Source organism: Macrotis lagotis, chromosome 5, assembly GCF_037893015.1.
Source record: "Macrotis lagotis isolate mMagLag1 chromosome 5, bilby.v1.9.chrom.fasta, whole genome shotgun sequence".
Taxonomy (NCBI): domain Eukaryota; kingdom Metazoa; phylum Chordata; class Mammalia; order Peramelemorphia; family Peramelidae; genus Macrotis; species Macrotis lagotis.
This window is the reverse complement of record NC_133662.1, coordinates 18,953,974-19,026,062: the sequence shown is the minus strand read 5'-3', so window position 1 is coordinate 19,026,062 and position 72,089 is coordinate 18,953,974. Positions and strand designations below refer to the sequence as shown.

Below are 72,089 nucleotides of genomic sequence, written 5' to 3'. Positions count from 1 at the left end.
ACTTGATACATAAGTTTCATACCTGTCCAAAAAAAAAAAAGTGGCAGCCTGGATCCTTCTAGTAATAACAAATGTCTGTATCCTTCCAAATGTCCATTAATGGTGATAAGATAAACATTGCAATGGATTAGAATCTATGGGAACCTGAAAACAGAAACATCACTCAGAGGTGACAGATTTTGTAGAAAAAGGAAAAGTAACTGAGCTATCTTGAATGTCTCATTTTCCCCCACCCAAGACCTTTAGGGAGTTGCCTTTCTCCACACACTGCCCCAGTTCCTACTTCTTGTTGTAGCTGACAGCACTCACCAAAGAAGAAGAAGTGCCCAATTATGATGCACAGCAGAGGAGGCCCAGATTACCACTTATCCTGGTCAAGAATGAACTCTCATAAATCACATTAGGAAAAACTAAGTTCTAGATTGCCCTAGTCTTTGCATGAAAATCACTAATTTATAAAGCATTTCCTACTAAATATTATGGGCAAATGGGATAGTAATTTTTTTAGGGTTTTTTTTTTTTGCAAGGCAATGGGGTTAAGTGGCTTGCCCAAGGCCACACTGCTAGGTAATTATTAAGTGTCTGAGGCCAAATTTGAACTCAGGTATTCCTGACTCCAGGGCTGGTGCTCTATCCACTGCACCACTTAGCTGCCCCTGCGATAGTCAATTAAAAAAGTTTTATTTCCTTCTACTTATCCCAAATAGTACTAGTGTGGGGTAGGGGGAGATCTTGAGTAAGACTCAGTGACTATCTTTCATAAAAAGCTAAAAAAACTTCTATTAAATGTCCAGGAAATAGTTGTATATTTCATAACTGTGACCAATGGGAAGAAGACTTAGTTAAGACTTAGAAGAAATCCAGAGGAGAAAATTCTGATTACCTGAAACTGAGCTTTTGAATGATAAGATCAACAGCTAATACAATTGCTGATGGGAAAAATGTTTTTGCATGAAAGGTCTCTGATAAATGTTATCATAAACTATTATATAAAACTATTATATAAACTATTATAAAAAACTATTATAAACTATTATCCTAGATATGTATGAAATGAACACAAATCTATAAGGCCAAGATCCTTGGCCAGTAGGTAAGTGGTCAAATAGTTCTCAAGTTTGCTCTAAATCACTAACAATGAGAGATCGAAATTAAAATAATACTCAGCTGCTCCCTCTTCTCCAGCAAAACTGGACACATAAAAATGGTCAAGGAACCAAGATGGCGACATGAAGGTATTGAGTCTTACGAGCTCTCTGATAAAAATCATAAGCTAAGGATGCTAACTAAACTTTCGAGAGACAGAACCCACAATGGGACCCAGTGAGGCAGTTCTCCTACTCAAGGTAACCTGGAAAAGAGCAGAAAGGCTCTGCTCCCCGGGGTCGGAGGGGCAGCCCGCCGGAGGTGTGGCCCACCAGAGCAAAAGAACATCAGCCTCCCAGAGGCAGCCCCAGGGAGCTGGGAGCTGCCGCTCACAGCAGCGGGGGAGTCTCCTGAGCTGCAACCCGGGGAGCACCAGGCACAAAGTGGGGGAACACCAGGGAACCTCTTCCAGAGCCAGCATGTGGAGCCCAGCCCTCAGGGCACACAGCCAGCAGCTTGGTCTTTCTGCAGCCCAGACCTGGAAACAGAAGCAGGTGGAGCCGGTAAGCAGGAGCCCCCAGGGCATGAGCCCATTGAGCTGAGGGAGGGGAGTGAAGAGAGACTGTGATCTTGGTCCTCTGCCCCTGGAACAGGACACTGGGGCTCTGACCACATTCAGATCCTGATCGCAGTCTAGGGCCCCCCAAAGAACAACAGAGCCCCACCACCTCGGCCCCATGGCAGAGGGGGCGATTATGATCGTTCACAGACCAGGAGGGAGGACAGAGCCTCACACACTGAGACCCTTGTGGGAGTGTCCCAAAAGCTCAGGAAGCACCACAAAACCAGGCCCAGGCTGGGAAAATGAGCAAGCAAAGAAATAAGAGGAAGACTATTGAGAAATATTTTGCAAATGAGCCCAAGAAGGATCAAAATACTCAGTCTGAAGATGAGGAAGCACATGCTCCTGCATCTAAAGACTCCAAGAAAAACAGAAATTGGGCTCAGGCTATGACAGACTCAAAAAAGAACTTGAAAATCAAATGACGGAGTTAGAAGAAAAACTGGGAAAAGAAATGAGATGCAGGAAAAAGATGAAAATGAAGTCAGCAGCTTAGTCAAGGAAATCCAAAAAAATGCTCAAGAAAATAGCATGCTAAAAACCAGCTTAGGTCAAATGGATAAAACAGTTCAAAAAAGTTATTGAGGAGAAGAATGCTTTAAAAAGCAAAATTGGACAGATGGAAAAAGAGATAAGAAAACTCTCTGAGGAGAACAAATCCTTCAGACAAAGAATAGAATGCAGGGAGATTGATGAATTTACCAGAAATCAGGAATCAATACTTCAAAACAAAAAAAAATGAAAAATTAAAAGAAAATGTGAAATATCTCATTGAAAAAACAACTGATATGGAAAACAGACTTAGAAAAGATAATTTAAAAATTATTAGAATACCTGAAAGTCATGATCAGGAAAAGAACCTTGACATCATTTTCAAAGAATTACTACAGGAAAATTGCCCTGATATTCTAGAAGCAGAGGGCAAAATAGAAATGGAGAGAATCCACAGATCCCCCCTAGAAAGAGATCCCAAAAAACCAACCCCTAGGAATATTACAGCCAAGTTCCAGAACTCCCAAGTCAAAGAGAAAATATTACAAGCATCCAGAAGGACACAGTTCAAATATCATGGAGAGCTGCAGTCAGAATCACACAGAACTTAGCAGCAACTACATTGGAAGCTCGTAGGGATTGGAATACAATATACCGGAAGGCAAAAGAGCTTAGAATGCAGCCAAGAATGAACTACCCAGCAAGGCTGAATTTCCTCTTCCAATGAACTTTCAATGAACCAGGGGAATTTCAAATGTTCCTTTTGGAATGGCCAGAGCTGAACAGAAGGTTTGATCTTCAGATACAGAACTCAGGTGAAGCATGGAGATTGGAGGAGAGGGGGGAAATATGAGGGACTTAATGAGGATGAACTACATGTATAGAAAAATGACACTGATAATATTCATATGAACCTTCTCAGTTAATAGAGCAGGTAGAGGGAGCTTTTATAGTTGAAGCGCAGGAGAAAGCTGAATTCGAAGATAAAATATGGTGTAAAAATGGAGTCAATAGAAAAAAAGGGAAATGGGAGAAAAAAAGGAGAGGGGGAATAGTCCAAGATATTTCACATAATAAGATTTTTTTATTACAATGAGCTATTGCAATGATAAGGAAGCGGGGAGGCAAGGGGGAATGAGGGTGGCTAGGAGAGGGAACAGCAAATATACTCAATGGGGTATAGACATCTGGAGTAAGAAGGAGGGGGGAGCAGGGGGAAGGGGTGGGGATGTGAATAAAGGAGGAGAGGATGGACCATGGGGGGAGAGTGGTCAGATATAACACATTTTCTTTTTTACTTCTTGCAAGGGGCTGGGATTGGATGGCCTGTCCGGGACCATAGGGCCAGGTGGATTCTGGGCCTAAGGGGTGGTATGGGGGCTCAGGGCTTCTTGGCCCCAGGACCAGGGATCTGTCTGCTATGCCTCTCAGCGACCCTACAGCAGAGTCAGAGTGAAAGGAGAGAGAAAATATAGTACCTGGTAATGGAGAAATAAGGAGGGAGTTGCGATCAGCAATGGCAACCTTGGAAAAATATGGAAGCAACTTTTGCGATGGACTTAACATAAAGAATGTGATCCACCCATGACAGAGTTGTTGGTGTTGGAACAAAGACTGAAGAACATTTTTTGTTATTATTATTTGGGGGAGGGTTCAGGGCAAATGGGGATGGGTAGCCTGCCTGGGGCCACATAGCAGGGTGATCTTTGGGTGTCTGGTGCCGGATTTGGACCCAGGTGCTCCTGGCTCAAGGCCAATGCTCTGTCTAACACCCAGCTACCCCTACTATTATTACTATTTTATTTTATTTTGGGTCTTTTTTTTTCTTCTTTTTGGTTTTTGCAGGGCAATGGGTATCGGGTGGCTTGCATGTCATATGGCTGGGTGATTGTTGGGTTTACGAGGCTGGATATGGACTCGGGTGCTCGTGGCTCCATGGCTGGTGCTACGTCCATTTTGCCACCTGGCCATACCTACAATTATTACTATTTTTTTTTATTTTAATTTTTTTCTCTCCCCTTTACTTTTTTCTCCCAAGCAAGTCTATCTATATTCATGAGGGGAGGGGAATTTTGTTTACTTGTAAACAAGAATATTTTATTAATGTAAAAAAACATTTGTACAAAATGAGAATAAAAAATAAAATTAAAAAATGGTCGAAGTGAGAAGGGCTACAGAAAGACAGGTTGGCTGATGCCCTATTTTGTGAAGCCGTGAACTTATACAACAATGGTGAAAGAACAATTTGAGATTGTGTTCAAGTATCAACATCTCCAGGCCCTTTGATTCTGAGATCTCACTGCTTAACGTACATGCCAAGGGTGTCAAAATGGGCAAAAAAAAAAATCTCAAAATTGCATATCCATCTCTCTATATAAATATGTATCAAAATATTCACAATAATACTTTGTGGTAGCAAAGAATAGAAGCAAAGTAGGTGCCATCAACTGAGAAAGGAGTAAGGAAAGTGTGTGGCAAATGAATATAATAGAACTGGATGGTAACAGAACAAGAATGAGAAATGCAGAGAATCATGGAATGAACTGATAGAAAAGTGTCAGCAGAACCTGGAAGGAACATAACCAAGACTTCAAAATGGGGGTGAATAGTATGGAAAGATAGTTACCAAGCCGAGTCACAGAGAAGTGAAAATAATTACTATGTGGAAGAAGTAGAGAAGACTATGGATATGTATTGTTGCATATACAGTGGATATATATGATTAATATGAGAATTAGTATGTAACTTTTGATAAAAAAAATTGTTAAAAGGGCATAGGATAGATTGTAAACACAAAAGTTTTATTAAAACTTTAATTTTTTTTCAATGGAGAGGCACATAACAGCAAACACAGGTTACAGTTTATGATCAAAGAAGATCTGAGCAGAAGGGATAGAAGGAAAGTCATCAGAGAGAGGGTACAGGCAGAAGGAGGTGGGCCCATCACACAGGGAAAGCTGATTCCTGGGCAGACAGTCTGTGAGGGTCATTGGTATCAATTTTATATCATGAAATGCAGAGAAAGGCTAGCAGCACGTTGGTTAATCATCCTCTGCTGCATTTATGGAAGGACAAGGGCAAGAGACATCCAGGATAATGTGGATGGATCCCAGGCTTCACCTCTGGAGACATTTCACACTTTGATAGATTCTACAAATCTGAAATGCTGCAGTTTCCTCCTCAGCTTCCCTCCCTTTGTCTCCATATCAGCCACACTGATTCTCAATCTTATTGGAGTGAAGATTAAGGGACAGAAATGTATAAATCATGGGTGCAAGAACAAAGGAGGGCAGAGAGGTCTTTGAAGTTCTGGTGGGGAAATGCCAGAATCCAGACAGAGTCAAAAGGACAAGGTAGGAGCTATTCCAGGGAAGGGTCAGGTCAGCAGGGTTAACCTCCTGGAGATCTGGGCACAAGCAAAGGCCTCCAAATGTGGGATGGAGGCTGAGGGGAAGCCACAGTCCAGGGGACACAGCCTCAGGGATCAGCTCAGGAGCCCTGCAGAAGACACAGAATAGTCAGAGAAGAATCAATATGTGGGTCTGAAGCCACAAGCAGAACCACTTCTTCCCACTAAGAGCCGTGAAATGTCTCCTTAGCTTCAGGCCCCCTGGGCAGAGAATGTAGCTATGAGACTCCTGATCCCACCTGGGCAGAAGATCTTACCTGTTGGCGGTGAACCCCGATTTACTGGGAAAAAAGAGAGATAGACATACACATACTTGTAAGTCATAGAAGCAAAGGGAACAAGGTTATGAGCACTGAGGGAGAGAGAAGGCTCCTCTCACTGCCCAGTCCAGGCTCCAACACCTCAGGGAAAGCCCTTAATCATTACTTGGTTAGGGAGGTGAATAGCAGGGGGAGGGGTTAAAGGATGAAACCTGAGATATCTCCCAAGCATGTCTCTACCAGAGAATATGGGATTCCCTAAGGCCTTTTCCCTGGGATCTGACCCCTTCACCTCATTCTATAAATTCCTGGGAAAGAAGAGCCAAAGCCTGGACAAGACCACCCCTTCACCCCTGACCTGGGGTGGGATTTCTGGCACAACCCAATATCCTCTCTGGCCTGCAGGAGATCCTGGAGGGGAGGGGGCCTCAGGGATTTCCCCAGAGCATCTCACCTTTCTGACTCCTCTGGTGGACAATGAGGCTGACCCCCAAGAAGATCAGCCCCAGCACCAGGCCCCCTACTCCATTCAGCATCTTACTCTGGGCAGATTCAGACTGTGCTTCTGGGGAGAAGAGATACCAGGGATCAAAATTTTCCCTCCAGGAGCCAGATTCATTTGTGAACAGAAGGGTCTGAGGGAGCCTGAGAAATTGGCTAAATCCTTTGTAAGAAAGGACGTGACACATACCTACAATTATTACTATTATTTTTTTAATTTTAATTTTTTTCTCTCCCCTTTACTTTATCGCTCAAGTGAGTCTATTATTTTTAGAGAAGGGGTATTTTATTTACTCTTAAACAAGAATAGTTTATTAATGTATAGAAAACATTTGTACAAAATGAGAATAAATAAATATTAAATATTAAAAATAAAAGGATGGGACAGATGGACAAAGGGCCTTTCAGGACTCAAGAGAGTGAAAGCTCATTAGAGACACAATCCATCTCAATTCCCAGCTCCCCTACCCCAGGGGAAGGGGTCTGTAGGCTGATCACAGAGTCCCAGAGAAAGGCCAGCTCTCAGGATTAGGGCCAGGAAGGAGCCAAAGAGGATTTCAGTTTCCATAGCTCTTAGTTTAGCATTGCCACTAGGGCCTGCGCCAGGGAAAAGGGGAGCTGGGTAGAACCACATGGGGTTTGTATTGACCCAGGCCAGAAGAAAAGAGGGTATAGAATCCACTGAGGGATCTCAGAGCTAGCTCCATGTACTGAGGAATGTTAGAACTAGAGGGATAAGAGAGCACTATCTTACTCCAGTCCAAGATGACAGGACTGTCAAGGCTGGAATGCTCCACGTGTCAGGTGTAGACATCTCCATGCTTGGGGGTCATTTCCAGCATCACCAGGATCTGGAAGGTCCAGTCTCCATTGCTCATCAGGCCTGTGGACACAACCCCAGCTGTCTCCTCCTGCCCATTCAGGAACCACCTGACCTCAATGTCCCCAGGATAGAAACCAGTGACAGAGCAGATGAGCAGGTTGTGGTGTCCCAGGGGAGTCAGCTTGGATGGATACACAATCACCTTGGGCACAACTGTAAGAAAGAAGAAAGATCTTGAGTGAAGGAGATAGAGTGGGTCTCCTAGTGCAGCCCCCACCTCTGTCACTGATCTGTGACCAGGCTCAGCTCTCCTCTTCTTCCCAGGGCCAGAAATGGGCATCTGGGTGGACATTTAAGTTCCTCCTAAGACTAGGAATCTGAACTAGCAGCTGGAGCCCAGGAGTCCATGGGGCTGAGTGATCCTGGCCCCAGAGCATCAGGATTCAGTGACAGGAGAAGAAATTGAGCCGGTGGGATTTAAAGGAAAACTTGGTCATGGACTAACTGCAAAAGTGTATTATAGGTGCGGATGAAACAGTAGGTTAAAAGGAATTTGAGCTCAAATATTAATTACTGTGATCAATCCACTGAAGAAACAGTGAATCAGGAGACCGGTGGGGACCACCTCAGCCCAGTAGACACCTGAGCATCCCGAGTCTGAGTCCAGGGAGAAGCAGGAATATGTCTGGGTTCTGTGTGTGTGTGTGTGAGAGAGAGAGAGACAGAGGCAGAGACAGAGACAGAGACAGAGAGACAGAGAGAGACAGAGAGACAGAGAGACAGAGACAGAGAGAGACAGAGAGAGACAGAGACTAGATGACCATAAGGTTTGACTTAGCCCAGCCACATGGCATAGGGACCTATGTTTCTCCAGCAGACCTAGTCTTGGAACACATGGCCCATAAAAGAGAGAGGGTGGTGGGGGGAGAGAGAGAGAGAGAGAGAGAGAGAGAGAGAGAGAGAGAGAGAGAGATCTAGCCATCTTTTCAAGGCAAATGTAGGGTCAAGAAGAGTGAAAAGCTTCCTTAGAGAATTTAAACAGAAGCATTTAGTGCCAGTAGACTACTCAGGTTTCACAGGCATATGGCATATAGCAATGAGGTCAACACAATGGCTCTGCAGACCTTCAATTTTGGACTTTGTTTAATAATATCTCTTTTCTCCCACACTTTCTTTCAAAGCCTCCCAAATATTGAGCTACCTCTGACAATGCATGTGTCAACCTCATAGTCAATGTATACCTCCCTGGAAAGAACTCTGCCAAGGTAAGTGAACTTATCCACAGTACTCAAAAAGTCTCCATTTGCTGTAATTGAATACAAATGGTGTAGTGGTGACTGATGTAGCACCTGTATTTTCTTAGTGTTAATTGTTATACCAAAGCTAGCACAAGGAGCAGAGAACTGATCCTTACTTTGTTGCATCTCAGCTTCAGAGAGTGCACTGAATGAATAATCATCTGCAAACAGAACATCATGCGCCAATACTCTCTCCACTTTGATTTTGGTTTGTGTAGCCTTTTCAAGTTGAAGAATTTTCCACAAGTATAATAGCAGACCTTGAGGTCATGTTCATCTTCAGTGAAGGTGTATGATAATGTGACTGAAAACATCAAGTTAAAAAGAAGCAAGTACACATCCTTATTAACTCAACTGGTGACTGGGAAAACTCAAGAGCTTCTTCCATTATCTAAAGTCCAGGCATGCACATTGTCATCTTGATATTGACATGAATCTAGATAAACTTCTCCAGGCAAGTGAATTTTGACATAATTTCCCATAAGCACTAACAAATGACAGCATTAAAGAAACCTTGTATACACACCTCCCTTCTGTTCCTGACATTTTTCCTGATGTTGTCAGTAAACCCCATATTAACTGTCCTTCTACCATTTCTGAAGATTTCCTGGCGCTCAGGGAGGTGAGCATCTTATAGTTGAAGGATCAGTTAATGACCAAAAGAGAAATACCCTTGTGAAATGACCAAAAGAGAAATACCCTTGTGATTGTCACAGGACAATTTATTCCCTTAAATTTTTATATATGGATAGTGGAGGAATCCTTGAATACTTGGGGGATAACTCTTTGTGCCATATAACTTGGAAAATTTCAGTCAGCTCTTATATATAACTTGTAAATCTCAAAAGGAATAGAATAGAAATTACTAGGTGGTTTACCATTTAAAAGGAGCCTAATGGCATTCAAAACCTCTTCTTCTGTTGGAACTTCAGCTAATGACCGGTTGAGTTCAACTTGCAGTAAAAGGTCAATTGCTTTTGCAATTGATTGATGATGGTCTGTTAAAAACACTATGGAAATGTTCAGCCCAACTCTCTAAGATGATGTCCTTATCATTAACCAATGTGGATCCATCACCACGAAGTAGTTGAGATGTACCATGGGTCTTTAGGTAGTAAATAACTTTCAGGGCATCATGAAGAACTTTGGTTTACTTCTATGTGCATAGTATACATTTTCATTTGCCTTCTTCCTGAGCCAAGAGTCCTGCATCTCTCTAAGTTTCTTTTGTACTTTACTTTTGATGGAATTAAATGTTGCTTATAGTGAAATGGATGAACTGTCTTCCTGGTAAGCCTTGCAGAGTTCACATGTAGCAGCTTAACTATTTCCCCAGCACTTTCATTAAAACAGGTTTGATATCTGGAAGTGTTCTGACCCAGATGAGCAAATGCATTGCTATACACCAGTTCTCTGAAAGCTGTCCACTCTTTTTGTCCTCAACTGTTGTCAGCTGTGTGTTGGCTCAATTTCCCCTGCAAGTTAGCAACAAATTCTTCCTGCTCAAAGAGGTACACTAATCTCTTGGCATTAATTCTTCTGGTAGTGACTTTGCCTTGGAGCTGCCATTTTTTTGAATGTGCATATTTATTTGTGATCAATCTAACATTCGGCAAAGCACATTGCCTTTGTCATTCTAACCTTCTGTCTGTCTCTTCTCCTTACTATCACATATTATATTTGATGCCAATGTTTGTTTTGAGGTTGAATCCAGGAAGTTTGATTGTGCTTAGGTAAATGGAACACAGTGTTTGTGATGAGGATCTCATGAGAGGCAGAAGTCTTCAGTAGCACCTACACCATTGCTATAGATGTTTCCAGCTCAGTTTCAATCAAGGACACCCTGCCATGTTTGGCAATCTGATACTACTCTAATATTAAAGTCATCCAGAATTATAAGCGTGTCCTCTTTTGATTCATAGATGATAAGAGTTTCGAGGTCTTCATAAAATTTTTTTTTGACTTCATCAGTGATTATCATGGTGGGAGTATTGCAGTGATGCTGGTGGCTAGGCATTTTCCTGAAAGTGGTAATCTCATTGTGAGAAATCTGTTCCCTACTCCATTTGGTAGGCATTCAAGGTTGCTGACCAGATTAAATTTGGTTGCAAAACCTACTCCACTGTACTCCCCTTCACTACAGTCACCACAGAAAAATGTGTATCCATCTCAATAAACTACCTTTCCTTTGCCAAACTTGTTTCACTCAGGGTTGCTATTTAGATTTGATACCTACTGAGTTCTCTTGCAACAAGAGCTGTTAGTCTTTCAGATCTATTGGATTTTGTGTTCTCTTTGAGTGAGCATGCTTTCCAAGCATTGATGGTGAATGTAATCTTCTTTGAAGAAGTTTTTGTAGATTTTTTTTGTCTCTTGACTGCACTGTGGGATCCTGATGTTGCAACAACCAGATCAAGGTTGGGTAAGCAGATAAATTTTAAGACAACATTTCTAGTCCCTTCCTCACATCAGGAGGTGAGCAGTAAGATGCTTAAAAAGGCTGATCAGTCATCCAGAGGGCTGCTGAATCCCATTGCTCCATTCAGTGGGGAAAAAATTCTATGGCCTGGGCCACCTGAGTGCAGGATTCTGACTTCAGCTCTCAGTGTATCTATACCTGCTGTTTCAAAACTTACCTAACACCACAGGACTTTGAGATAGGGCTGGTAAAAGGATATGGGTGATGTCTTTTAATACCTGTAAATTGGATTTAAGTGACACAAAGCTACATGAAGTCATGGGCCTCACTTTCTTTTCCAAAAGTCATCAAGCTCCAGTGGCAAGACAGAATCAAGACAAATGGCAATGGCTCTAGATGCAGTGGTTGACCTTGGCATTTTTGATATCTAACCAAGCTCTAAGAACTCCACTGTACCTTCTGTTGCCTTCATGGGTGTTGCAATGACGTGTCCTCATCGATCCATTCCACCAGTAGAAGAATTCACATGCTTGGGATGGACAATCCCATACAACTCTCTGATGAGTTTGAGACTACCAATTACCATCAATCTTGTTTAGACTACCTGACAAAACAGTTTACTGGGGTGTGGCCTCTGTGCATTCGAAAGCTTTCTGGAGTCCCAAGCGAGAATTTGGTGGATTAGGTGGACATCAAAGGTGGAAAGCAGTCCTGAAAAGAGCTAAGCAGCCCTCACACCAGAGGTATTAGTCCTTCTTGAAAATACCCTACACCCCAGATATGGCTATAGATTAACCTTGAAAGTGGAGGAATTATATTTAGAGTGTGTAAATATAAATAGATCATAAAGTGATCTTGTTTTACTCAACACTTTACTTAACCATTGTTATGTGCCTATTTGGACAGTGAGAATGTTTCCATGCTGACATCTCATTCTCTTAAAGGTAACCTTATAACTAAATATCTGTTACACATAAATTTCCTTCACATCTCTATTTTATAAGCTTATTTTGCTCTTGTTCAAATATTCTCCTATTTTCAAAAAGAAAATAAGATTCTCTAGGAATTAAGTTTTATATATATAATAATTTCAAAAGATCCAATGTAGATAAATATATATATATGCAAAATTTCAAAAAAAATTCAGTGTAAAACTTTTACCAATACCAGGGTTACAGGGTACATATATATAATTTCTTCTTAAATAACAGATATTAAATAAGTTACTTCTATCTTACATATAAATATACCCTTTGAGAAACACTAGGTGAAAGAACACAGCTTTTCACAAACTCTGAGTCAACAGACCTTGAGAATATAACCTTGTTGCCAATGTATTCTCTAGTTTTATTATAACAAATCTTTACAAGGTGATGGATGATACTTCAATTCATCCATTGTTTATTATTGTAACACAATCTTAAAGTTTCAAAAAATTATATGAATCTGCTCTTATACAAAGTTTAATAATTATACATAAAACATTTAAGTTTAATATATTCCCTTTATTCCCTAAAACTCTGTAAGACATAAAAATTTCTTAACACCAGATGTTTCTAAAATACCTTTTTATCATTACAAGAATATATTTAAAGTTCTCATAATAATCTAATAAATCCCATACCCATATTCAAAATTACCTTAAATTATTTTCCTTTTCAAAGTATAAAAGTTTGCAAATCCTTCTTATCTGTATCAGTGCTATTATAAGTTCTCAAATACTCTAATTTAAAACAGCTTTCTATACTCTCTGACAAAATAATGTTCTAGGAATTGAAGAGTCCTCATATTTTAAGATATCAAGGTAGTATGCACTAATTAGTTACCTTTACTGTTTATCATTCCTCATTCACACCCCCAATTTTTTATTTTATATATATATATATATATATATATATATATATATATATATATGTGTGTGTGTGTTTTAATGAGTCTAATTAAGACCACTCCAAAAAATAATTTTAGGGGCAATTTAATTTCGCTAAGGTCCCTTATAAGTATAATTCGCCAAATGAGTAAATAAATTTCTTTTAGTCTATCAGACCAGAAAAGAGACACTAGAACCGCTTCTCCTCCAAAAACAGCATTATTCTCAGGAAAATCTCCTTTTATGGTGCCAATCATGAGTTTTGTTAAAAAAAAAAGATCAAATTTTGAAAAGAGAGAATGGGAAGAAGATTGGCCAATCAGAACACAGAGAACAGCAGGCCTGAGAGACAAATGAGAGCTTTTCTCTGCCTGTATTTTAAAGCAAACACATGCAGACATAAATGGAGTCAGAGCATTTAGAACCAGAGAGGGCCCCCAAAATCCAGGGAAACCCCCACTCTGCTCTCACATTAAAGGGTCCCTTTAAACATTACACAAAGAGAAAAAAATCAACAGTATAACACAACCAATGGTGAGAAATCTTCCAAGAAACCAGAAGAAAAATGCAAACAACCTTCCACTTTTCACAATACATTTTTCCATTCAAAGCTTTTTATATCTAAAGCTTGATTTTAACTATAAATAACTATAACATTTGAGAAGGCGAACAGTCACTCAAAAATGCCTCAGCCTAATTGGAATCTCCCCTGTCCCCTATCAGCTTAGAGTAAACCAAATAACTTCAACTTTTCTAGGAGAGGAGTCTTTTTTGTTTTTAAATCCCTAATTGTCCAATTATTTTCTGTAATAATCAAATTATGTACTTTAAAATGAACCTGATTATCTTGTCTTTTTGAAATTAAATAGTATTTTTTAACATTTTATTTTAATTTATCAAGTCTTCATGAAACAATTCTCTTTCTCTTATCTAGTGCTTTTTCTTAATTCCTCTCTCTCAGTTAACTTCAAGATCTAGATAAATGAGCCATGAGCAAACAAGCTGTCTGATCTGTCACACCCATTGCCACCTCCTTCTTTTTCAGGCAATTTTAGCCATGCCTGTTTATGTGCCTGTAAACTATACCCAATTTGATTATCTATTCCTCTCCATGGACCAGTGCTAGAGAGTATTTAAAATGTTATTCTTAACCCTATTGCATCATTTCTTTTAGCCTGACTAGTACAATTCTGAAAAAATTCAGTTTTCCATATTAAGTAATCTGCTGGTATAAGAGAAGTTTTTGCTACTGTGGCCCAGTCTTCTGGGGCTAATATTTGTCTACTAAATATTTCTATTATATTCCAAATATGTGGACTGGTATTACAATATGTGCTAGTTGCTGATTTTAATTCTCTGAATGTTTTAACATCTAAATTATTGTATTCTTTTAAAACAATCCCTGGAATCTTTGGATCAGGTCTCCCAAGCTTGGGAAAAGAGAACAATAACTCTCTCATGTCCCATGGAATCTTCTCTCCCTTATCTATTGCCTTTCCAGTGACTATTTCAACAATATTCATATGCCCCTTGTCATTGGTTACATTTTCTCCTTTAGACTGTAAAGGACCAGAAGGTGGGTTACTAGAGTTAGGAGGAGGTGGAGCTGGCTGGGGAGCACACCACCTCCAGAAGCCCAAGAGCAGCAGCAATGGCTTTGATAGCCTGAGGGGGTGAGGCCTGGCATCACGGAGACTCTGTGGTACAAGTTCCTATAGTAGCAGCCTGGAGGAGGATTCTCCTAAGAATGTAGGACCCCAGCAGCCTTGGCCTCCACACACCTACTTCCACCCAAAGGCAGGAATGGGTATGGAGGTGGCCTTGGAGGTAAAAGCCACCACTCTTTTTTTTACTCTTATCTTATTGCTGAATAGTTTGAACATCTACATCAACTTTTCCCCAGTGAAAAGACTCCAATAGGGAATGCTTCCTGACCTTCCTTTTTAAAATGTTCACTCATCTGTTTCCCCATGATTTTCCATTTTTCAATACTTAATACTCCTTCTTCTAGAAACTGAGGACAACATTTTTGTACACATTCACTAAATTCTTCTAATTGTTTTGTTGTTATTAACAAGCCTCTTTCTTCAACTTTGAAAGTGCTTTAGCACTTTCAAATAATGTCCTCTATCCTTAGAATGTCCCTGTCCCATTTTAATGCTTTCTGTTTTAGACCTGATGAAAAATTTATTTACCTTAATTGCCTGCTGTCCCCTTATGAGCACTCTTTTGACCCATAGGTGTCCAGACTTTACCTTTCCTTTCAAGATTGATTCCCCTCCATGTCTGACTGTCCATCCATCAGTCTGTTCATCATTCCTTGGTAAGGCACCAGCGAGCAGCCGCAATAGCTCTGGTGTGGGTCTGGACATGAATTTACCGAGAGTCAGGCCAAGTAGAAAAACATATCAAAACACAAAAGTTTGGGAAGTGAAAAATCTACCAAATTTATTTTTGGAAACTCAGACTTTTTATAGCAAAAACTTATCTTGGGAATGACTGGTTAAATTGGGTAAATTTACAATATTTGTTCTTAGAAGTCTGCATGCTTCTCTATCAGAAAAACCTTTTACAACCACCTCTGGAGCCACAGATTATCCTAGGCCAGGGTTCACGTGTGATCCAACAGATCCATACATTGAGCATTCCTAGGGCTGGCCCTCTACAAGGTTTCATCAATGAGAAGCTGAGAATCCTCAAAGAGGGTTCAAAGAGGGAAGAGGAAATTATGAGTGACCCAGTTCTCTGGGACAGAATGAATGACTCTGAAGAATTGGTCTGATATGGGTGTGAAATTCAGTGAGAGAGGCAAGGCCAAATTGGGTGAAAAGCAGTGGAGGGTTTTGCAGGGAACTCAAAACTATGCAAAGAATAGGGAAAGTTAGCAGAGGGAGTCGTCCTAATGTGTGAGACTCGGTGTATTGAAGGGAACATTTTTTTTAACATTGTTCATTTTTTTCCTTTATTTTTCTATTTTTTTATTTAATATTATTACAATAACCTTGTGGTGAGAGTAATCATAACCCCCTTCCCCCCAAAAAAGATGAGAAACCTCAAGAATAGATAGGGAGAATGATAAAGAAAGTGAACTTCAATCTATGTTCAGATTCCAATGGCTCTGTCTCTGGGATGAGTTGGCTTCCCCCTCATAGGCACTGGGGAAATTGCCAGAATATTTTTCCCAAAATTGCTCTTAATAGCTGTATTTCCCTCCACTTTATTCCTACATATTCTCATTTATTCTCCTCTCTCTCTCTCTCTCTCTCTCTCTCTCTCTCTCTCTCTCTCTCTCTCTCTCTCTCCTTTTACCTTGTCCCTGCTCAGAAGAGTGTTGTATCTGAATACACTCTCCCAAGATCTCCCCTCTTTTCTGTCATCTAACCCACCTTCCCTACCACCACCCCTGTTCCCCATTGTCCCATCCCTTTACTCTCTTTTTCTCTAGGGAAAGATACATTTCTATACCCTATTAAGTGTCTACGTTATTTCCTCTCTGAGTCATTTCTGATGAGACTGAAGGCTCACTATTTCCCCTACCCTTCCTCCATTCCACTCCATTGTCAAAACTTTTCTTGACTTTTATGTGAACTATCTTAGCCCCTTCTTCCTCACCTTTTTCTTCCTCCCAGTACTTTTCTTTATCACAGATTGACTTCATCTTTTAACTATGTTATACCATTCTATTCTGCTCCTTCATGTGCCTTGTCTATATGTGCTCCTTCTAACTGCTCTTATGATGAAAACATTCGTGTGAGTTATCAGTACCTTCTTCCCATACAGGAATATAACACAGTTCAATATCATTAAGTTTCTCAGAATTCGTCCTTCTCATCCACCCCCTCTATGGTTCACCTGAGTCCTATACTTGGAGATCTGTTCAGCTCTGGTTGTTTCAATCGGAATGTCTGAAAGTCCCCTGTTTCACTGAAAGTCCATCTTTCCCCTGAAAGAGGATGTTCAGTTTTGCCCTTAATATAGATGCTGTCAGATCCTGTATAATCCTGACTATACAGCCATGGTAGTTGCATTGTTTGTTTCTGGCACTTTTAGTGTTTTCTCTTTCACTTGGGAGTTTTGGAGTTTGGGTATAATATTCCTGGGAGTTTTTCTTTTGGGATCTCTTCCAGGAGGTGATTGGTGAATTCCCTCTATTTCTATTTACCCTGTGCTTCTAGGATCTCAGGATAATTTTGCTCTACTAGTTCTTGAAAAATGAAGTCTAAGCTCTTTTCCTTGTCATGACTTTAAGGTAGACCAATAATTTTTAAAGTATCTCTGCTGGATCTGTTTTCACAGTCAATTGTTTTTCCAATGAGATATCCCACATTTTCTTATAGCATTATCCCAAGAAATTTTTGGTGTTTTTGGTACAGTTTTATTTCTTCCTGAGTCCTTGCAAAGGCATCAGTTTCCTTTAATTCCATTCTACATTTGAAGAAGTTATTTTTGGAGAGCTTATTTAGCTCCTTTTCCAGCTGGCCAATTCTGCTTTTTAAGGCATTCTTCTCCTCATTTCCCTTATGTGTTGCTTTTTTTCCATTTGGCCTAAACTAGTTTTTAACATGTTATTTTCTTCAGTATTTTTTCTCTTTCTTTCAACAAGTTGCTGACTTGATTTTCATGATTTATCTGCATTACTCTCATTTCTCCTCCCAATTTTTCCTCTACATCCCTTAATTGCTTTTCAAAGTTGTTTTTGAGCTCATCCATAGCCTAAACTTATTTTGTATTTCTTTTAGAGGTTTTGGATACAGAAGCTTCAATTTTTGTCACCTGAGTATTGATTTTCATCTTCCATGGGACCAAAGTAATTTTCTGTGGTCAGATATTTCTTTTTCTGTTGTTTGCTCATTTCAGTCTATGACTGCTTTACTACACTTCCAAGGCTTGGGGGGGGGGGTTGGGTCTTATGAGAAGCTCTCTTACCTGTGTTCAGGCAAAAACAACCCTCTGCCCTGAAACTGTGAGGATGGTCCTTGCTTGGCTATGGTGATTAGGAGCCCAAATTGCAACCTGCATCTGAGTGTAGGCAAATATCTTAGTCCTGCTCCAGGGAGAACACAGAGGCCTCTACACTCTTCCCCAACCCCCTTACTGTCTAGGGACTGAGAGCTCTGGACATTCTGGGTGGCTCTGCTGACTCCCACTACAGGTTCTCATTGCAGGACTGCTCTGAGGCCAGGACTCTGATCTGCACTCTGATGCAGCAGAGCTCTCTGATTATGTATTCCAGCTGTTCCCAATGATTAAACTGCCTCCTCTGCCTTGAGCACAGGTAGCCCAGACTCAGACACAGGTGGCACGGACACAGGTGGAACAGACACAGACACAGGTGACTGTAGACATGGACACAGACCAGTTGTGGCTGGGACTGTGCTGCGGCTTTTTCCAACCCCCAGTCCTAGTGGAACAGACCTTTCCTGGAGATCTTCTAAGTTGTATCACTCAGTGTTTCTGTGGGTTCTGCCCCTCTACATTTTATCTAGAATCATAATTTGATGGCTTTTGGAGTTTTTTAGGAATGAGTTTCCAGGAACCCCTGACTTCACACCATCCCCCATCCCCCAAGTGAACTTTGGGTACAAAAGTGATCACGATTTCCATTCACAACCTTAGGATCATGGGACAAATCTTCAGAATCCTGGGACAAATCTTCAGAATCATTCACTTCTACACTTCCCCCACTCCATAAATATAAAAATAATAATAATTACAATGGCTTCCAATGTGGCCAAAGTTCCAGAATGTGGGACAGACTGGGGAGAAGTAATGAGATCAACCAAAACAAGACCCAGGCTTTGCAGAGTTACTGTCTGGCAACAGATTCAGATATACACAAAAAGAACTGACCTAAAAACTAATGCATAGGAGAGGTAAAATATGCATTTTGGAAAACTTGGGGATGTAAAATATTCAACAACTGGAATCACCTGGAAGTGGTGTCATTTGAAGTAGACAGTACAGGACTATGATGGCCTGATTAGAGGGAAGGAAGGGAATTGAGATATCTACATTCTGTGGATGGACAGATTCCTCATGGGAATGAGGGATTAGATGGGTAGAGTCCAGCTGATTTCTTATTCTCTGTCTTTATTATTATCTCAATCTGTGTCTGCTAATATGAGAATTTGTCCTTAAGACAGAGAGAAATTTAACTGTCCTTTCCTTTATCTAGTCAAGGAATCTCTACTAGAAGCTGGGCTAAATGACCACTCAGATTTCATTATCTTCCACTATTCTGTGTTTCTATTCAGTGTCCTCTAATAACTTCAAGACAGTAGATACCCCAGTACAGAACAGGATAGGGAGAAGGTTCAGTTAGTGCTTTTGCATCATGACCTTAATGACAATCAAAAGCAAAGGGTGTTTTCCCCATTTTTTACCATTTATAAAAGCTATTTATTGATTTGTACTTGAAAGTGGAAGGGTGAAGATTTGGGTTGATCACATCAAGGTGACATTCACCTGTCTTGACCAATGTCTCTTTGCCTTTAGCCTATTGAGTGAACAGAAGAGAAATAAGAGTTGCGAAACTTGGGAATGCTGAGCCCCCATGAATGTGTAAAGGTCATTGGGCACAAAACTTGACCAGGTTCACACCTGGTTACACCTCTGAAAGTGCAATATATCTGGCCTTTGTATCATAATTTTGGGACAGTCCTCTGATAAAAGAACAAAATCTTGTGTATCAGTGTGAAGACAATGAGGAAAGTGGTCATGCTCTCCCTCTTGATGTGAATAATTTCATTTTAGAAACTGGTCACTTCCTCAAGGAAGGAATATAACATCTCTTTGCCATTTTATTCACATGTGTTCTTCCTTTGTCCTTGAGGCTAGGCTGATTGTAGGAAAACCACAATAAAGATATGCAACATGACTAAATGTAGAGTCACAACTTAAAAAAAACTAATTTTTTGTTTAAAATAATAAAAAGTCCCCTTCAGGTCTCAGTGATCAACATTTCTTTTATTTAAAGGATTATTCCATAGTCATAAATCACTATTTTGTTTATGATGAAAGGCTTATACCACTGACCTGTTTCTGTTAATTATTACCAGAGTTCTTAGAACATAAAGCCAAGAATGCAATGCACAAATCTAAGTGAGGATGATCTACTGAGCAGTTTCCTTAAAGTATCAGGTTCAAGCTATTTATTGATTTGTACTTGAAAGTGGAAGGGTGAAGATTTGGGTTGATCACATCAAGGTGACATTCACCTGTCTTGACCAATGTCTCTTTGCCTTTAGCCTATTGAGTGAACAGAAGAGAAATAAGAGTTGTGAAACTTGGGAATGCTGAGCCCCCATGAATGTGTAAAGGTCATTGGGCACAAACCTAAGGAGATGCTTCAGAAATATCTGTGGGAGCCTCAGAAGACAGTTGCCTATACAGTGCCCTGCCCAAGTTTGGGCTTCTGAATTTTTTTCTAACAGGTCAAAAAGACTTAAAACACCCTTCTCCAAAACTTTTGTCTGTGATTTTCTTTCTGAATGATTCCTAAAGCAAACCTGTTTTAGATTGAAAATGTTTAAACACCTAAGTTACACATGAGGTGATAGATGCAAATTCAGGATAGAAGAATTCTGATAGGTGGGAGGATCTGAATTGCTTCTGATTTGCTTTGAAACTCCCTGTTTATGCTTCCTTTAATCTGTCCTTGAAAATGTATGTATCTGTGTGTGTAGAAGTGTGTTTGTGTGAGTCTGTGTATGTACATGCATGCAAAGGTACCAGCAAAGGTGCTTCAACAAGCACCAGTCTTCAGAATATTTGGAAGCCGTGTCAATGTACACCATAAAGTCCACTTTGGCTAACAGGTAAAGTGGACTACTTGGTGTAGGTCTATGTTATTCTTGTTAAATAGAAATGCATATCTAAAGAGATCATCAAGGACCTGATATTTCCCCTGACAATAGCTGTCCCTCAGGTAGTCATGACCCTTCTCCAAAGGGAAAAAACTCAAACATTTCCATCACTTGAAGAAGGAAAACCAATTGCTGTCAGTGGTCAGTATGCTTCCTGATACACTGCCCAGTCCTCAATCCTACTTCTCTGTTACCTATACTTATCATTGGAGAGCACCATGTCTATATTTCTGTCAATCAACACATCTCCCTACTCCCAGACATGACCTAGAAGAGGCTGATCTCCATAAATCCAATCTCCACTTATTTCTGGATGGATGAGAAGACTGTAAAGAACAGCTGTCCAGAGGCTGCTACGTTTGTCCTCAGTTATCTAGCTGAAGCTTATTTGCTCTTTTATGACTGCTCTGCTTAATCTTTAGGACTTGTTCCTTTCACTTGTATCTGTACTATCATTGAAAACTAGACAGCAGTCAAATTTATGGCTCCTAAATATACATTTGATTCAGTGCAGGATTTTAGTATAACATGGAAAACAATAGAATTTCTGACTCCATCCAGAGCCCACATCCATGATGATTTCTCAGTGAGTTGCTGGTGTATCATCTCCTTAAAAACTTCAAAACTTTATTCCTTGTAGTACCCTTATTAGCACTTTACTAGAGGATATGATATCTATATCCATATCTATATCTATCTATCTATCATCTATACATTTATCTATTTATCTTTCTGTCTTTCTATCTATATAACCTAGGTCACTGGATGAGAGGTCATTTCACTTCAATGAAATCATATTTATAGAATGTTTACTGTAGACACATCCCTCCCCTTTCCTTTTCAGTCCTACTTCTAATCTCATATTTTTATCCATACACCACTGAACTCTGACCAGTCTTTTGGATCTGGATGTCCTCCAAGATGAGGGACCAAAAAAGAAAAAAGTCTCCATGAATCATATTTCCTATAATATGAAAGCCTGATGTTTCCCTCAGATGGTCACTTGAGGGCACCATAAGAACTTTTTGGTCTCCTTCCTTGTCCCCATTTGGTTCATAAGAGCAAGGTAGGAGAATTATTAATATGGAAGTCAGAAGAAATTGGAGACTCCAAATTTACCATCCCTGGCAAAAGTCTCATTTCTCCTGTCCAATGATCATGGCCTTTATATTGGTCAATGGGTAATAACCACACCTCTTTTCTACCACAGGGAACATTTGTGAATTTGCAGGTTGATTATTGGGTTCTTATTATTATTGAAATTTTATTATCGACATTCTGTTTGCCTTCTTTTGGGTGAGTAAAAGCCTTTCCTTGCACCCATTGAGACTGCACTGACATATCCATGAAATTCCTTAATGAATTCATTGCTGAATGTGAATTATGACTTACTTTATGCAGTAACAATTGTACCCATTTCTTGTACCCAGATAGTAAAACTATTTTTATATATGTATATCTATATATCTATATAATTATATATAATTCTACATAACCAGATCCGATAAATATGCAATAGAAGTATAAAATAAATATAATGCATTTATATATTTGAATCTGTGACTTTCAAAATATGTCCAAAGATTTTTCTATTTAAATGGATGTCATAGAACTACAAAGTATTTAGCATCTACAATCCAGCAGAGCTGTGGAACAGAAATTCCAATATAAACACATACTTGACCAAGTTTTCTATATGAAATTTCTTTCAAAGTTTCTTCTACCATAAAACACAGTTGAAGGATACCTTATTTATGAGAAAGGAGAACAAGGGACCCATATTTATTCTCTTTAACTACATTATAACTGGATCTTGTAGCATTGGCAGTGATATGAGCCCGATTGAATCATGATCAGGCTTGACCTTTGGGAATTGTATTCCAGATGATCTATAAGACTCAATCTGAATTGATATATTAATGCTTCTGTGATGCTAATCTGCATGTTTTTATCTCTGTACACTTTGAGGACATCTCTCCAAGCCAGACTGATACTTCCCTGAAACGGACCCACATTGGAGGGACTGGGTTAAGGGCCTGGCCTGATCTATGGCACTCAATCCCTGGGTCAGAGGGTGACTGAATCCTCTTCTGGCTGCAACTGTCACTGTTATCTGGTGATTATATTTTCAAGAAAAAGCAGAAAGGTGTCAAAATGCTGGAGACATCCCTTGGCTAGGATCAGACTATGAAGGCCTTCAAGTGTCAAACAGGGGACTCAGTATTTAATTCTAAGGATAATACAAGGTGGGAGTTAAGCAGGGAAATGTTTCAGTCAAATTTAATTATGCATCACTTTTGTGTATGGACTCAATTCAGAGACTAGAAGTAAGGAGACCAAGAAGGAGACCATTGCAAATGCCCAGAGCAGAGACAACTTCTCGAGTCCTTGATGACCATGACATTCTACTAATTTTGTGCTTTTTCCATCAGAAAAATCTCAAGGTTTTGGAAATTTGAAGTCTTCCAATAAAATGTCCATCTAGGAACTGATGATATAGTTCAGTCCTGATCCAAATGTGTTCTCCCATTTCTGAAGTTGCTCAGGTATGGGTCACATAAGAGAAGATTTCAGTTCTTATTTTGAAAGTTTTAGGGACTTGGGCAGCTAGGTGGTGCAGTGGATAAAGGACCGGCCCTGGAGTCAGGAGTACCTGGGTTCAAATCTGCTATCAAACATTTAATAATTACCTAGCTGTGTGGCCTTGGGCAAGCCTCTTAACCCCATTTGCCTTACAAAAGAACCTAAAAAAAAGAAAGTTTTAGGGACTGTTCCTATGGGTCAGGATCATACTGACTGCCATTCCTCTGTGTTTTCCCATCCACAGGATGCCATGCATGTTTGTGTATGTGTGTGTGTGTGTGTGTGTGTGTGTGTGTGTATGTATGTGCTTACAAAAGTTCTGAATATGACTCTGCTGGTGTTGAATTCTCTGGTGACTACAGAGACAAGCCAGCTAAATAGAGAGCCGTAGTTTCCCAGACAGCAAAGGTTGATTGTCCTTGTCCTTTGTTATCAAGGAAGAATAGAATGACACATCGGTATATTAGAGACAACTTACAGTATGGCCACCTGTGGTTGATCAAACCTATATGAACTCAGAATGTTCTGCCAAAGGTCAGGCACAACTAGTCCATGTGACCATCTGGCATGTTTACTCTAAACTTACATATCTCACATTTCCTTTGAGCTTCTTCAATTCAATTCCTATGAGCTTGCTCATAGAGTATGGTATCCTCTCTGATGAGGGCACACCATGCTGGGTGGTCTTGTGCCAGTGTCTCCCATGCTGTACAATCAGTTCTAAAGTTCTTAAGAGAGACCTTCAGGGTGTCCCAGTATCACTTTTTCTGTCCCCACTGTAAGCACTTCCTTTGTGTGAGTTCTCCATAAAAGAGTCTTTTTGGTAATAATATATTTGCTGTTTTAACAATGTGCCCAGCCTGTCCTAGATGAGTTCCCTGTAGTAATGTTTGGATGCTTGTCACCTTACCTCAAGAAAGGACCTCAGTTTCTGGTATCTTTTCCTTCCAGATGATCTTCAGAATCTTCAAAACGTTATTTAAATGGTGCTGGTACACTGTCCAGTTTTCATAGTATCACAATGAGGTTCACACAGTGGCTCTCTGTACCTTCAGGTTGGTAATTAGTCTAATGCCTCCTCTCTCATACTTCTTTATAGTTGAAGATGAAAAGGAACAAATTAGAGTATCTTAGATATAGAACTGTCAGGGACCTGAGAAAATACTGAGTCTAAGTTTCTCATTTTGCAGATGAAGAAATAGTGGTCCAGACAATTTAAATGACTTCGCAACTTGACACTCTTTTGCTTTGTGAAGATTTCTCTGCTCCGGCATTTAATATTGGTCTCTTATTATTTCACTTTTTTGCATACTTCAGCTTCAGCCCCATACTTCTCATGGATTCCTTCCCCACAGTCCACTCCATGATTCTCATGGAAGCATGATAAATATAGCTATTATTGTTGTTGCTGTTGTTGAGTCTCCATCATTCTCAAAAAAAGACCATGATAGGGCAACTAGGTGGCACAGTGAATAGAGCACCGGCCCTGAAGTCAGAAGGACATGAGTTCAAATATGGCCTCAGACATTTAATAATTACCTAGCTGTGTGACCTTGGGTAAGTGTCTTAACCCCATTGCCTTGCCAAAAAAAAAAAGACCATGACATTGGGTAAGTGATGCCAAAACATGAAATGGTATTGGATTTCATTGACAGGGGCTTTGCAAAATCACCTGTTTCACTCTGTCTTCTGAAGTCATCTGTGTCCAATGACCATATAAGGATAAGGATGACTGGAAATGATCCTTTATTCTTTTTTTTTTAGATTTTTACAAGGCAATTGCGGTTAAGTGGCTTACCCAAGGACACACGGCTATGTAATTATTAAGTGTCTGAGGCCAGATTTGAATTCAGGTACTCCTGACTCCAAGGCCAGTGCTCTATCTACTGCACCACCTAGCCGCCCTATGATCCTTTATTCAGTAGAAGATTTTGACTTTGTGTTAACAGATTAAAGTTTGAATGAGGCACCACCCATTCAATGATTAAGTCTAAGTAAGAAAGAGATAAAGCAATTAAAAAAAATCAGACTGGGAGAACAAGACCCTCAGAGTTTCCCAGTCATTAAGTAGGTAAGGAAAAAAAGAGGATGCAAAGAATAGGTGCTTTTTCATATAATCAAAAAAAATCAATCTATGAGAATTTCTGGATAAAAGAGAAATAATTATTATTTACATGGAAGGAAGGAAGGAAGGAAGGAAGGAAGGAAGGAAGGAAGGAAGGAAGGAAGGAAGGAAGGAAGGAAGGAAGGAAGGAAGGAAAGAAGGAAGGAAGGAAGGGAGACCTGTGTAGTTCAACTGGGAAACTAGGAACTCTTAACTGGAAAAAAAAACATAGGAAAGAGAGAAAACCAAAACTGAATACCTTAACATACAGATTACATATCCTACTCTTCTGTCATTTTCCTTATATGTTAATCATCTATACTGATGTTCCCTGTGAAAGTTCCAGGGTTTCTTTTCCCCCTGAGGTCATATATTGGATTTAGGTTGTTATAGTTTTCTTTCTTGCCACTTTGTGTCAGGTTTATTTTTTGAGGTTACTTATTTTTTTCATCATGCTATTACCTTTTTATGTTTGCACATTTTCTAACGATTGTGATTTCCATTTCTGAATAAAAATTGTCAAAATATTTTGCTAACAAGACTGACAAGGGAGGGTAAACATTGGGGATCTTTTAGGCATTTTGGTTCCCTATTTTTTTACAAAAGTAACTTTTTTTGAATGTTCAAGTTCTTTGGCAGTTGGGTAAACTCTTTGACTCATTTATCATAGTTTCATTTTTGTAAGTGTAAGTATTGACTCTAAGGATCATGGGATGCTCTTCTCATTAGTGGATGTTGCATACCTATCTGAGGGGCAGGTAGGATTTGTGAGAGCCACAAAGAAAAGAGTTCTGAACACTACTGGCTTCCAGTGTCAAGAGAAGTCATAATTACAACCTCTCTTTAGATCCCATATAGATGGGAATAACTTATCATATCCCCATTCCCTAGCTTAGAATGAAGGCTAAAATTTTGTGTATGACTATAACAGAACAAGGGAAAATAATATATGTCAGCTTGCAAGACTGCAAAAAAGAAAAAGGAGGCAAGAATGTTGTTGATAAACTGAAGGATTGTTTGCACAGGAGATGTGTGGGTGTCCTAAAAAAAAAAGAATGTCTTCAGGATAAGATAAGGGACTTGAATCTATACTATGCCAACCACAGAGAATTGTTTGATAAAAGATTAAATAAGGATTAATTGGGTATTAAACAAAAAATTTTGTATTCCCTCAAACAGGCTACCTGATCTAACGTATTTAGCCTATGTGTATGCATTCTGGCTACAGAATATGAAAATCAGTAAACTTTGCACTAGCTTTAGTTAATGTCTACCTCCTAATTTTTATGATGCAACAATGAGAGTGGGATGTCTCTGATGGATTTGAGGTGGAAAAGAATCAACTGAATAAATTTGGGAACAACTAAGCTAAGAGCCCCTGCAATTTCTATCAAAAAGTCTGTCCCATGAATTCTCTCACTCTGCCAGTCTTGTAAAGAGAATGTCATCATGTTCAGTGTATGGATCTAGAAAGTCAAAAGCACCTTCTGGTACTCCATTAGAAAAGCAAGTTTTAAAAAATTGTTCAATCTGGCATTTTTCAAGACAAATTAACCTCAGAAATTTGCTAGCTGTGCGACTTTAGACAAGTGACTTAAACTGTTTGCCTCAGTTTCTTTATCTATAAAATGCCCTGGAAAAAGAAATGGCAAACCACCTAGTATCTTTTTATTCTGTTTATTTAGAAATTAGAATTTTTTAATAACTAAAAACATGAAACCCACCAGAAAAGCTAAAAGAATTGATTAACAGAATGCTATGAAATATCACTCTAAACAATGGCAAAGTACCAAAGTAACTTGTTTATTAGAAAAGAAATATATATTTTAGCAAACATAATATAGCATCTGTGTTACAAATTACAGTAGGAATGCTTTTCAATATTTTACTTCAACTAGAAAATTTTGGGTAAATCATTTTATTTTTTTAATTTAAATATTTTAATTATTTCTTTTTTCCTACTAAATGCAACAGTGATTTTCAACAATCATTTTTGGCAAGAATTTGAGTTTTACATTTCTCTCCTGTCCTCCCTTCCCTTCACCCACCCTAAACAGAAAACAATCTAATATAGGCTCTACATGTATGAATATAACAGAGGTCTATATTAATAATTTTCTGAAAGAAGAATCAAATCCAAATGAAAGAAAGCATTATAGAGGGGGAAAAAACACATAATACATAAGACAATCTTTAAAAATTAAAGATAGTGAATATTGGTCTGCATTTAAAATCCATAAATCCTTCTCTGGATAAGGATGGTATTTTTTATCACAAGTCTTTTAGAGTTGTCTTTGTTCATAGTACTGCTGAAATGATCAAATCCACTGTAGTTAATAATCATCCAAAGTTTCTGTTAGTGTGTATGATGTTCTTCTGATTCTGCTCATTTCATTCAGCATCAGTTTAAGCAAGTCTTTCCAGACTATTCTGAAGTCCCTCATGATTTATTAAAGAGCAATGGTGTTCTATCACATTCATATAACAGTTTTTTCAGTCATTTCCCCAGTAGATGGGCATCCTCTCAATTTCCAATCCTTGTCCCTACAAAAAGAACTGCCATGAATATTTTTATACATGTGTATTTTTAACCCTTCTTGATCTCTTTGCTCAGAAGGAGAATACTTCATCAAGATTTCTGCAATCAAATAAGTGAAAGTGACCTTTCATTCTCTGATTCTCTTGGTCTTTTATAGTTAGCCTCCTTCTTAAACTTTTCATTCTCCTTTGCATTTATTTATATGCATACTTATCTAGTAGGTCCTTGAGGTCAAGATCCATATCTTATTCTTTTTTAAAATGTTTTAAAAAGGATCTCCTTGGAGAAAGATGGAAGGAGATTCTAGAAATATTTGTTCTGGTCTCCCAGTGAGTCTTACACAAATGCATATTAACACACTTAATACTGATGTACAAAACAGTGCATTCACACAAACCTCCTATACAGGGAAGGTATTTGTGGTAGGACTTCTTCAGATTTATGAGTCCCTTCCTTTGAGGAAACCCTAAAATTAGGACTCAATACAATTCTCTTTTGTTTGATGTACACCGAGTCAATGGTGAGTCTTTTTCCTTTTAAAGTTTCCATTAGTTTTACCTTGGTGATTTCTATTTCTTCATGAATTTCCAGTCTCTTTTGATTTCAATATTTTCTTGTGGATTTTTCCAACTTCTGTGATTAGACTGTTCTCTTTTTACCATTTTTTGAAAATCTTGGCTATATTTGAGATATTCTCATGAAGTTTTGCTTTACTTTACTTTGCTTGCTTTACTTTTACTTTACCTTTACTCACCTGTTCTGTTCACTGATTCTATTTGTTGATTACATTATTTGTTAAGAGCTCCCTCATCTCCTCGTCTAACCAACACATAAATCAGGTGTTTTGCATTATTTTTGCCTCCCCTGAGCTATCCCACATGAAGAGGTGATACTTTTTGTTATGAGTAACCTCACTACATGCCCTCTTGATCCTGTGCTCTCCTGTCAGGTCCAGCAGATGTTCCCATTTATCATCCCTGCTTTCATTAGTCTTCAATCTCTGTTTAGTAACTGCTTTTCTGCTGATTGCAAGTATAATAACATCTCTATCTTTCCCCACTAGATATTGTCCTATGTCTTTCCATATGTTCACAGCAAAATTCATTGAGAAAGCCTTCTATAAAGAAGGCCTCCCCTTCTTCTCCTCATCTTAGTCTCTTTTTTAATGCCCTGATTTCTAGCTTCTGACCTCAGCATTTAATTGAAACTTATCTCCCTAAAATTACTAGTAATTTCTTATTTAACAAATCTAATGGTAAAGTCACCCTCAAGTATCATTCTTCTTGACCTCTCTGCATACTTTAGCACTGCCAGTCAATCTTCTGGAGTCCTAGGTTTTCATGACACTTCTCTCTTCTGGCTCTCCTTTATTTAGGTCATGTCAACGAATTGCAGGTGTTTTCTAAGGCACTATCCTGAATTCTCTTATCTACATTCCATATTACCTTGTTTGGTGGCCTTATCAGCTCCTACAAAATTAGTTATCACGTTTATGTTGATCATTCTTAGATTTATTTATCCAGACCTAATCTCTCTCCTGACCTCTAGACTCATAATTCCAATCTATAAATCAATGTTCTACAGATAAATGATACTCAACAGATCCAAACCTCAGTTTATTATCTTTCTCCCCAAACTGTCTCCTCTCCCTAACTTTCCCATTACTGACTAGGGTACCATCATCCTCCTGGTTACCCAGGTCACAACCTAGATGTCATTCTCTTCACTCACTTATATATCTAATCTGTTGCTTATTATTGTCATTATATCAATAGCATAAATACCCTTTTCTTCTATTTTTCTCTTGTCTTCATCAGTCCTGCTTAGACTATTGCCCTTGGCTTCTAACTCCTCTTCCTGCCTCAATTCTCTCCTCATTCTAGTCAATCCTTTACTCCTCTATCAAACTGATCATCCTAAAGTATCAAACTCACCACATCACCCTTTTAAAACCTTTAGAATCCTGGCCCCTTCCTAACTTTCTATGTTTGCTACATTTGTTTTCTTGCTGGTCTTTGTACATGCCACTCCATCTCTTGATTCTGTTCCTTGAAATGCTCTCCTTCTTCTCTGCGTTCTGGCTTCTCTGGCTTCTATCATGACCCAGGTGTGATCCTTCTTTCTGGAAGAAATCTCTCTTATCTCTTCCCCCATGCTAGTAGTATTTTTCTCTGAAATCATCTCTCATTTACTTGAATATGTTTTGTTTGTATATAGTTGATTTTGTATATTGTCTCTCCCCCATCAGAATGTGAGTTCCTTGATAGCAAGGGATGTTTTTGTTCTCTCTGTATCCCCAGCATTTAGCAGAGTGTTTGGTGCATAGTAAATCTTTAATTATTCTTGATTTGTATCATTGACTAGATTCATCACCTTTACTTTTAAAAACTCTAAATATTCTTATACTTGAAGTTTTTAGGGGTTGGTTTGTTGACTTTTTCTTGAATTCTCTCTTCCAGTAGTGAATTGTATTTCTCTCAGTGGTATGATGATTTAAAAACACTTTCATTTTATAAATATATATATAAATAAAAGATATTATTCTTTATCATCATTTTGTTCTGTTCTTTCCTTGCCAATTTTTTCTTCTGTTTTTCCTTTGATGATAATTATCGACATGGATGTGCCCTGGGAAAGTCTCAGATTTTCTTTTCCCTTCATTTTATATATTGGATTCATTTTGTTTTACTTTCATTTATGGTCACTTTTAGTTTTTTAGATTATTAATAGTTTTATTATGCTAGAACCTTTTATAATTTGCACATTTTCTTAACATTGCATTTTCTTTTTCTGAATAAAGATTGTCTATCAAAATATTTTGCTAACATAACTTCCTTAAGGAGATAACCATTGGTTTTGGGTTTTTTAGGAGTTTGGTTCCCTACTTTTTTAAAAGAGTTCTTAAATATTCTGAATGTTTGACTTCATCAGCAGTATGGTGAACTCTAAGATTCACTTATCATAATTACACTTTTATGTAACTCTCCTCATTTATGCTCTCCTCATTGGTAAAGCTTATTTTCTAAATATGCTGCACCTATATGAGGAGCAGGTAGGATTTCTGAGGAAAACAGAATTAGACTCTACTGGCTTCCAGTATCAAGAGAGAAGACATATAATTACACCCTCTCTCCAGGTCCATGAAGAAGAAGAAGAAGACCAGATACAGAGAAGATGGAAATCACTATCATGTCCCCATTCTGTAAATAAGAATGAAGGTTAGGGGCAGCTAGGTGGTTCAATAGATAGAGGACTGGTCCTAGATTCAGGAGGACCTGAGTTCAAATATAACCTCAGGAACTTAATAGTTACCTACCTGTGTGATCTTGGTCAAGTCACTTAGCCCCATTGCTTTGGAAAAACAAAAATAAAAAAATGAAGATTAAAATATTGTATATGACTAAAATAGAGAAGAGAAATCAATTCATATTTTTTTACAATATTGCAAAGCAGAAAAAAGAGGCAACAGAGTTGTTGATGAATTGAAGGATTATTTGTACAGGAGATCTTTGGAATGTCCTCAACAATGGAATGTATTCAGGATAAGAACTATGACTTGAATATATATATATATATACATACATATATATATATATGTATGTATATATATATATACATATATATGCATATATCTTTCATTCAACCAGAGATGTTTGATAAAAGATATAATCATTGGGACTGAATAAGAGACTCTTATATTTCCTCAAACATGCTACCTGATTATATGCATTTGATCAATGTATATGCATTCTGGCTTCTGAGTATGAAAAATCAATGTCTCTCATTAATTTACTTTCCAGAATATCATATCTGAAGCCCTTCAATCCCTCAATGTAGAAACTGACATAATTTGTCTTATCCTAACTGTGGCTCTTTGATAATTGAATTGGTTCTTTCTGGCTATGTGGGATTAAAATCTACTTTAAAAAATATTGAGAGACTCCACTAAGCAAAAAAAAAGAAAAGAAGGTTATTTTGGCTTTTCTTAAGAAAAGGGCACACTCTAAGTCTCACAAAGGTAGTGAAGATCAAGGAGCTTCTCCAAAGTGACAGTCAAGAAAGATTATATGGCCTAGTGCAATCCCTTCCTCCTCTCTATCCTCTCTCTCTCTATTGATTCATTGATTAGTCTTCAGAGTTACATTCTACTCGTAAAATCTACCCCAGCAACAAAGAAAGGAATGAAAGGTTTTGAAAAAGTAATATCTCACCATCCAAATTATGAGAATAACCTTCAGGATCATAACTATCTTATTGAAGTAATGTAACTTGTCTTGGAATGCAACATCTAGGAACAGTCTACTTATCATCAAACAGAAGGAGGCTTATGAGCTTCATTGGAATGCAAGATGTTTTTCAAGGAAAAAGGCTACTATCCTTCTAGTAGTTAGTAAAATTAGTCTTATTAAAAGTTAGGTAAGTCACCAGTTTGGAATACAAGGGACTTTCTTCTAGAAATATTTAAAGAATAATAGTTTGTATTTTCTTTAATATTTCTTAACCCTGAGAAGACTTCACTAGTAATATTAACCCTGAAATGATTTTATTGAGAATATTCCACTCATGGCTATTGCAATATTTTTTCCTTGACCAGGGAACTCTGAAATTTGACTATAATCTTCCTGGCAGTTTTCATTTGGGGAACTCTTTCAGGAGGTGATCAGTGAATTCTTTCAGTTTCTACTTTACCCTCTGCCCCTCTTGGGAAATTTTCTTTGATAATTTCTTGAAGCCTCTTTTTTTGATCATCGTTTTCAAGTAATTCAGTAATTTTTAAACTATCTCTCCTGGAACTGTTTTGCTAGTCAGTTGCTTTTCCAGTGAGGTATTTCAAAATTTCATCTAGTTTTTCAGGCTTTTTGTTTTGTTTTATTGTTTCTTGATTTCTCACAAATTCATTCATTTCCCTTTTGTTCCATTCTATATTTTAAGGAATTATTTTCTTCAGTGAGATTTTGTATTTCCTTTTCCATTTGGCTAGTTCTGCTTTTAAAGGTATTCTCGTCCTCATTGGATTTTTGGACCACTTTTTCCATTTGACTCAGTTTGATTTTTAAGATGCCATTTTCTTCAGTATTTTTTTTGTCTCCTTCATTAGGCTGCTGACTCAGTTTTCGTGAATTTTCCACATCACTCTCATTTCTCTTCTCTATATTTTTCTACTCTCTTATTTGATTTTCAACATCCTTTTTGAGATTTTTCCATGTCCTGAAACCAATTCATATTTTTTTCTTGGAAGCTTTGGATGTAGAAACTTCCATTTTGGTTTCTCCTTCAAAGTATTTATTTTGATCAGGTAACTGTCAATGTTCAAATTTTTTTTCTTTTGTTGTTTTCTCATTCCCCCCACCCCATGATTTAATTTTAATTCTTTGTTAAGTGGGGCTCAGCTTCCAGGGTGGAGGACCCTGTCCCAAGCTGTTGGGTGCTTTTAACTGCTGTTATCAGAGATTCTTCTATGAACCTACAAATTTTCAATTCTTCCAAGAGTTTATGATGAAAGGAGAACTTTTTACTACTTTCCTAATCTTTGTTCTGGTCCATATGTGACCACAAGCACTTCTTTCTGCCCTGGAACTATGAGGAGGGTCTTCCCTGCCCTGAGGACAGTAAACTTTGCTGTGCTACTGCTCCTCTTCCTGGGACTGGAACCCAAGACTGAGACCCAGATTTGAGTGTGAGCGAAGTCATAGAGTCCTGACTCAGTGATAGCAAAGACACCCCTGACCCCCTTATCCCCCAAGGACTGAGAAGCAGGTGCTTCTGATGAATTAGTGACTCCCAAGGACCGCTCCTGGTCTGCGCTGCTGAGGCTGCTTTGTACTCCTCCTCACCCTGGTGCAGAAGATTCTTCCCCACTGAATTTCCAAGTTGTCTAGAACTTGAAAACTGTTTCACTCAGTTTTTGGGGGGTTTTGCCACTCTAGAATTTATTTAGAGTTATTATTTAATGGAATTTAGAGTGGTTTGGGGGAGAGCTCTGGCAAGACCCTGCCCTTGCTCTACCTTCTTGGCTCTGCCTCTCATTAACTTTAAATAATTTCTGCCCCCCTGATTTTTTATGACCCAATAGTCATGGCAATGAAAATGGGAATCTTTTGATGGATTTCAAATGGAGCAGAATCATCTTGTAGAAATTTGGTCACAACTAAGCAGGTAAGAGACACTGTGATTTATATCAAAAAGTGCCTCCCATGGTTCCTCCCACTCTGCCTCTGTCCTGAAAAGGAAATTTCACCATATTTGGACTGTGGCTCTAGACAGCAAACGGTACCTCCTGGCATTCCTTTAGAAAAGCAAGTGGATTTGCACCATGTCTTGGCTCTCAAAACAATAGGACTTCTAGTCATATCTGTTTTATGACTACTAAATATTGCAGGCTGAATACATTGACAAGACCACATACTTTCCATGTACTTAAAGAATTTGTTTCTTAATAACAGGAGTAACATTTGAGGTTATATCCTGTATTTTCCCAGAAACAATGATTGAGTACTTCAACACCATATAATGAGAATTAGTCTGATTTCATTTCTTTCAGATATAATTGGTACATGGGTTTGAAAGAAAAAGGTTTGGGTTTTTTGTATTTTTTGTTGCTATTGTTTGTTATTTTTGCAGGAAAAATTAATTGTGGGCTTAAGAAACAGAAAATAAGATTTTGGCAAATTTGAATTATAGGCAAAAATTCTTTTCTCTCCATCTCTATTGAAGTCAACAAGATTTCTCTATTTGGGCGTTTTGCTTACTTGAATGACTAGGACAGTTAATGTGTCTTCCACTTTTGGTTCTAAATTTTCAGAGGTCAGGTTTTTTTATTTAATTTAAATTTAAAAGTTGATAGTTCATAGATATATATTTTATATAAATTGTTGTTTATATAAATCTGTTGGCTATGTATGACATTTATTCTATGTTTGGCATGTTAATGTGTTAAAGTTAGCAAAACCAGAATTTTTTAAAAAAGGCATGTTAAAAAATTGGTTGATCTGGTATTTTTCTGGGAAAAATATGACCAATCTGGTATTTTTCAGGACAAAATGACCACTCTATAATTTGCTGCAGAAACTTGAGGTGTTAGGATTTTCATTTTTAAGCATTATCTGTGTTTTATATCTCAGTAAAAGCACGTTGATGTTTCCTGTGGCCTGATCAACCAAAGAAGAGCAAAATAGGAAAACTTTTCTGTGAAATTCTGAAACCTTAAAAAAAAGTCTGTCATTCTCTCTCTCTCTCTCTCTCTCTCTCTCTCTCTCTCCCTCTCTCCCTCCCCCCACCTCCAGTCAATAAGAGGAGACAGATAACAGTCACAGATAAAAGATAAGGAAGGGGTATGTAGGTGGCATATTGGATAGAGCACTGGCCCTGGAGTCAGGAATAACTGAGTTTACATCCAGACTCAGACACTTAATAATAATGGCCTAACTGTGTGACTTAAGTCACTTAAGCCCATTGCCTAAAATAAATTTTAAAAAATGTTAAAACAAAAAGATAAGGAAATCCCTCCTCTCCCCCAGGCTGGAGAAATTTTTGTGGCAAATTAAGGACTAAATTTGTAACTGACATGTAGATTCCATCCTGTGAATTCAAACCAAATTGTGCTGTATTTTAATAAATGCTGTAATATTTTAATGAGTTTCTGGACACCACTGTACAGAATTTCTTTTAAAGAATAATAAGAATAACACTTTGTGAACTTTACATGGAAATAGCACTTAGACCTTTGATCACTTATTCCATAAAGAGTGACCAATATCTTGGTAAAGTGCAATGGAGAAAGATAATTTTCACTAACTGAAAAATGAAGAAACTGAAACTAGTTTGAAAGTATCAGTGAAATCTAAAAGAAAAATTAATGTGTTTGTGGTCTTCAGCTAAAATTTACTCTTTTCTTGTCCATTAAAAAATGAAAGACTGGGGGGTGGAGCCAAGATGGTGACAGAAGATCCTCTCTTAAATGCTCTCTATATATAATATTTCAAAACTCATAAAATAAGGACTCTAACTAAATTTTTGAGAGACAGACCCCACAGAGGGGTGAGTCAGTTCTGTAGACCAAGGTAACCTGGAAAATAGCAGAGAGGCTCCGCTCCATGGGGTTGGAGGGGGCGGCCCACCAAAGTGAAGGAACTTCTGCCTCCCAGAGGCAGCCCAAGGGCACCTGGGAACCAGCTCACAGCAGTGGAGCAGTTTCCTGACCTACCCAGGAAGCACAAGTCACAACTTGGAAGACAAGCAAGGGGGCCTTTGCCAGAGTGAGCATGTGAAGCCCAGCCCTCAGGGCACTGATAGAGCAGCATGGCCATGGCAGCCCAGATCCAGGAAAGGGAAGCAGAGGGAGACTGTAAGCAGGAGCCCCCAGGCAACTGAGCCTTGAGTGCTCAGCAAACCAAGGGTAGGGGAGTGGAGAGAGACTTCATGGATCCTTTTAAAAGTTCTTCCTTCAAACCTATGGATGTCATTGTCCACATCAGGTATAGGGTTCAGGTAAAAACAGAGAAAATACAAGTACATTTTAAAAGTAAAATTCTCTGGACTCTCAGGTGACAGTTTGATATTTTTTGATATTTGATATTTTTCACATAGCTCTGTTAATAAGATTAGTTCTATAAGTCATGAATTGGTTTTCACCACATGAACAAGTTGCTGGGAGTCCAAAGAAGTTCTATTTGACCTTACTAAATTGTATGAGGCCTTATCACTTGCAGGTTTTAGCAACATTATCTAGGGAAATACTTCAAGTGACTTGAAAACAGGAATGTAGAGGTGCAGTCCACAGCTGCACTGGAAATGAAGCATAGTCCAGAATTCCCAAAAGAAAATGTATTCAAGGATAAGAGACTATATGGGGCAGGTTATGGAATGGGTTATGAAAAGCAATTTGGATGAAGGCAATCTCTTATTTGATATTTGTGATGATTAATGTTTCCAATAAATTGTGTTTGCCTAATTGTCTGACATTAGGGTCTTTGAATCTTCTCTATAATTAAAAAATGGAAAACAGTATAAGAAGCCTTTAATTTTCTTTCATTTTGCTTTTTCACCTGAATATCTGGCTGACTCCTGTAAGCTGTTTTCTGTTAACCTCATTCAAGTTAAAAAAAACTAATGGAATGGTCATATCAAGAGAAAAACTTTTGACATTCCCAAGATAAGAAACCAAATTAGAAGGAAATACAGTATCATTGAAATCTCCAAAAAAGGGGCGGCTAGGTGGCACACTGTATAGAGCACAGACCTTGGAGTTAGGAGTACCTGGGTTCAAATCCGACCTCAGACACTTAATAATTACTTAGCTGTGTGGCCTTGGGCAAGCCACTTAACCCCATTGCCTTGAAAAATCTAAAAAAAAATCTCCAAAAAACATTTTATTTATGAATGAATTTCCTAACACTAACTTCCTTAACTATAGACTTTTATGCCCTCTTCTGTCCTCTTAACACTACAATGGTATGGCATCTTACCCAGCCACTCATCACCTCACCCCAGATCTATTACAATAGCCTGTGGAGGAGTCTACCTGCCTCAGTCTCTCCCCACCTGAGGTCATTCTCTACTCAGGTGACAAAGTATTCTTTCTAAAGAGCAGCTGACCAGGTTATTGTCCTATTCAATAAGCTCCACTGGTTCCCTAGTATCTACAGGAACAAAATTAAATCCCATTTGACTTTTTTTCCTAGTATTTTCTTTTTTGTTGATTTTTAATTTATTTTTTTATTCTCATTTTGTACAAATTTTTTTTACATTAATAAAATATTCTTGTTTACAAGTAAACAAAATACCCCCCACCCATGAACATAGATAGACTTGCTTGGGCAAAAAAAAGTAAAGGGGAGAGAAAAAAATTAAAATTAAAAAAAATAATAGTAACAATTGTAGGTATGGCCAGGTGGCACAATGGACAAAGCACCAGCCCTGGAGCCATGAGCACCGAAGCCCATATCCAGCCTCATAAACCCAACAATCACCCAGCCGTGTGACATGCAAGCCACCCAATCCCCACTGCCCTGCAAAAACCAAAAGGAAGGGGGAAAAAAGACCCAAAATAAAATAAGATAGTAATAATAGTAGGGGTGGCTGGGTGGCAGACAGGGCATTGGCCCTTGAGCCAGGAGCACCTGGTCCAAATCCGGCCCCAGACACCCAAAGATCACCCTGCTATGTGGCCCCAGGCAGGCCACCCAGCCCCACTTGCCCTGCGCCCTCCACCAAATAATAACAAAAAATGTGCTTCAGTCTTTGTTCCAACACCAACAACTCTGTCATGGGTGGATCTCATTCTTTATGATAAGTCCATCACAAAAGTTACTTCCCTATTTTTCCAACATTGCCATTGCTGATCGCAACTCCCTCCTTTCTAATTTCTCCACTACCATGTACTATATTTTCTCTCTCCTTTCACTCTGACTCTGCTGTAGGGTCACTAACTGGCACAGAAAACAGATCCCTGGTCCTGGAGCCAAGAAGCCCTGAGCCCCCATACCACCCCTTAGGCCCAGAATCCACCTGGCCCTATGGTCTTGGGCAGGTCTTCCAATCCCAGCCCCTTGCAAGAAGTAAAAAAGAAAATGTTATATCCGACCACTCTCCCCTCATGGTCCATACTCTCCTCCTTTATTCACATGCCCACCCCTTCCCCCTGTTCCCCCTCTCCTTCTTACTCCAGATGTCTATACCCCATTGAGTATATATGCTGTTTCCTCTCCTAGCCATCTCTGATGAGAACAAAGATTCCCTCATTCCCCCTTGCCTCCCCCTTCCATATCATTGCATTAGCTCATTGTAATAAAAAAAAATCTTATGTGAAATATCTTGGACTATTCCCCCTCTCCTTTTTCTTTCTCCTATTCTATATCTCTTTTTTCTATTGACTCCATTTTTACACCATATTTTGTCTTCGAATTCAGCTTTCTCCTGTGCTTCAACTATAAAAGCTCTCTCTACCTGCTCTATTAACTGAGAAGGTTCATATGAGTATTATCAGTGTCATTTTTCTATGCAGGAATACATGCAGTTCATCCTCATTAAGTCCCTCATATTTTCCCCTTCTCCTCCACTCTCTATGCTTCACCTGAGTCCTGTATCTGAAGATCAAACCTTCTGTTCAGCTCTGGCCATTCCAAAAGGAACATTTGAAATTCCCCTGGTTCATTGAAAGTCCATCTTTTTCCGTGGAAGAGGACATTCAGCTTTGCTGGGTAGTTCATTCTTGGCTGCATTCTAAGCTCTTTTGCCTTCCAATATATTGTATTCCAAGCCCTACGTGCTTCCAATGTAGTTGCTGCTAAGTCCTGTGTGATCCTGACTGCAGCTCCATGATATTTGAACTGTGTCTTTCTGGATGCTTGTAATATTTTCTCTTTGACATGGGAGTTCTGGAACTTGGCTATAATATTCCTAGGGGTTGGTTTTTTGGGATCTTTTTCTCGGGGTATTCGGTGGATTCTCTCCATTTCCATTTTGCCCTCTGCTTCTAGAATATCAGGGCAATTTTCCTGTAGTAATTCTTTGAAAATGATGTCAAGGTTCTTTTCCTGATCATGACTTTCAGGTATTCCAATAATTTTTAAATTATCTTTCCTAAGTCTGTTTTCCATATCAGTTGTTTTTTCAATGAGATATTTCAAAATTTTCTTCTAATTTTTCATTTTTTTGGTTTTGAAGTATTGATTCCTGATTTCTGGTAAATTCATCAATTCTCCCTGAATTCTATTCTTTGTCTGAAGGATTTGTTCTCCTCAGAGAGTTTTCTTATCTCTTTTTCCATCTGTCCAATTTTGCTTTTTAAAGCATTCTTCTCCTCAATAAGTTTTTGAACTGTTTTATCCATTTGACCTAAGCTAGTTTTTAGCATGCTATTTTCTTCAGCATTTTTTTGGATTTCCTTGACTAAGCTGCTGACTTCATTTTCATGTTTTTCCTGCATCTCTCTCCTTTCTTTTCCCAGTTTTACTTCCAACTCCCTCATTTGATTTTCAAATTCTTTTTTGAGCTGTCATAGCGTGAGCCCAATTTCTGTTTTTCGTGGAGCCTTTGGATGCAGGTGCTTGTGCTTCCTCATCTTCAGACGAAGTATTTTGATCCTTCTTGGGCTCATTTGCAAAATATTTCTCCATGGTCTTCCTCGTTTCCCTGCTCACTCATTTTCCCAGCCTGGGCCTGGTTTTGTGGTGCTTCCTGAGCTTTTGGGACACTCCCACAAGGGTCTCAGTGTGTGAGGCTCTGTCCTCCCTCCTGGTCTGTGAATGACCATAAGCACCTCCCTCTGCCATGGGGCTGAGGTGGGGGGGGGGGGTCTAGACTGTGATCAGGATCTGAATGTGGTCAGAGCCCCAAAGTCCTGTTCCAGGGGCAGAGGACCAAGATCACGGTCTCTCTTCACTCCCCTTCCTCAGCTCAATGGCCTCATGCCCTGGAGGCTCCTGCTTACTGGCCCCCCTGCTTCTGTTTCCAGGTCATGAACTTGAACAACAATGGTGAAAGAACAATTTAAGATTGTGCTCAAGTATCAACATCTCCAGGCCCTTTGATTCTGTGATCTCACTGCTTAACATACATGCCAAGGGTGTCAAAATGGGCAAAAAATATCTCAAAATTGCATATATGTCTCTCTATATAAATATGTATCAAAATATTCAAAATAATACTTTGTGGTAGCAAAGAATAGAAGCAAAGTAGGTGCCATCAACTGAGAAAGGACTAAGGAAAGTGTGTGGCAAATGAATATAATACAATTGGATGGTAACAGAACAAGAATGAGAAATGCAGAGAATCATGGAATGAACTGATAGAAAAGTGTCAGCAGAACCTGGAAGAAACATAACCAAGACTTCAAAATGGGGGTGAATAGTATGGAAAGATAGTTACCAAGCCGAGTCACAGAGAAGAGAAAATAAATACTATGTGGAAGAAGTGAGAAGACCGGATATGTATAATTGCATATAAATTGCAAATAAAAAATTGTTAAAAGGGGATAGGGTATATTGTAAACACAAATGTTTTATTAAAACTTTAATTTTTTCAATGGAGAGGCACATGACAGCAAGCGCAGGTTACAGTTTATGATCAATCTGAGCAGAAGTGATAGAAGGAAAGTCATCAGAGAGAGGGACGATCTGAAAGAGGTAGGCCCATCACACAGGGAAAGTTGAGATTTCTGGACAGAGAGTCTGTGAGGGTCATTGGTATCAATTTTATATCATGAAATGCAGAGAAAGGCCAGCAGCACGTTGGTTAATCATCCTCTGCTGCATTTATGGAAGGACAAGGGCAAGACACATTCAGGATAATGTGGATGGATCCCAGGCTTCACCTCTGGAGACATTTCACACTTTGATAGATTCTACAAATTTGAAATGCTGCAGTTTCCTCCTCTGCTTCCCTTTCTTTTATCTCCATATCAGCCACACTGATTCTCAATCTTCTACTTTTGGAGTGAAGATTAAAGGGACAGAAATGTATAAATCATGGGTGCAAGAGCAAAGGAGAGGGAAGAGGTCTTTAAAGTTCTGGTGGAGAAATACCAGAATCCAGACAGAGTCAAAGTGACAGGGTAGGAGCTATTCCAGGGAAGGGTCAGCAGAGCTAACCTCCTGGAGATCTGGGCACAAGCAGAGGCCTCCAAATGTGGGAGGGAGGCTGAGGGGAGGCCACAGTCCAGGGGACACAGCCTCAGGGATCAGCTCAGGAGCCCTGCAGAGGACACAGAATAGTCAAAGAAGAATCAACATGTGGGTCTGAAGCCACAAGCAGAACTACTTCTTCCCACTAAGGGCCCCCAAATGTCTCCTTAGCCTCAGGCCCCCTGGGCAGAGAATGTAGCTTTGAGACTCCTGATCCCACCTGGGCAGAAGATCTTACCTGTTGGCAGTGAACCCCGATTTCCTGAGAAAAGAAGAGAGATAGACATACACATACTTGTAAGTCATAGAAGTAAAGGGAACAAAGTTATGAGCACTGAGGGAGAGAGAAGGCTCCTTTCACTGCCCAGTCTAGGCCCCAACACCTCAGGGAAAGTCCTTAATCAATACTTGGGTGGGGCAGGTGAATAGCAGGGGAAGGGGTTAAAGGATCAAACCTGAGATATCTCCTAAGCCTGTCTCTACCAGTGAATATGGGATTCCCTAAGGCCTTTGCCCTGGGATCTGACCCCCTTCACCTTATTCTATAAATTCCTGGGAAAGAAGAGCCAAAGCCTGGGCCAGACCACCCCTTCACTCTCTCTGGCCTGCAGGAGATCTTGGAGGGGAGGGGGAATCTCAGGGTGCCCAGAGCATCTCACCTTTTTGACTCCTCTGGTGGACAATGAGGCCAACCCCCAAAAAGATCAGCCCCAACACCAGGCCCCCGACTCCAGTCAGCATCTTACTCTGGGCAGATTCAGACTGTGCTTCTGGGGAGAAGAGACACCAATGATCAAAACTTTCCCCCCATGAGCCAGATTCATTTGTGAGCAGAAGGGTCTGAGGGAGCCTGAGAAATTGGCTAAATCCTTTGTAAGAAAGGATGGGACACATACCTACAATTATTACTATTTTTTTTATTTTAATTTTTTCTCTCCCCTTTAGTTTATTGCTCAAGCGAGTCTAAATTTTTTTAGGGAAGGGGTATTTTATTTACTCTTAAACAAGAATATTTTATTAATGTATAAAAAGCATTTGTACAAAATGAGAATAAATATTAAATATTAAAAAAAAAAAAAGAATGGGACAGATGGACAAAGGGCCTTTTGGGACTCAAGAGAGTGAAAGCTCATTAGAGACACAATCCATCTCAAAGCCCAGCTCCCGTACACCAGGGGCAGGGGTCTGTAGGCTGATCACAGAGTCCCAGAGAAAGGCCAGCTCCCAGGATTAGGGCCAGCAAGTAGCCAGCAAGGATCTCAGTTTCCATAGCTCTTAGTTTAGCCTTGGCACTAGGGCCTGTGCCATGGAAAAGGGGAGCTGGGTAGAACCACATGGGGTTTGTATTGACCCAGGCCAGAAGAAAAGAGGGTATAGAATACACTAAGGGTTCTCAGAGCTAGTTCCATGTCCTGAGCAATGTTAGAACTAGAGGGATGAGAGAGCACTATCTCACTCCAGTCCAAGATGACAGGACTGTCAAGGCTGGAATGCTCCACATGGCAGGTGTAGACATCTCCATGCTTGGGGGTCATTTCCAGCATCACCAGGATCTGGAAGGTCCAGTCTCCATTGCTCATCAGGCCTGTGGACACAACCCCAGCTGTCTCCTCCTGCCCATTCAGGAACCACCTGACCTCAATGTCCCCAGGATAGAAACCAGTGACAGAGCAGACGAGCAGGTTGTGGTGTCCCAGGGGAGTCAGCTTGGATGGATACACAATCACCTCGGGCACAACTGTAAGAAAGAAGAAAGATCCTGAGTGAAGGAGACAGAGCGGGTCTCCTTGTGCAGCTCCCACCTCTGTCACTGATCTGTGACTGGGCTCAGCTCTCCTCTTCTCCCCAGGGCTAGAAATGGGCATCTACGTTCCCCCTAAGACTGGGGATCTGAACTAGCAGCTGGAGCCCAGGAGTCCATGGGGCTGAGTGATCCAGGCCCCAGAGCATCAGGATTCAGTGACAGAAGAAGTAATGAGCTGGTGGGAATTAAAAGGAAAACTTGGTCATGGACTAACTGCAAAAGTGTGTTATAGATGCGGATCATACAGTATGTCAAAAAGATTTCCAGCTCAAATACTAATTACTGTGATCAATCCACTGAAGAAACGGTGAATCAGGAGACCCGTGGGGACCATCTCAGCCCAGTAGACACCTGAGCATCCCGAGTCTGAGTCCAGGGAGAAGCAGGAATATGTCTGGGTTCTGGGGAAAGACAATCTGAGAGATGAGGCCTCGGTCATGAGGGTCCGTGCGCCCGGAGAAGGCTGGGGGACAGGTGGGGGAGGCAGGAGAGGGCAGAGCCGGGAGGCCGCTGCGGAGCTCAGTGTCAGGGACAGGGGAGGAGTTTGTTGCAGATGTGGAAAGGTCCGGGGCACCGGGCCCTGAGCACTTGGGTCGCGGTTTATCTGAACCACTTTGTGTCCGGTCCCGGGCCAGGCCCGGTCCGCTCGGTGGCCCCACTGGGCCTGGTTCTGTTTTCTTCTCCGGCTCAAACTACAGACGAGGAAACTGAGGCAGAGTCCCGGGACTGGTCCAGGGTCACGGCGGGCCCGTCCAGGGCCGGATGAGAGCTCGGGGAGATGCGTCCCGCAGAGTCCAGGCCCGGGAGCCCCGCGGCCTCGTGGAGGGGGCGCCCCGCGTGGGGGGCCTCGGGGCTGGGCCCGGCGCCATGTACCCCCGTTGGAGCCCGAGGAGGCGACGCGTCTGGGTCGGACCGAGGACAAGGGGCTCCGGGGCGCCGGGCCGCGGGGAGGGGCCGCTGGGCCTCAGTCTCCCCTCGATCTCCCGTCTTCACCCCCCCGCCCCCCCACTCACCGCTCCGGGGCACTAAGAAGCGCTCAGCTATCTCGTAGTTGTGTCTGCACACGGTGTCCACCTCTGCCCGCTTCTGCTCCAGGATCTCCTTCTGGCTGTTCAAGGACTCCGCGATGGGCCGCCCCAGCTCCGTCACCGCCACGAACTCCCCGACGTCGCTGTCGAAGCGCACGTACTCCTGCCGGTTGTAGATGTATCTGTCCATGTAGCGCACGCGCTGCGTCCCGTTCTCGTGGTGACACTCGTGCTTCCCGTGCTCCGTGAAGTGCTCTGGGGGGGGCACGGGGGCGGGTCAGCCGGACGGGCACGCCCCTCCCCCCTCGAATCCACCACCCAGGAGGAGGCCGCCAGCCCCCGCTGCCCTTTCTGCGCATGCTCAGCGTCACCCTCGGGGGGCCAGAGGCCCCAGCGATGAGGTCACACCGGAAATCCGGAGTGGAGGCGGGACCGGAACCGGAGCTGCCCCGCGGACACGCCCCCGGCCTGGGGCAGCCGCTCCGGACTTTTCCCCTAGGTGAACTCGCTCAGCCAGAAGCCAGGCCCTGGCACAGCCCCCCCCCCTCCTGGCACAGGCTGCCCCCGCCCTGTGTCCCGGCACCCCACCCTCCCCGCGGATTCCTGACTCTTTATCCTCGGTCTCCCCTTCTCTGGGCTCTGCTGCGCTTCCCCAAGGAGAGGGCTCAGGTAAGGAGCATCTATTAAGTGCTCACTGTATGCAAGGCCTCGTGTTAGGTGGAGGCAATGCAGACATGAAGAATGGAACAATCCCCAGACTGATGTTCAGCCGGGATGGAGAAGTGTTCATGAAAGTAGAGACAGGACAAATGCAAAGGAAGACAAGATGCAGAGGGAGGAAGACCCTGGAATTTAGGGGATCAGGAAAGGTTTCCCCTAGAAAGGGGTGCTTGGTCTGGACCTGAAAGGAAGGGGATCCATGAGACAGGGGAAGGAGGGAGTGTAGTCCAGGAATGGGGGATGCCCAGGGGCATATTCCAGAGATAGGAGATGTCTAATCTGATTTATCTTTTATGGAATTGACATTTCTGATCTATATTTCTGATTTAAAATTGACCTATGAATCCCTAGTTGGGGTCTACAAGTCTGGAATGTAGGTCTGGATACTGACTTGCCCTAGGCAGGAATTATGTCCTTATCAATAGAGATCTGAAGGTAGACCCTGCCTCTCTGTCTCAACTTATTTTCTGTTATTGATAGAATTCTAAAGCTGAATTTTAACAGCTGTGGAAAGACAGTGAGCTAAAAAACACTAATTTGAGTGGGAATTGATCCGTGTGCCCACAGTAGGATACAATGGACTTCCTTCTATCCTAATTTTTATCTGTTTTGTAAAACAGGATACAGAAGCCTTAAGTTAAGATCTGTGACATCTTTAAGGATTATGTGAAATCGGATTGGTTGGTCACCAAAATTCCTATGGCTCTTTGCTTGAATCCTCCCAGCCACCCAAAATTTGTTTCTAAGATCCAAGAGATTAATACTTCATTTATAAAAATGACGCTATTGTGGCATATGTATGTGAAGCACTATTATTCTATTAGAAACCAGGAAGGATGGGAATTCAGGGAGGCCTGGAGGTATCTGCATGAACTGATGCTGAGCAAGATAAGCAGAACCAGAAAAACACTACATGCTAACAGCAACATGGGGGTGATGTTCAACCTTGTTGGACTTGATCATAACATTGGTGCAACAATCAGGCACAACTCTAGGCTATCTGTGATGGAGAATACCATCTGTATCCAGAGTAAAAAATGTGGAGTTTGAAATAAGACCAAAGGCTATTACCTTTCATTTAAAAAAAAATCCATTATTTTATTATGTAATTTTGCTGTCTCTTATACTTTGTTTTTCTTCCTTAAGGATATGATTTTTTTCTCTTCACATTCAACTGAAATCAATGGATACCATGGAAACGATGTAAAGACTGACTACCTTCTGTGGGGACTGGGGAAAGGGAAGTAAGATTAGGGGAAAAATTCAAAATAAATAAAATCTTTCTTTTATTAAAAAAAACTACTAACATTAGTTCCTTTTTAGCCTAAGGAAATTATGGTGAATAGAGATGAGTGCAGTGGGTGAGGAAAAGACCAGTTTGGGCAAATCACAGAGTCCTATGAGATAGAATTGGAGCCAGATTGTGAAGGAATAAATAGAGTAAGTTTTAGCTGATCAGAGAAGAAATAGGAAGCCATGGCTTCTATTGAGAAGAGTGATTTAGTAAGATTTACTTTTAAGAAAAAAAACACATTTTTAGTAGTGTGAAAATCTAGAGTGACCAGAGAGTAGAAACAAGGAAGAGTGATTATGAGACACAGTAATGTGGGTGAAAAATATCTGTGTAGTCTAAGTTATCCCAGCCAGTCTGAGGGCTCCCTGGGCTGCATGGACCCTAATCATATGTAAATTGACTCCTATTGTAAAAAGAAACTCCACAGTTAAATGTAAATTCACCAAGACAAGAGCAAGTTCCCTGGTTCTGCCTCCTCCAACTTCTGGCTTTCAGTCTTTATGGGTTGGCTGAGCTTCCATTGATGGGTCAAAGTTAAGAAGACAATCATCTTCTACAGGAAATGATGTGTTGGACTTAGAGGTCACACACTTTGGGAGAAGAAAGACCAAGAAGTAGCTCACTTGTTGGAGAATATCTGAATCCAAGGTGGGACCACTCCCCAAGCACCCCCTGGTCCAACCCATTATAGAAGACATTTAATTCACAGAAGTTCTCTCTGCTCCCTTCTTTCTCCTATAAGGATGGACATTTTCTTTCTCTCTGTAAGCTAGAGCCATGTGCCCCTGGCCTAGACCCCTGGAGAATCCTTGTCCTTTCTTTAACATGACTAGACTAAGCCCCCCCATGCCTGTCTCTCCTTTCCCTCACACACTCAGCTCTGCCTGGTCTCCAGGCTGCTTCCTTTGTCACTCTATCTCCCTCAGGTTTCTCGTCCAACTTTAATTATTCAACCTATCTTCAAGGAGCTAATATAAACCTGTCAGGCTTGTAAAATAAAGCCTGAGCTGTTTGAACTCCAGGCTAAAATGTGGATTCTTTCCCTTGTGAGAATTCCCAGATCTAAACCTCGCCCCCAACAAGAAGAGATGGAGGGTCTACTCATATGGGGCCATGGGAGAGAGAGGGTTGTATGGAGGAGGAAACTGAGGGATTAGTCTAGCAAGTATAGAATTGTGGGAAGTGTTGTGGAGCTGACTCAGTTTCCTTTCTATTAAATTATGGGTAGAGTCCAATTTCTGTCTTGTGAGAAAATTGTATTCAATTGTGGAAATGGGGAGAAAACCTTATTTCCTTGTTTAAAATGTCCAATATAATATTCTAATTGGAATTCTTTGTATTTCTGATTATAAATTACTCTCGTAGTCTTTAACTAACAGTTAAAAAATGTCAGTCTGCATGGTAAAGCCTGTCTCCTACAATGTTGACATCACCTGTGTCAATACTATCTGCTTATCTCAATGTTAATACCTGATGAACCAACTTCAAGATAAGAGATCTCCTGGATGATCAGAGTTAATACTATTGCTATTTGTAAACATTTACTCTTCAGCATAAGTGGAATTCTTGTCAATAGGAATTTTAAGTAAATATGATAATGTTTAAGAGAATCATATTGTAAATCCATGTCATCTATGTGAGATCTCATTGGCTGGTCACCAAAAGTTTTATAATTTTTTATTCGTTTTGTATAAAATGGCCCCAAAATGTTGTGTCAGTGCTGGCATCTGTAAGGGTGTCATCCACCTGTGGGTTTAGGTAAGATCCTAGAGAATTAAATTTCATTTATAAAACTAACTTTGATGTTTCATTTTTAACCTAAGGAAATTATGGTGAACAGAACCTAGCCCTGCATGGCTGGACAGCTGGAGTCCTTGCTGCTTAGAGACCCTTAGCTAAGGCTCCAAGTTATGCTGATCAGATACAAGGGCAGATCCAAGGACTTGGGCAAAGTGTTTTCTCACAATTGAACATCCCACACACTATAAGTCTTATCTGAAAACTGGTCCCTTAGTGTTCTATCAGCCATTCTTTCCAAGCTCCTAGGATTGTTCATAGACTTGGTGAGGGGGAACATCTCTTTTTAAGATTTCAAGAGAATTGCACCTGTTTGCTCTCCTTCTTCTGATGCAGAGAATTATGAATGTAGAAAAATTATAACCAGAAAGAAATTCTGTAATTTTTAATGCTGTGAAATATTGGAATCTTGTTAATGGTGTAGAAGGCTCTTTGCTCTTGAGATGTAAATTGACTCCTATTGTTTCACTGTTTAATGTAAAATTTGTATCCTGTCTCCTCATTCCCAGTCCATAGTCTTCAGCCTTCTTTCTGGATTCAGTCATGTAGGGAGGAAGGGATTTCCCCTTTTGTGCCCAGATAAGGGGCAAGGCTAGAAAATCTGGGCTGGACCTCCACTTGAGCAGGTCTGCTCTCTCTGGCCCACTCAGGTTTTCCTGACTGTCTTATTCTTGCCTCTCTCTCCCTCTCTTTGTCTCTGTCTGTCTCCCAAGCAACCTCACCTGGCCTTTTGTTATGCACCCTGTTTTATAGTGCTTATTGACCCTTCAAAAGGAGGAAAAGTTTTTACCTGTTTACTTTGCAATAATTTGTAATAAAATACTGAGCAGTTTTAAAATCTCAGAGAACTCATGAATTCCTTTGTTATTCAGTACCACAAAAATCCCAGCAGCAACATTTTGGTGACCCAGAGGAGACCCACTGAATCTCTCTGAATCTTCTTGGAGTCTATGAGGTGAGAGAAACTCTGGACTAGGCTGCTTTTTCTAAATCTGGCTAAACTGGACTCTCAAGAAAGTACTTCCCATTTTAAGCTTTTCCCTTGCTCTCGGGGAATTTGCAGGGGACAGTTTCTGAAGTCCAGTCCTTGAGAAGACTAGGTTTTGTGCTGTGTTTGGATAGACTAGTTAACAATCTGGGATGCCAGAGTTGGGGTCACTCCTTGAGGCCCCCTGTTGGGGGGTCTGTTTTGTGTCAGACCTTGATGGGTGAAGGCAGTACTCTGATGATTTGAAGATGGCTTCTGAGCCCTTCTTTTGAGTAGCTTAAATTTGTCTTTGGGGGTAATCCAGGAGTGGATTTTTTCACTGAGAGTTTGTTTGTTGAGAAGGAAGTGGCTGGTTACAGACTCTGCCTCCACTCCTGCAGGGTGATTTCTTATCTATGGCTCAACCTTTGCTTTTTCTCTTTCTTTTTGAAATACTCTCTGTCCCTCTTTGCAGACCCCATTCCCTTGGAATGTCTTTGGGGAGGAGGGGTAGGAAAAGGTTCTTACTTCTTAGGTCCAAAAGCTCAATCCTCTGTCCCAGCTGGAATGCAAATCCCAATGGGTAAAGATCCCCAAAACTTGGTCTAGCCCCATAGCTTCCTTCCATGTAGACATGTGTTTACTAGATTCCAACCCCCATTCTCAAAAGGCATTAACTCAGCCAAGAAGCCCCAGCTTTGGGGTTGTGGAGAAAGGGGAAAAGGCCAGACTGAGTGTCATGACATGTGGTCAACTGAATAAGAGACAAAAGGGGAAGAATAAAACCTGTGCTGGGAAATTCAGATTTCATTTTAATTAAGCCTATGCCAGTAACTAAGATCTCTGTAATAGAGTAACTAGATTTGAACTTCATAAAATAACTTAAGAATGCATTCAAACATATTAAGGACATTTAACTGATTCTAATTTTTGACTGGTCTTGTTACAATTCAAAAAAATTAATAATATGTATATTATGTATATGTGCCTGTGCATGTATGTGTGTGTGTGTGTGTATTTAAAAAATCAATAGGACATTTTCACACCTTTCCACTGGCCTAGAGAGATGGGGAAAATGTTTCTACCTTTGAGATTTTGGTGCCAGCCAGGGTGTCAAAAGAAAACAAACTTCACTTTGGTAAATGTGTAACCTCTCTGTTCAAAAGAATTGTACTTGTGTCTGTGTTGAAAAGTCTTCTGTCTGTGTATGTAATTCAGATCTGAAATAATTCTGATTGCTACCTGAGTTATATGTTATTCCTTTTATTTTGGGCTTTGGATTTAATTGTTTTAAAGGGGCTAGTTTGAAATTAAGTAATAAGAATTGAATTAACCTCTTTACTATCCAATTTTTATACCATTTGACCTGGATTAGAAGTTGTAAAGCATATATATCTTTTCATTTAAATCAAGTTTAAATTAGAAAATAAATAAAATTTAGCATTATTTGCAGATGAGCTGTGCCTGACTTTTTAGAAGAAAAGGAAAAAAAAGAGACTGAGATCATCTATGGGTTGCATTTGAAAGTGTGTAAGTTAAGTTTTTCTTAACCTAATATTGTCAGTTGTATTCAACATGTGCTAATTAATTGAGAACTTACATATACTCTTGCATTTAAAAAAATGTAGTTATTTGTTGACTTATTGTTTCATTTGACCTGGAAATAAGTGCTGAATTCTTTAGGGACATCCTTCCCGCAAGACACTTTAAAAAGGGGGATGGAAGACTTTTGATGAGAAAGGTCTGTACTTTGTAGTTAATAAAGAAAATTGCTAAACTGGAGAGTATTTATTTTGGGAAAGAAAAATACTGTACTAAATTTTGTAATCTGATTTGGTTTGATGTTAAATTAATATTGATAATCCATTGTCAAAAAAAGCTCACTAGGTTCTCTCTTGGTGAAAAAAAGTGTAATAATCTTTTCTCATCATATGTTAATGAAAAGGAATACATACATATATATATATATAATATATATATATATATCTGACTAAAGTAAACTCTATTTAACATCTGTTATTTGAAAGTAAGAAAATGTATCTATTTAAAATCTAATTTGATGTGAATGTAACATTGACTAACATCCATGGCATAAATAAGAATTAATTGAGGTTTTTAAAATTATCATATGTACAAGTTTGAATCCTTGGGAGTTCTCATTTTCTTAAAAACAAAAGCATATTTTAGATAGAGGTAAATAAGCATGTAAAACAATGTAACATGAGTTATAAGATCAGCCTTTAAATTAAGGAACCCTCTTCATTGTTTGATTTTTGTTTCAAGGAAGTGAGATGTTAGCCTAAGTATCTTATGTTTAATGTAAGGTAGTAATTTATGTTTAATTTTAAAAGAAGTCAAAAATTGCAGATTTCTTCTCTCATGTAAATTACAGACCAAAGAACAGGAAACTTGTAAGTATGTCCTAACTGTGGGATGTTTTCTGCTGATTTGTGTGTGTGTGTGTGGGGGTCTATAAGTAAGATGTGAAAAAAAACCCTTATGAATTATGTGATATGCCTTTGTAAACATAATTATTTGGTTATCTCATGAATATATAAGCTATTTAATTCTGTAATAGTATTGAAGCCTTGAATTAATACCTGATCATTTTATAAGGATGATGAAAAAAATATCAAAACCAAGACCACCACTAGGATTCCAAATATTACTAAGTAATATATATATATAAAATATAATTATGGACATATTGTTTTGTAAAATTTGATCATACATGTGTTAATTGACTTGATTACCTGGTTGTCCTTATTATTGTTTTAATACATTGTAATTAATAATACATGTGGTAATTTAAAGTCAGCTAAGGTGTTCTAATGGTTTTTAAGAATTCTGAAAGTAATCATTTATAGTTTGAATATGACTAGTAATTAAACAGGATTAATGTGAATTGTCTTTATATAAGTTTCCAGCTATATATGTAAACTGGGACTGTTTTGGTTCATTTTTTATGTTCTTGCAAAGCAGTGGGGTGAACTGACTTGTCCAAGGTCACACAGCTAGGTCATTATTAAGTGTTTGAGACTGGATTTAAACTCAGGTCCTCCTGACTCCAGGGTCAGTGCTCTATCCACTGCACCAACTACCTGCCCCAAACTGGGACTATTTTGGAAAAATATATCCCAAAACTGTGGTTGCTTGCTTTGAGATAAAAGCAACTAAGTAATACGAGAAAAATAAAATAATAGTGATAATTTGAGATTTCTCTGGCAATCTCTAGCTAATTGTTATGTGAGAAGTCTGGAGATGATGGACAATTTCCTAGCCAAAGGAGATATTTTAGTTATTTTAAACATAGTTTAATAACTAAATGGGTTCATTGTAAAAAGTGCTTTTTAAAAAAAATTCAATTCTAAATGTGAATTAGGATCATTGTATTTTTACATCTCAAATTCTGCTTATTGTATTTCCTTTACAACACTGTCCTTAGATACATGAGCAACAATTAAGTTATGATTTTTATCTGGATCTCTTATACCAATCTACAGCCTGAGACACTCTGATTCCTTAGTGCTCAAGTTACCTGAAGCTCTAGTTATAGGTAATTGCTGTATTACAATATATTGATAATTGATCTGTCTGACATCAGGTATATTAAAATAAAAAGAGAACAATATGCCAGTGAAGCCATTAAACTATGAGATTTGACTAGAATACTGCAGATGGAGTGGGTGGCTTTTGAGAAAACAATCTTGGTTGAGAAAAGATTCTTTAGAAGGTAGCACTATGTTGACATACCTGGAACCTGGCTCATTGAAAAGGATTGTCTGGAACCACTGCCTGTAAAGGACATCTAATACATGAGGGAACATGTCCTCATGTCCCTGTGTGTATGCTTAAATAGCAAATTGCCATAATCATGCCAGGTGTACCATAATATAGTAGGAGAGTGAGCCATTGGAACTCTATCTTCTAAATCTTTAATAACTAGCAAGTCTTGGATTTTTTAACAAAGTATGCGATTCTTTATCACAACAAGTTCCCTTAGAAAAGAAATATCAGTATGACTGCTTATATTAGGGTAATGCTATTTTTTGGTCTATTTTTTTAACTGCCTTAAAGGAGTAATCTCGAAAATTTTTCTTCCTCAGCATGAATTTTTGTTCATTCTAAATATGGCTAAAGTCAAGATAGAAAATTTTGTTGCAAACTACTTACTGGGCATGTAGAATTCTAAAATGATTATTCAGTACATTTGTCTATACTATTCTTGAGCTTTTGGTTACAATTTAATGTGACATCCGTTGATGAATCTGTGTTATAGATATATATGTTTTTATGAAAAGAATTTTGATATTGACTTAGGGGGGCAGCTAGGCAGCACAGTGAATAGAGCACCAGCCCTGGAATCAGGAGGACCTCAGACACTTAATAATTACCTAGCTTGGGCAAGTCACTTAACCCCATTGCCTTAAATAAATATTTTTTAAAAGATACTGACAGGATCATAAAGTATATTTCTTGCTCTTTATATTCTTTTCAGTTTTTTCTAATTATTGGACTCTGTTAAATAGTTTTCTCTGTTAAAGTCTCTTTCTCTGGTTTTACTTGCTCAATATTTTTTTTTCCGAGTTTTGTTTCTCTAGGTCATCAGCTGTACATCTCCAATAGTGACCTCTGCAGGATGCCAGTCAGCTTTACGAGTCCGGACAATAGTTATTCTCTGAAGTCTGCCCAATGGAGTTCTCACTGCAATGCATTCATCTCCAAATGGATCCTGAAATTCCCAAAAAAATCTGGGTCCTGAATAATTCAGGAGTGTGTGGGGTAAATGATGCAGAGAATTAAGAAAAATTATGATCAGAAACAAGTTCTACAATTTTTAATGCTGTTACATGTGGGAATCTTGTTAAGGATGTGAAAGACTCTTTGCTCTGGAGATGTAAATTGACTCCTGTTGTTTCATTGTTTAATGAAACATTTGTTTCCTGTCTCTTCATTCCCAGCTTTCAGCAGTCTACCTGGTTTCAATCATGTAGGGTGAAGAGGGATTTTCCCTTTTGCCCTCAGTGCCCAGTTAAGGGGCAAGGTTATAAAACCTGGGCTAGATCTCTCTCCATTTGTCTCTCTCTCTGTCTCCCAAGCAACTGTTCCAAGCCTTTTGTTATTCACACTGTCCTAAAGTTCTTGTTGACCCTTCTGAAGAAGGAAACATTTTAACTTTGTTTACTTTGTAATAATTTGTAATAAAATCCTGAGAAGTTGTAAAATCTCAGAGAGTTCTCAAACTCCTTCATTATACAATATCCCAAAAAATCCCAGTGGCAACACTTCCAATTGGGAAAATCCCTAATCTTTTCTCTAATTAGAATCCAAGTTACCAAATGCTGTATTATTTCCTTTTAATTCATTGGCCTTATTTAATTAATTTTTTAAACTATATACCAGTTTGTCTCCCCTCTTTTCAGGTCCCAGTCCTAAGTTGATCTAGTTCCAGTTTGTGGAATAATTGGCCTATATAGTTTAATAAACCTATGTACTCAGAAGCTCGAACCTTTGTTTGCTCAGTCATTTCATCTTTCATCTGCCAGATATAAGGGATCTAATGGCAGTGACTCTGTGGAGGGGGGAGTGGAAGAATCAGAAATGAAACCAAAGTCTTGAATCATGAGACTAGAAGAATTGTATGATATATATTATGAATAGGAAAGTGGAAAAGAGGTTTGGGTTTGGGAGAAAGCAATGAGTTCAGTTTGGGAGAGGTGTTTAAGACAGCTTAGAGACACCCAGGAGGCAGCAAGTGATACGGTAACGAGCCTGGGGTAGGAGACACAGATCTAGGAATCATCTGAACAGAGATGGGGATGAAGGCTATGGAAGCAGATGAAGTAATAGGAGAGAGGAGAGAAGAGGACCCAGGCCAGGGCCTTAGGAAACATGCCCATTTAGGGCACAGGATGTGGATGAGAAGCCTGCTAATGGTCTGAGAAAGAGAGATCAGTCAGGGAAGGAGAAAACCAAGAGAGAGCAGAGTCACAAAATCCCAGAGAGGAGAGAATCCCCAGGAGCAGAAGGTTCAGATGCAGCCAGGTTCAGATACAGCAAAGTTCATGAAGGATGAAACGTTGACATTGGCTTTGAAATAAAAGATATTCAAAAAAGAATGCAAAAATAGATTTTATCACAGCTCTCAGATCCAAATTTTACTTGGGGGAGTATAGGGGAGAAGAACAGTGAGGAAAGGGTGGGTGCATGTCCATGATAAGCTTGGCAAGGGGGTTGAGGAGGAAGCAGGTACAGAGAAAGGAATAAAATGAAGCAGGACAGGACCTTTTCTGAAATAGAAGTCAGGGTTCTCAACAACTAGTTTGGCCTAGGAGATGGAGCATTGGGCTTGGAATCAGGAAGACCTAAGTTCAAATATGACTCTGGGGAGCTGGAGAAAGAAATTGCAAATCACTAAAAATATTCATGATCCAAAGTCACCACCCTCTATTCTCCTCTCTCCATACTTCCTCTTTCTCTCTCAGACTTCTATTACCTCCCACCCCCTTCATTTCTCCTTCTCTAGAGATATTTTCTGAATACTGATCTTGGTTCACCCTTTCTTGTAGTCTCGCTTCCTACATTTCCAGCTTCCTGTCAAACATCTCTACCCAGATGTTCCCAAGCACCTCAAACTAAACATGTAAAAGTCAGAATCTTGTCCCTGAAATCACATCTTCCTCTTGACTCCCTGATTTCTATGAATGGCATCCCCATTCTGCCTTACACCAACTGTAGAAAACCTAGAGTAATTTGGGACTTGGGTCTCTCTTTTGCCCTCCACTCCCACAGAAAAGTCAGAAAACCTGACTGATTTTTGCTCTCCAGGGTCTCTTCTCAGTCTCACCATGACCACCCAACTTAAAGACCTTTAATCCTTAAATATCCTCACCCACACAAATATAGCAATTTACCATACTGACTTAAATTTCCCTGGTAATTACTACTGTGTCACATTGATTAAGTTACTAATTTAGGGGCCTTAGCAACCTCATCTATAAATGAGACACTTGGCTGAGATGATACCTAAGGTTCAGATCCCAGGATTATGTGCAGATACAGAGTTTCAGGGAATCACCAACAAATTAAGCTCCCTCAAAAGAATAAGGAATTAGGAAGAAGAGAGAAACCTTGGCCTCAGTCTTTGGGACTCAGAATGACATCTATGTGGTCACCAATCCAATGGAATCAGACTAGATCTGTACACCCTGGAAACTCGAACATCTCTAGACTCCTTGTTTCCTGGATATTTGTGTTTTCTCTTGGGAAATTCAGCCTCTTAAAATGGGAAAATATATATTAAGATGCTCCCGCTTTCAGATCCTGATGTTACCAAATTCCTCACATTGGCCTTCTGACTCTTGCACACATCTGGAGCCTCTGGCCCCTCTTTGCTTCCATGGCCCCCCTGAAATGTGGTGATAATTCTGGAATCCATCCCCAAGCATTTGCTCAGATCAGTCCTTCCCACCAGGACCACAATCTACACTGTGGGTCTCTGACAAGCTCCAGCATCCAGGTGTGATGGTTCCATCTCCAACATCTGCTTTGACTCCTAACTGATCTCTGTGGTTTAAAATATTCACTCCCAAGCACACAGCTCCCCCAGGACTCTCAATGGTTGTTTAAAGAACAACTTCTTTAACCTAGAGATCAAGGTCTTCTCCTCTGCTCCCATTTCCCTTTCTAGTTTTTTCCACATTTGTCCACATGAAACCTCAGCCTAAGCCACAATCTATTGACCATGCCTCAGTTCCTCCTTGTTCTTGCCTTTTTATAGCATCATTCTTCCTCAAACATGGTTTCTCTCCATTACAGGTGAGGCCCCACCATCCTCCCAGTCTCCTAGAATCACTCCCTCAGTGTCATCCTCACTCTCATCTCATATTGAATCTCTTATACACCCTGCTTATTTTCCCTTTGCAGTCTCTTGAATATCACCTTTTTCTGTTCTGACCCTGCACCCTCCTGATCCAGGTCCTCACCTCCTTCCCTTGCACTAGTACAATAACTGCTGGTGGGTCTCCTGGGCCCAGACTCTCCTCAATCTAGTTCATCTTCATTCTCCTGACAAAGGGATCTTCCTAAAGCACATACCTGATCCTGTCATCACTTGCTCAGTAAACTCCTGTAGTTCCTTTCACCTCCACATCAAATTTAAAATCCTCTTTCAATTTCAAAGCCCTTCACACCTTGATTCTTCCTCCCTGGTCGGTCTCTTATTCCTGACTCCCCCTCCTAACCATATTCTCTGTGACCAGTGACACTGGCTTTGCTGCTGCTCTTCCTAGCAGACCCTCCACCCCCACATCTGCGTATTTCTTCTGCTGTCTACCTGATCTGAATACTCTCCCTCCTCATCCTCCTTCTGATTTCCCTGGCTTCCTTCAAGTCCCAGATAAACCCCTCTTCTGCAGGAACACTTTCCCAGCCCCCTTCATTCTAGGGTCTTCCTCTGGAGGTTGTTTCCAAATTGTCCTGAATGTAAATTGTCTGTACAAAGAGGTTTTCATCCCCAGAAGCTTATATCTTTCTGTGTGTCCCCCACAGTCAACACACTGCCTGTACAAAGTAAGGTGCTTAATAAAGGTCTGACTTACATCTAGTTGGATGGCTACTTCAATACTTTGCAGTTTGTATGTACCTGCCCCTGACCACCCATGGCTAACACCACCAGGTTATGGGGCTGTTAGCTGGTTCAGTAGCCATCCCCCTGCTAGGATGGGACATCCCACTGCCCTTGGGCTTCCCCTGCTCAGACCGTGGCAGACTGTCTCTAGAAGAGACCTCCTCTCTTGTCCAGCCCTGGAGAATGGGGGGGGGGGGGGGTCACACACAGCATCTGCTCACCCAGAGGCAGAGCAGGAGACAGAGCTCCAGAGTGGGTCAGGTTCTGGAGAACAGTTCTAGAGCAGGGGAGGATCCCAAAGAGGCCAAGGCTGGCCATGCCAGGAGCCACACCAGGCTGCAGGGAAACAATAGGGACAGCGACAGAGGTGCAGCTCTGATCATGTCCTTCCTAATCAATAATGTCCAATGACTCCTTGTCACCTCCAAGATTAAATTCAAAATTCTCTCCTTGACCTTCAAGACCCTTCACAACCTGGCCCCCGACTTTTGAAGACTTCTTACACTTCACTTTCCCCAGAATCCTGCTTTCCAGTGACACTAGTGTTCTTGTTCTTCCTCCTATACATTTCTTCACTTACCCCTCTGAGTTCTCTCTGGGCTCCTCCTGCTCAGAATACTAGTCCTCCACCCCTCAGCCTCCTGACTTCCCTGGCTTACTTCAAGAACCAACTCAAGTCCTACCTTGCCTGATCCCCCCTTAATGTTAGGGCCTTCCCTCTGCTGATTATGTTCCATTCATCCTGTATCTTTGTTGTTGCTACGGAATTAATTATTTGCATGTTGTCTCCCTCTTTAAACTGATCTCCAAGCCAGGAACTGTCCTTTGCCTTTTTTTCCATCCTTAGCATTAGCGCAATGCTGATAGACAGTAGCTACTTAATAACTGTTAATTGACAAATTGCCTGAAATTATCAGCTCTTGGGCTGGGGGGGGGGGAGCTCTATCAAATCCCTAAACCCCAAGGAAAAGGGGGGGAAGGAATAAGGGGTCAAAGAAAGATTTATTTGGGAGGGGAGATTGAAAAATTGCTGCCCTGTCCCCAGTCCTTACTTTGGTCTGGGCTAGAGATAAGACTGCTCCCCTTGAACCGCACCCCACCCCCCCACATCCGGGGTCTCTGGGAGCTTCTGCTTTGCACTTACCTGGGGTGTGTCTGCCCAAGACCATCTGGGACTTCAGCACCAGCAGGATCAGAGACAGAACACTTGTCCAGAAAGCCCTGGAAAATACTATACCCACCATCCTGGTGACAAGAAGAGGCTCAGGGACCTTAAGAGATAGAACAGGCAAAGGGGTCCCTCACTTAATGGGAACTACCCCTCACTTCTCCCAAACCAAGAATTTACAGATTCTCTTGTCCCCCTCAGGGTTGGGCAACATCAGAGATGAGAACCAATCAGCTTTAGGAATGAAATGCATCATTAGTTCCCTGGCAGAGGTTCCTTTTTACAATGTCTGTTCTAATACTTAAATGTTTTTCAGGTGAAGAAAAAAACTCACTGAAATCATTAGAATTCCCGGAGTGAAGGGGCCCAGATGTCATGTCTTGCCTCGCCTACTACACTCCTCAGATATTAGGGTACTGAAGCTGAACTGCTGGTGTCTATCAGGGAAAGCCTTTACTGTTATAGTGGGTCCTTTAGAACTAGGGAAGGAAAATGTTCCAATATTTGTAAAGAGGGAAGATGGATGACTCTGAAGTTCAATGAATTCAGTCTTTGACTTTCAGAAAAAATTTAAACCACATTATAAAAGATATTATATGTGAGTATTTTGAAAAGTAATTTAAAAAACATTTAAGTCTCATCAAGAATAAATCATGCAGCCACAGCTAGGTAGTGCAGTGAATAGAGCACCAGACCTGGAGTCAGGAGTATCTGAGTTCAAATCTGGCCTCAGACACTTAATAATTACCTACCTGTGTGGCCTTGGGCAAGGCACTTAACCCCATTGCCTTGCAAAATACCTAAAAAAAAGAATAACTCATGCACCAGAAAAACCTTGGGGGTGATGACCAACTTTGATGGACTTGCTCATTCCATCAATGCAATTTTGGGACAATTTTGGGCTATCTACAATGGCGAATACCATCTGTATCCAGAGAAAGAATTGTGGAGTTTGAACTAAGACCAAAGACCTTCAAATTAGGGGGGGGAAATGTTATCTTATTATATAATTTTACTATCTCATACTTTATTTTTCTTCCTTAAGGACATGATTTCTCTCACATCACATTCAACTGAGATCAATGGATACCATGGAAACAATGTAAAGACTAAAGAATGCCTTCTGTGGGGGGTGGGGGAGGGAAACAAGAATAGGGGAAAAATTATTAAACTCAAAATAAATAAAATCTTTCTAAAAAATAAAGTAGGAAAACAACTGATAACAAAAAACCATATTGTTCATTCTCACCATGCAAGTTATCTCTATGTGTTATCATTCTAAAATTAATAAAATGATAAATAAGAAAAGAATAAATCATTCCAGAGAAACCTTCCTTTTGGGACACTACAACTGAACTGATAGATCAGGAAAATGTTATACATATTCTAATGTTATACATGTACTACAGAATTTCTTTTATTTGTTCCTGTTTTTACAAAGCAGTGGGGTTAAGTGACTTGTCCAAGGTCACACAGTTAAGTAATTATTATGTGTCTGAGGCCGGATTTGAACTCAGGTCTTCCTGACTCTAGGGCCAGTGCTCTAACCACCATGATACCTAGCTGACTCTTTACTACAGAATTTCAACAAAGAATCTGTTAAAGTCTCCAATGCTACCCTTGGGGAGAAGATGGGCAGATAGGGATTAGATGAGGATATTATTAGTTGAATTTAGAAATGGTTAAATGATTGGACCCCAAGATTTTTCTTTAAAGATTGAATGTCAGATTGAAGGAATCATTTTTATCAGTGCCCTGGATGAAGACATAGAAGACAAGCAAAGTGAATTTTAAGATGACTTGAAACTGGGAGACATAGTTAACATATTAGGTGAAAGAGTCAGGATCCAAAAAGTGTTTAGCAGATCAAAGTGATGAAAGAAGGGAATGGATAAAGTGGAAAATTCTATTTATGTGCTAAAATAAAACTCCATTTCATCAGTTGAAGTGACTCTATGTGATCCAGAGACATCATAATAAAAAGCATTTACAGGTTTTAAATTTGCAAAGTGCTAAATATTATCTCATTTTTTCCACTGGCTCTTGATTGACATAAAAATGTACAAAGTACAAAAGTACAAAGGTAGTCACTTGACTCATGGACATATCTCAATTGACTTCAGAAACTTTAGAGGAATTTTCCAAGAGAAGCATGTGGAAACTCCAGGATGTTAGTGAAGAAATAATTTAGAGTGGCTTGGATGTAGGAAGATCAGCTCTATATTATCAGTGGACTTGTTTGAAATTCTAAAGACAACCTTGAATAGACTTCCTGTGAGTGAGATTGATCTCTCATTCCTTGATTGAGCTAAAAACTAAACTTACTCTCAAATGAAAAGCTCATTTGCTCTTGTTTATTTTATATCATGGTGTAATCTGACAACTTCTCTGATTTCTGTTTGTCATTTTGCTTGGATAAGTGGGTGCTTTCACTATCTCCTATTTAGATTAGTCTTTTGTGTAATTAGGAGAGAAAATGAGACAAGCTGAGGGATGTAAAACTGAGACTATACTCTCCCTTAAAAAGTAATCAGGAAATCAAGTTTCTGGGGAGCAATGAAGAATTATGCCCAAAGGGCTATAAAACTGTGCATAACCTTTGACCCAATGATACCACTACTATGTTTATGTCCCAAAGTTATCAAAAAAGGGGGGAAAGATCCTACCTGCACAAAAAAATATTTTTAGCACTTCTTTGTGGTATCAAAGGGATGCCCATCAATTGGGCTTTGATAGAACATTATTGTGCTATAAAAAATGACTAGCAAGATTATTTCAGAAAAATCTATAAAGACTTGTATGAATTGATGCAAAGTAAAGTGAATAGAACCTTGAGAATGTTGTATTTAAGTAACAGCAATATTGTATGATGAAGAATTATGAATGACTTAGTTATTGTGAGCAATATATGGATCTAAGATGATTTCAAATGACTAATGATAAAGTATTACTATCTACCTCTAGGAAAAAGACCTGAGACTATGTGAATATAGTCTAAAGTATGCTATTTTTCACTTTATTTCTTTTTTATTTGTTTTCTTCTTCCAAATGATTAATATGGAAATCTTTTACATGATGGCACATGAATAAAGTAAATCAGATTATTTATCTCAAGGAGGAGAATGAGGAGTGAGTTTGAGAAGGAATGATAGGAGTTTGGACTCAAACTATTTTAAAAATATTTTTGAATTGTTTTAACAAATAATTGGATAAATACTTATATTAAATAAAAGTAATCAGGAAAGCAACTTTTATTAGGAAGCTGTCATTCCTTAGACTACAAATATTTGGAAGGGAAATTTATCCCAATAGTGTTATAGAAAATTACAAGAAGGTGGAGCCAAGATGGCGACAGGAGAAGATCCTCTCCTAGATGCTCTCTCCTTAGTGTTTCTAAAATCTTAAAATTATGACTCTAAATTTTTGAGAGATATAAACTACAGAAAGATCCAGTGAGACAATTCTCCAGAGAAAGGTAACCTGGAAAATATGGGAAAGGAAGGCTCTGCTGCATGGGATTAGAGGGGTGGCCAACCAGAATGAAAAAACTTCAGCCTCCTGGAGGCAGCCCCTCCTGGAAGCTGCAGCTCATGGCAGCATGGGCTGTTTCCTGACGACCTACACGCCAGGGAATATTGGGCACAAATTGGAGGATCAGTGGAAGGGACTTCTGCAAAAGTGAGCATGTGAACCTAGGCCATCAAGGCAGTTGTGGCAATCAGCACAGTCAGTGCAGCAGCAACAGCCCAGATCCAGGAAATGGAAAAAGGCATGGAGCTGGCAAGCAGGAGCCTCCAGGCAACTGAAGCCCATTGAACTTAAGGGAGACTTCCGAGATTTGTTCTCTTTACCTGGAACAGTGAGCCTGGGGCTCTGACCACATTCAGATCCTGATCACATTCTAGGTGCCCCCCAAAAAACAGGTCCCCTCCACCTCAGCATCATAGCAGAAGTGTACACTTGTGGTCATTCACAGACAAGGAGGGAAATCAGAGCTTCATACACTGAGATTCCAGTGGGGGGCATCCCAATAATACTCATATGCTCAGGAAGCATCCTAAAACCAGACATAGGCTGGAGAAATTAGTAAACAGAGAAAAAAGAGGAAGACCATTGAGAAATACATTGTCTATGATCCCAAGAAGGATCAGAATACGCAATATGAAGATGAGGAAGTACAAAATCCTGCATCTAAAGACTCCAAGAAAAATGAAAGCTGGGCTTGGAGTTCTAAAAAAATTTTGAAAATCAAGTAAGGGAGATAGAAAAAAAATGGGAAAAGAAATAAAAGAGTTGCAGGAAAAACATGCAAAAGAATTCGGCAGCTCAGTCAAATGGAGCCAAAAAAATAATGAAGAAAATAACATGTTAAAAACCAGCCTAGGTCAAATGGATAAAACATTTCAAAAAGTTATTGAGGAAAAGAATACTTTAAAAATCAAAACTGGTCAGATGGAAAAGGAGATAAGAAAGCTCTCTGAGGAAAACAAATCTCTCAGATGAAGAATGGAGCTAAAAGAAGTTGATGACTTTGTAAGAACTCAAAACATAGAATTTCAACACCAAAAGAATGAAAAATTAGAAGAAAATGTGAAACATCTCATTGAAAAAACTACTGATCTGGAAAACAGATTCCAGAAAGGTAATTTAAAAATTATTGGGATACCTGGAAGTCAAGACCAGGAAAAGAGCCTTGACCTCATTTTTAAAGAATTCCTAAAGGAAAATTACCCAGATATCCTAGAAGAATAGGGCAAAATAGAAATTGAGTGAATCCATGGAACACCCCAGGAAAGACATCCAAAAAAAAATAACCCCCAGGAATATTATAGTCAAGTTTAAGAACTTCCAAGTCAAAGAGAAAATATTACAAGCAGCCAGAAGGTCATAATTCTAATATTGTGGAGCTTTAGTCAGGATCACACAGGACTTAGCAGCAACTACATTAAGGGCTCATAGGGCTTGGAATATAATATTCTGGAAGGCAAAAGAACTTGGAATGCAACCTAGAGTCAACTACACAGAAAAACTGAACATCCTTTTCCAGGGGAAAAGATGGACTTTCAATGAACCAGGGGAATTTCAAATGTTCTTGTTGAAACAACCAGAGCTGAACAGAAAATTTGACTTTCAAATACAGGACTCAGGTGAAGCATAGAGAGCAGAGGAAAGGGGTAAAAATGTAAGGGACTTAATGATGATTAATTGCATGTATTCTTGCATAGAAAAATGATACTGACAATACTCACATGAAACCTCTCATTCAATAAGAGCTGGTAGAAGCAGCCTTTATAGATGAAGCACAGGAGAGAAATATATTTGAAGATATAATATATTATAAAAATGGGGTCATTGGCTAGAAGGGAAACGTACTGAGAGTAAGAGAAAGGAGAGGTAGAATAGGCTAAGATATTTCATATAAAAGATTTTTTTCTGTTATTGCAATAACCTATTGCAATGAAATGGAAGAGGGAAAGGAGAAAGGGAATGAAGGAACCTTCACTCTCATCAGAAATGGTTCAGGGAAGAAACAGCATACTCAATAGGATATATACATCTAGAGTAAAAAGGAGAGAAGGGGAAAGGGGGAAGTAGGGGATGTCAGTAAAAGAAGAAAGGGAAGATCATAGGAGAGAATAGTCAGATATAAAACATTTTCTTTTTTACTTCTTGCAAGGGGCTGGGATTGGGTGACTTGTCTGGGACCACAGGGCCGTGTAGCAATTAGGTGTCAGGGTTGGTATGTGGTCTTGGGGTCTCTTGGACCCAGGGCTAGTGATCAGTTCATTGTGCCAGTCAGCTACCATACAGAACATTTTAGAAGACTGCCAGAGTGAAAGGAGAGAGAAAATATTACACAAGATAGTGAGGAGGTATGGACAGAGGGAATTAAAATCAGCAACAACAGTGGAAAAATATGGAAGCAACTTTTGTGATGGACTTATCATAAAGAATGTGATCCACCTGAGACAGAACTAATGGTATCAGAACACAGACTGAAATACATTTTTTTCTCTTCCTTTTACTTTATTTCTCATGAGTGTTTATATTTGGGGGGGGGAGGATTATTATGTTTACTGTTAAGCAAGTATATTTTAGTAATGTTTAAAAAAGACGTCACTTGCACAAAAATAAAAAAAATTGATAAAAGTCACATTAACCAAGAAAAAGAAGAAAATTACAAGGAGAGAGTATTCAGAGAAGGACCATTTTCAGAAGTCTCTAGAATATCCAATCAACTGAAAGAAAGCATAGAGCCAGAAGTCCATACCTGTCTGACTTTCCAAAACTTTTTCTTCACTACCTCCATAATATCTTCTGTTCACATGTCTCCCTGAATAATATCTCCAAAGTTTCTGCAGCCAAATGAAGTAAGATCCTTACAGTTATGTAACATGACCCTCCACCTATGCAGGAGGCAACACAAAGTTGTCCCTTGTACTTTTCTTAGGCCCATTCCTAGGTTCCTTCACCTGGGTGAGAGCCAGGTCACAATAACTATTACTAGAGTGTGCAACAAGATCTAATGAGGACCACCAGTACAAGAACTGCTGGGATACAATTTTGAGCTTTCATTGTGTTGCGGAATTTTGTAACTAATATTGGGGTCTCTTCTGGAACAGAGCCTATAATTAGGTTTCAGAAAAGAAAAAAATCTGAGAAATGTCCATGCTGAGAACTGTCTCAATCAACAGTGTCCTTTAATGAAACATGTTGGCTTGTGGTCCTAAATGAGGCAGACAATGGTCTGATGCAGATAAGGGGGAGGAATGTTTAATGTGGCCCCTCTCAGAAGAATGAACCCCATCAGACTTTGCTGATAGCTATGTCAGTGGGTACCCAAGACCTCTTTTCTCATCCTACACTTCTTATGCATGCCCCACTGTATCTTCCTCAAACTGTCCCCCAGACCTCATCCCTCAGAGTCATGGGCCCTATTCTCAAAGACCCTAACCTCAAGCAGGAAGTGAGGGGCAAATCAGCTCTCTTTGCATTGTAAGAAGGGGCTGGTGGAACCTGAGCCTACTGGAGTCTAGTAAAAAGTTGAAGATTTTTGGGGGAAAACCACTTCTGTCCTGTCTTGGAAGGGTTCTGTTCCAACCAATAGGGTAGATGGAAGGTGTGGCATCATCTGTCTCCAGCAGATGGAAACTGGCAGTTGATCTAGTCTCAGCAGATTAGAGAAATCATCAGTTTAGAAAGAAGGTATTGGGGTAGTTGATTAGTGGAAAGAGAAACAGAAAAAAAAGAGAGACAAAACAAAAGAGACACAAAGAGACAGACAGAGAGAAAGGTGGAAACCTGGAAAGCTGAGAGATTGGTGTCTGGGAAGATCTGGAGCACTGGAGAATCAGCAGTTCCACTAGATCTAGACTAGAGATAGAGTGAGATGGGGAGAACCGGGGCAAGATAGCTCTATTTCTTTGGGCAGCTCCTAGGGCAAGGTTGGACAATAGCCTGGTCTATTCCTGGCTGGTTGAAATTCAATCCCTGCTCAGTCCTGCTCAGTTGTGGGAGGGGACTGGGCTCATAGCTTAGCTTCAACCCCAGCATCAGCATCAGAAACAGCATCCAATATTTACAGGGTGCTAGGAAGCAGTGAATCAGTCTCATTTATCATTATGGGAACTAAGGATTGAGTGCAAAGATGGGTAAATTCTGGCTAGGATTGGCCTTGAAGACACTTAAAAAAACTCCACTGTACATATCAAGAAAATGATCATTCTATCCCAGGGGCAAGCCCAGAGAGTCTCATGCCCATTGCAAGCCTTGCTTAGAGACCTAATGGTTTTAGTAGCTTCTGAAGCACATTGGGTCCCTGACAGCTTCCAATTTCTCTTCCCTTATTCCTTTCCTTATTCCCCTATACTTATACAGAGCCTCTTTCTTTTCATAACTTCGTGTTCCTCCTAGGACCTGTCACTGTTTTCCAGACCTCAAGCTTTGTTCCCACCATGACTCCCTAACCATTCCTTCCAGACATTGTGCCTGTTTACTGTCATAGCTATATGTTTAATTCATGCAACAAGAATTTATTATGCATCTACTATGTGCAAAGCCCAGCATTATTTTCTGAATATGCAAAGATTAGGAAAAAAATGGAATAGTTTCTGTCCTCATTCAACTAAAGAATACCGATTTTAGTCCCTGTGGCAACCTTTCTAAGCCCTTATTACATATGAAGTTCTCAGAACAATTGCCTTTGGTTCATGTTTCTCTATGGCTGAATTTTGCAAAAAACAGAACTCACAAGTCTCCAGTAAAATATCTACTTTTTGGTCTTAAGAATTTAGTGAGATAACAGATAGATATGGTTCTTGTCTTTCTTTATGGAAGAACACCAAAATGATATTGCTATGTTTAGACAAATAAAAGTGTATACAGCTCTAGCTGATCAGATCAATATGAGCTTGGAATGCTCAGGTCAGACACAAAAATTTCATGTGGACACCTGGGGTGGGTACTCTGAACTTACTTACGTCACATTTTCTTTGAGCTGCCTCAATTCTGCACCCTCACTGATGAGGATACACCATGCTGGACAATCCTATGCCACTGTCTGCCATGCTACACAATCAATTCCATACTTCTTAAGAGAGAATTTCAAGGTGTCCCAGTATCAGTTCTTCTGACCTCCACATGAGCACTTAACCTATATGAATTCTCTATAGAGCTGCCTTTGGCACTAATGCATTGTTGATGGAGCTGTTTACTCATCCAACCTTTGTGAGTGTAATTTGGAATTACGCCCAAAGGGTAGCAAAAATGTGTATACCCTTTGATCTAACATTACCACTTAAACCCTGAAGAGATTATGAAAAAGGTTAAAAACATCACTTGTACAAAAATATCCGTTATTTCCCTGTTTGTGGTGGCAAAGAATTGGAAATTAAGTGAATGTCCTTCAACTGGGTAAATGTTTAACAAACTGTCGTATATGTATGTCATGGAACACTATTGTTCTTTTAGAAACCAGGAGGGATGGGATTTCAGGGAAGCCTGGAAAGATTTGCATGAACTGATGCTGAGCAAGATGAGCAGAAACAGAAAAATATTGTACACCCTAAAAGCAGCATGGGGTGAGGATCAACCTTGATGGACATGCTCATTCCATCAGTGCAACAACCAGGGACAATTTTGGACTATCTGCAATGGAGAATACTGTCTGTATCCAGAAAAAAAAATTGTGGAGTTTGAACAAAGACAAAATACTATTATCTTCAAATTAGGAAAAAACTTGTTATCTCATTATATAATTTTGCTATCTCTTACCTTATTTTTCTTCCTTTAGGATATGATTCCTTTCTCATCACATTCAACTGAGATCAATATATACCATGGAAACAATGTAAAGACTAACAGAATGTGTTCTGTGGAGGGAGGGGGGAGGGAAGGAAGAATGGGAGAAAATTGTAAAATTCAAAATAAATTAAATCTTTCTAAGTCAAAACATAAAAAAGAACTGTCTTTGGCAAGGGTACTTCTGGCAGTTTAACAATGTGCCCAGCACATCATACTGCATCCTCTGTACTAATGTAGGAATGCTAGACAGTTTAGCTTAAAGAAAGGACCACAGTATCTACTATCTTCTCCTGGCAGTTGATCTTCAGAATTTTCCTAAGAGAATTTTTTAAAAAACTGTTATCTTATTATGTAATTTTGCTGTCTCTTATACTTTATTTTTCTTCCTTAAGGATATGATTTCTCTCTCATCACATTCAACTGAGACCAATGAATACCATGTAAACAATGTAAAGACTAACAAAATGCCTTCTGTGCTTGGGGGGGAGGGAAGCAAGAATGGGGGGGGTGGAAATTGTAAAGCTCAAAATAAATAACATCTTTTTTTTTCTTTTGCAAGGCAAATGGGGTTAAGTGGCTTGCCCAAGGCCACACAGCTAGGTGATTATTAAGTGTCTGAGACCGGATTTGAACCCAGGTACTCCTGACTCCAAGGCCGGTGCTTTATCCACTATGCCACCTAGCCGCCCTACATCTTTCTTTAAAAAAAGAAAAAAAAAAGAGAATTATTTCTCTGATGCCTAAAATTTAAGATTTTGGCAATACTATTCATTAGGGAGATTGGACTATAATTTTCTATGTTTTGAACCTTTTTGATTAAGGTAGCAACACCAGACTAGTGTCATAAAAAGAGTTTGGCAGAACTCCTATTTTTTAGTTTATATAGAATAAGAATTAATTGTTCCTTAAATGTTTGGAAGAATTCACTTTTAAATCCTGCTGGACATGGAGAATTTTTCTTAAGGAATTTATTGATGGATTCTTCAGTTTCTTTTTCTGAACTGGGATTATTTAAGTAATCTCTTTCCTCTTCTGTTAGTCAGAGCAGTTTATAATATTTATAATATTTTGATAAATATTCATCCATTTCACTCAGATTATTCAGTTTATTGGCATACAGTTTGGCAAAGTAGCACCGAATTATCTCCTTAATTTCCTCTTCATTGGCAGTTCACCCTTTTCATTTTTGATACTGGTAATTTGATTATCTTCTTTCTTTTTTTAAAATCAGATTAACCAAAAATTTGTCTATTTTGTTGGCTGTTCATAAAATCAATTCTTAGTTTTATTTATGAAATCAATGGTTTTCTTTTGTTCAGTATTATGAATCTGTCCCTTGGTTTTTCAGAATTTCTAAATTGGTATTTAACTGGGGATCTTCAATTTACTCTTTTTCTAATTTTTTTAGTTGCATATCCAATTCATCTCTATTTTTATTCATATAGGAATTTAGAGACAACATTTTCCCTCAAAACTACCTTGGCTGCATTCCATCAATTTTGGTATGACATCACAGTATCATTTTCTTGGCTACAATTATTGTTTATTTCTATTATTTGATGTTTGATCCACCCATTATTTAAGATAAAGTTACTTAATTTGCAATGAGTTTTTGGTTTTTTCTTTCCATGACCCATTATTCCATGTAATTTTTAATGCATCATGGTCTGAGAAGTGTGTATTTATTATGCCTGCCTTTCTGACTTTGATTACAATGCTTTTGTGCCATAGGACATGGACTATTTTGGTATAGGTGCCATATACTGCCTAAAAAATGGTGTATTCTTTTCTATTCCCATTGATTTTCTCCAAAGGTTTAACATGTCTATGTTTTTTAAGATTTCATTCACCTTTTTAACTTCTTTTCTGTTTTTTATGGTTAGATTTATCTAGTTCTGAGATAGGAAGGTTGAGATCCCCCATTATTAAAATTTTTCTATGTCTCTTATAATTCACTCAGTTTTTCTTCTAGAAATATGGATGCTATACCACTAGGTACATACATGTTTTGTAATGATAAAGTTTTATTACCAATCATGTGTGTTAAGAATATGTAGTTTTATTCCTTGTCCATTTTAATGAGATCAATTTTTCTTTTTACTTTATCTGAGATTAGGATCTCTACCCTTGATTTTGTTTTTTTTTTTACATCAGCTGAGGCATAATATATTTTCTCCAGTCTTTTACCTTTTTGCTCTTCTTCAAATGTGTTTTTTTGTACACAACATATTGTAAGATTCTGGTTTCTAAAGCTTTCTCCAATCTGCTTCCATTTTATGGGACAGTTCATCATACTCACATTTACAGTTATGATTAGTATTTCCTTCCATGCTAACTTTCTCTATTGATATTTATCTATTTTCTTTCTTCTTATTCCTCCTAACCAAAAATTTTATTTCCTTTCCCCTTTGACTTTTCTTTTAAAATTTAACTTTCTGTTTATTTTCACCTGTACCTTTGCCTTCACCATTCCTTTTATCAGTCCCTTCTTCCCTTACTTTCCATTTCCGTGCCCACCCCTTCCTTGCAGTTAAGGATAGATTTCTTTTAGGGGGTTTTTTTGCAAGGCAAATGGGGTTAAGTGGCTTGCCCAAGGCCACAGAGCTAGGAAAATATCAAGTGTCTGAGGCTATACTTGAACTCAGGTACTCCTGACTCCAGGGCCTGTGCCCTAACCACTGTGCCAACTAGCTACCCTAAGGACAGATTTTTAAACACAAGTAGGAATGTATCTTACTCCCTCTCTGGGCCAAATCTATTGAATAGAATTTATTCAGTATTCATATTCTCTCTTCTTTCCCTCTAAAATTATAAATCTTTATGCCTCTTCATTATAGTACTATTAATTAGGTATCAGCAATCACAGTTTGATTATTTGATAGCTTGATAAGCTCATGGTGTTATCAAGGTATCATCACAGATTCATTGTTTGATTGCTTGATAAGCAGCATTGTCTCAAATTACATCAAATTATAAATATAATCATTTTTACATTACCCTCTTATCAAGTACACACAATCCTCCTCATGATCCAAAGTATCATCCAAAGCCAAATAATTTACTGAACTGTTTGTGCCTCTCCCCTCAGTCCTATTTTCTCACACATTTTACTTTCCCCTAACTACCCAGAGTACTTAACACCTTGTTAAGTGAAGCATGGATTAAAGATCTCTAAGTACTAGAAGGCTTTGAAATTTTCATCTGAGACCTTTTTGAATGATTGTAAGACTGAGGAGCATCCAGCTTATGATGCCCTCATTAGACAAAGTGCTAAGCTTCATCAGCACAGCAGTGTTAAAGTGGGACACTTAAATTTAAAGTTAACACCCCTGCTTTTCATCAGGGCTTTTTGCCTCAGAAATAGTGATGTCATTTTGAAATTCTTCAATGGAGAGACAAGTCCCAACTATACCCATATCCTTTAAGTCACATCTCTTCAATTATACTGAACCCTTTAATTATCCTGAGAGAAATATAATGTTTTCAAGAATTAAAATCATATCTTCCCTTTTATGGTTGTATATAATTTGGTAGTCTTGATAACCATTTGTTTTGTTTTATTTCATTTTTTCTTTCACCTTTTCATTAATATTTTATGCAACTTTTGAGATGTGAATTGGGCAATTGCATTCTCCATTCCATTTTGGCCTTTGTATCAGGAAATTCTGAAGTCCTCTAGTTCATTGAACATCCATCTTTTCCCCTGATGGTAAATGCTGAATTTTGCCATGTAGTACATTCTGGGTTATAATGCCAGGTCCTTTGCTAGGTAATATATGGTATTCCATGTCTTCTGCTCTTTCATTGTTGAGGTTAATAGGTCCTGTGTGAGTCTGATTGTGCTTCCTTAGTATTTGAATTTTTTCTTTTTGCTGCTTCTCTCCTT

The 72,089-nt window shown here is 39.4% G+C and overlaps 1 protein-coding gene and 1 long non-coding RNA gene across 5 annotated transcripts; one reads left to right on the top strand and one right to left on the bottom strand.

Moving 5' to 3' along the window:
• Positions 1 to 40,293: 40,293 nt before the first annotated feature.
• LOC141523616 (H-2 class II histocompatibility antigen, E-S beta chain-like) lies at positions 40,294 to 59,079 on the bottom strand. Its single transcript, XM_074236936.1, has 6 exons — positions 58,877 to 59,079; positions 44,311 to 44,580; positions 42,950 to 43,231; positions 42,153 to 42,263; positions 41,732 to 41,755; positions 40,294 to 41,563 (listed from the first exon to the last, which is right to left on the bottom strand). Exons 1-6 carry the CDS (start codon positions 58,974 to 58,976, stop codon positions 41,550 to 41,552), a joined length of 801 nt encoding a protein of 266 aa, XP_074093037.1. The 5' UTR covers positions 58,977 to 59,079; the 3' UTR covers positions 40,294 to 41,549.
• LOC141523617 (uncharacterized) lies at positions 44,747 to 54,333 on the top strand. 4 transcript variants are annotated; one of them, XR_012478538.1, is made up of 3 exons: positions 44,747 to 44,994; positions 46,192 to 49,091; positions 50,557 to 54,333. It is a non-coding gene; the product is annotated as an uncharacterized LOC141523617 (long non-coding RNA). The 4 variants fall into 4 exon arrangements; XR_012478537.1 differs by lacking the exon at positions 44,747 to 44,994 and having other exon boundaries at positions 45,003 to 46,987; positions 49,009 to 49,091; XR_012478539.1 differs by lacking the exon at positions 44,747 to 44,994 and having other exon boundaries at positions 45,003 to 49,091; positions 50,557 to 50,633; positions 53,691 to 54,333.
• Positions 59,080 to 72,089: the final 13,010 nt, after the last annotated feature.

Excerpts from the sequence above, each read along its gene's own strand:
- LOC141523616 (XM_074236936.1), bottom strand. The coding sequence starts at position 58,976 with ATGGTGGGTATAGTATTTTCCAGGGCTTTCTGGACAAGTGTTCTGTCT. Across the intron at positions 44,581-58,876 it reads CTTGGGCAGACACACCCCAG|AGCACTTCACGGAGCACGGG; the intron begins GTAAGTGCAAAG and ends TGCCCCCCCCAG. Across the intron at positions 42,264-42,949 it reads TCCTGTCATCTTGGACTGGA|AAGCACAGTCTGAATCTGCC; the intron begins GTGAGATAGTGC and ends TCTTCTCCCCAG.